Source organism: Triticum dicoccoides, chromosome 5A, assembly GCF_002162155.2.
Source record: "Triticum dicoccoides isolate Atlit2015 ecotype Zavitan chromosome 5A, WEW_v2.0, whole genome shotgun sequence".
Taxonomy (NCBI): domain Eukaryota; kingdom Viridiplantae; phylum Streptophyta; class Magnoliopsida; order Poales; family Poaceae; genus Triticum; species Triticum dicoccoides.
Genome location: NC_041388.1, coordinates 318,991,775 through 319,063,863, shown reverse-complemented (window position 1 = coordinate 319,063,863; position 72,089 = coordinate 318,991,775). Strand labels below are relative to the sequence as shown.

The 72,089-nt window shown below is 48.9% G+C and overlaps 1 pseudogene; it reads right to left on the bottom strand.

Moving 5' to 3' along the window:
- Positions 1-32,222: 32,222 nt before the first annotated feature.
- On the bottom strand, positions 32,223-35,442 carry LOC119297266 (annotated as a pseudogene).
- Positions 35,443-72,089: the final 36,647 nt, after the last annotated feature.

Genomic DNA, 72,089 nt, shown 5'->3' with positions numbered 1-72,089 from the left:
ATAGAGATTTGCAAAATACATACGGATCTAAATGTTGCAGACCCATTGACTAAGCCTTTTCCATGAGCAAAACATGATCAGCACCAAGACTCCATGGGTGTTACAATCATTACAATGTAATCTAGATTATTGACTCTAGTGCAAGTGGGAGACTGAAGGAAATATGCCCATAGAGGCAATAATAAAGTTGTTATTTATTTTTCCTTATATCTAGATGAATGTTTATTATTCATGCTAGAATTGTATTAACCGGAAACTTGATACATGTGTGAATACATAGACAAAACACAGTGTCCCTAGTATGCATCTACTTGACTAGCTCGTCAATCAAAGATGGTTAAGTTTACTGACCATAGACATGTGTTGTCATTTGATGAACGGGGTCACATAATTAGGAGAATGATGTAATGGAAAAGACCCATCTGTTAGGTTAGCATAATGATTGTTAAGTTTTATTGCTATTGCTTTCTTCATGACTTATACATATTCCTTTGACTATGAGATTATGCAACCCCCGAATACCAGAGGAACACCTTGTGTGCTATCAAATGTCACAACATAACTGGGTGATTATAAAGATGCTCTACAGGTGTCTCTAAAGGTGTTTGTTGGGTTGGCATAGACCGAGATTAGGATTTGTCACTCTGAGTATCGGACAGGTATCTCTAGGCCCTCTCGGTAATGCACATCATGATAAGCCTTGCAAGCAATGTGACTAATGAGTTAGTTGCGGGATGATGCATTATGGAACGAGTAAAGAGACATGCTGGTAATGAGATTAAACTAGGTATGATGATACCGACGATCGAATCTCGGGCAAGTAACATACCGATGACAAAGGGAATTACGTATGTTGTCATTGCGGTTTGACCAGTAAAGATGTTCGTAGAATATGTAGGAACCAATATGAGCATCCAGGTTCTGCTATTGGTTATTTACCGAAGATGTGTCTCAGTCATGTCTACATAGTTCTCGAACCCGTAGGGTCCACACGCTTAACGTTCGATGACGATTTGTATTATGAGTTATGTATTTTGGTGACCGGAGATGGCTCGGAGTCCCGGATGAGATCACGGACATGACAAGGAGTCTCGAAATGGTCGAGAGGTAAAGATTGATATATTGGAAGATGGTATTCGGACACCAGAATTGTTTCAGAATGGTTCGTGTATTTTTAGGAGCACCGAGGGGTTACCCGAACCCCCCAGGGAAAGTAATGGGCCTACATGGGCCATAGGGGAGAGGGGAGGCAACCCAACAAGGGGTGGCCGCACCCCCTTCCATAGAGAGTCCGAATTGGACTAGGGGAGGGGGCACACCCCCTTTCCTTCTCCTCTTCCCTCCCCCTTCCCCTTTTCCCCCTACGTAAGAAAGGAAGGGGAGCTGTAGGACTTGAAGTCCTATTCAGTTTCCCCCCATGGCGCGCCCCTCTAGGCTGGCGGCCTCCTCCCCACCTCCTTTATATACGAGGGCAGGGGGCACCCCATAGCACAACAATTGTTCTCTTAGTCGTTTGCGGTGCCCCCCTCCACAGTTTACTCCTTCGGTCATAGCGTCGTAGTGCTTAGGTGAAGCCCTGCGTGAATCACATCACCATCACCGTCACCATGCTGTCGTGTTGATGAAACTCTCCCTCGACCCTTTGCTGGATCAAGAGTTCGAGGGACGTCATCAAGCTGAACATGTGCTGAACTCGGAGGTGTTGTACATTCGGTACTAGATCGGTTGGATCGTGAAGACATTTGACTACATCAACCGCGTTAACCTAACGCTTCTGCTTTCGGTCTACGAGGTACGTGGACACAGTCTCCTCCTATTGTTGCTATGCATCTCCTAGATAGATCTTGCATGATTGTAGGAAAAAATTTGAAATTGCATGCTACGTTCCCCAACAATCAGTTCTTTAAAGGATCAAATTGCATATCAAGAAGACTAAGACTAGCTAGAGAGAAGATACCTCTACGAGAAGAACCTCCCTTGCCAGGTAGGCGAGCCTGGCAAGGTTAGGGTTACCCCGGAAGCGAGCCTCCAAGATTGCCCCGGCAGACCTGCCGGGGCGCGGAGGCAAACCACTCCACCACACCACCTCACAGCGACGCACGTCGTCAATCAGTGCGGTGTCAAGCTCCTAAGTGACTAAGTCGCTACTCTCTGCCACATGACAGCGACTTCCTATAGAAAATACCTCCAAGCGACACCCCTCTTGAGACATGTCAAGCAAGCAGGCGCGAAGCTGGCAAAATAGCCCGACAGGGCCTACCGGGCAAGCCGTGCTGTGACATTGAGCGACACATATAATGCTCTCTATCAGCCTGCAGAGTTAGGTATGATAGAACTGTTTGCTATCTAATCAGTATGTAAAGACTGATTTGCCGCTGTGGTGGCCCCTTGATCTATAAAAGGAGGCCCATGGCAATCATAGAAGGGATTCAGACCCCCGCACATTCATACGCGCGTTGCCACTTTCGCCCCGAGGCAACCTTGTCGGGCAAGAGCGCTACATTTTTCCGCCATCTTCCACCATCAATCCACCAAAGCAGGAGTAGGGTTTTACGCCTCCCAGCGGCCCGAACATGGGTAAAACTGCCCATGTGATCTCTTCCGCACTGTGTTATGCTTCTCCGCTCTTTGTGCAACGTGCCCATCCCCCTGCCAAACCAAAAGGGGCTCATGGCCCCATGGGTGGTTGTGGTTTCCCGTGACATCTTTGACGCGCCAAGTAGGGGGATCACTTGCGCGAACCCGAGAGCGTAAGCAGCGTGTCATCTTCATCGCCATTCTCATCATCACGGCTCCATGGACTATGGCGCCCAAGAAGAAGTCTGGTGCCATAGCTCACCCATCCACCTCAAAGGCCCTGCCGCCCGTGACCGCTGACACCGCGGGAAATGCAGAGGCACATGAGGATATGGGCGCTGCGGGAGACGTGGTCGGCGCAGGCGGCTTTTTCACCACCTCCCCCGCAGTTGAAGCAGGAGCGGGAGGCACTGGAGAAGGATGGCACCAACAACATCCCGGCGACCACGCTCCGCGAAGTATGGGTAGAGAGATTATTCCTTTTGTCCCTCCCGGCCTGGCCTAGGGCATAGCCACGATGGTGACACTCGTCCCGAGGCAAATCGCAAACCTATGGCCGCCCCTGCCGTGGGCGCAGTTGTAGGACATGCGCCGACCTAGGAGCAAACTGGCCCAGCCAACGCTTCGAACGGAGTCATTGGCCCGCGCGCGCCATCAACTCATCACCACGCCATCCCAGCGACTGGCTCCCGACGACGGGAGCCCGACGCAGCCACCGCTGGCGCCGTCAGGAGCCGGGTGACGGTGCGGTCTACATCATCATCACCAATGCCAAGCACCGCTTCAGAGGCCATGGTGCGGGCCCAGCTGCTACTGAGGTTTCCGTCAGCGGCTGATCATATGGACGAGTGGAGAGCCACCATTCAGAGTCCGATTGGCTTTGTTGAGGCTGGAGGCTCACATCAAGCTGGCCCACAACGGCCTCCCAAGACGACGACAGCGACCCGCGTTGATGGCCATGTGGAAGGGGCCACCCCCATGGTGCAATCCCCACCGCGGCAACCAACATGAGGGTCACGAGACCAAGAGCTTGATGATGTCTCGATGGCTTCGTTCGATCCTCGAGCACGTCAAGGCCGATGATGAGCCCCGGAGAACAGGCAGATGGAGGGCGCGCGCGTCACCATCGAGCGACGCCGCGACGGCCACCACCAGTCCAATGGGCACGATGGCCCCAACGTCAACGAGCCTACGCCCGTGAGCTGCGGCTAGTCCGTTGGCCGTCCGCTTGCACGTTCAAGCCAGAGATTCTAGAGAAGTATGACGGAAGACTGAACCCAGTAGAGTTCTTGAGCATCTACACCATCGCCGTTCAAGCTGCCGGGGGAAGAGATGAGAAGGTTTTTGCCAACTACTTCCCTTTGGCGCTCAAGCCAAATGTGAGGTCTTGGCTGATGCATCTGCCGGAGAACTCCATCTAGACCTGGGTTGATCTGTGCCATGAGTTCGTTGGCGCCTTCACGGGCGGCCACCAAGAAACAGGACGGCCCAGCGATTTGCAGCTTCTCCCGTAGAAGGAAGGAGAGACTCTGTGAAAGTACATGCAGAGGTTCAGCCGAGTCCACAGGAATATTCCAGATATCCACCCAACAGTTGTGATAGCTGCGTTCCAGTCCAACATGCGCAACCGTCGGATATGTTCGAAGATGAATGTTTGATTGCCCAAGACTGTGAACGAACTTTACACCTAGGTAGACAAGTGTGCTCGGGTGGAGGAGGGGAGAAACTCCCTAGAGAAGAGGATGGCGTCGATGTCGACTCAGAAGATGACGACGAGGCCACCAGTCAGAAGAAGAAGAACAAGAAGCGCAACAAGAAGTGCAGGATAAAGCAGTACTAACCGTTGAGGGATCGGGCATGCCTTAGTACTGGCAAGAAGGCTAAGGCCGTAGCCCCCGACAAGGAAGTTGTCGAGTGTAGTGACTGTCAGGAGGCTGCGGCTACCGAGAAGGCTGGAAAAGGTGATGGGCCGTATTGCAAGATTCATCGGACCAAGGGCCACGAACTGCAGGAATGCCATCAGGTTGAGTAGCTCGTCAAAAAGCTGAGGGCTGAATATGAGAAGCATGATAACGAAAAAGGTCAGGATGGCGTTGGCGGGAAGGGCCGAGGCGGTGAAGCAAATCACCCTGGCAAGGCTCTTCGGAACCAAGGAAAACCAACCAGGGGCCAAGAGAAGGAAGATTGCAATGATGAAAGTGGTGGAGGGGATGAAGAAGAAACCATCGAGCATGAATTCCAGAAAGCCAGTGACGCCCTGTGCATTGATGGAGGTGCATCTCTGCACTCCTCTCACCGACAACTTAAACGGTGGGTGCGTGAGGTCAATGCCGTGGAGCTAGCGGTAGAGTCTCGGAAGCCGCTCAAGTGGTCACGCACGCCCATCATCTTTTACGAAGAGGACCATCCTGACCGCACCACCACGATAGGATGCTTGTTGTTGTTGGTTTCACCAACGATCTTCAACCTCAGAGTCACAAAGATGTTGGTTGACGGCGGGGCCGGGTTGAATATGACCTCCCCAAAGGTTATTAGCAAACTTCACATAGCAGAGGAAGAACTCAAAGTCACGGGCACGTTTCAAGGAATCAACCCCGGTAGGAGTCATCCTAAGGGAAAGATCATGTTGCCAGTGACATTCGGAGGAGAGTTGAACTACCAAACTGAGAAGGTTGTGTTTGATGTGGTCGACCTCCCCCTGTCGTACAATGGAATCCTTAGACGCCCAGCTCTGGCAAAATTTATGGTGGCATCCCACTATGCCTACAACACCTTGAAGATGCTAGGGCCGGTGGGAGTCATTTCCATTCCATCAGACGAGAAGGATACAATTATTTGCGTGGATAAGATGTACCGGGACGCAGCAGTGGCATAGGCCGCAGAAGCCACAGTTCTCACCAAGGAAATCAAAGGAAAGAAGAAGGCTAGCAGGGACACCAACAAGGAATCCGAGAAGCATACCTCTTAGGAGTATGCTGCGCCTATTGATGACTTGTCGGAGAGTTCCAACAGCAAGAGATCCAAGGCTACTACACCTCATGTGAAAAAGGTCCCGGCAGGGCTAGCTGGCGCTGATGGTACCTTTACTATCAGTGCCACCCTTGATGACAAATAGGAAAGCGCACACATTGCCTTCCTGCGTGCGAATATCGATATATTTGCTTGGCAACCGTCTGATATCCCCGGTGTTCCCAGGGAGGTAATCGAGCACCACCTTGCTGTCTGCCCACGTGCCCGACCCGTCAAGCAAAAGGTCTGAAAGAAGCTTTGGAGCGGCAGCAATTCATTGCAGAAGAGATCAAGAAACTTGAGGTAGCTGGTTTGGTCAGAGGAGTACTACATCCGACGTGGTTAGCAAACCCAATGGTCATACGCAAGGCTAACGGAAAATGGAGGCTTTGCATAGGTTTAACAAATCTTAGCAAGGCCTGCCCGAAGGACCCATTTCCCTTGCCGCGCATCGACCAGATTGTGAATTCCTCTTCAGGATGTGATTTCTCTCTTTTCTGGATGCATACTCTGGATATCATCAGATTTTTATGTCCAAGGAAGATGAAGAGAAGACGTCATTCATCACCCCATGTGGCACATACTGCTTCATGCGCATGCCTTTCGGGTTGAAGAGTGTTGGGTCCACTTTTGCAAGAGCAGTACAGATTGGTTTTGAATCACAGTTGCATAGGAACATGAGGCTTATATGGATGATATTGTGGTCAAGACCAAGGACGGATCAACCCTCATCCAGGATTTAGAAGAGACATTTGCTAATCTGCGCAAGATCAACTTGAAGCTGAACCCGGAGAAGTGCGTGTTTGGCGTTCCATCCGGCAAGCCACTTGGTTTCTTTGTGTCCCATCGCGGGATAGAGGCCAACCCCGATAAGATCAAGGCTATCGAGCAGATTCAGGCACCTAAGACAGTTAAGGATGTAAGGCGTTTGACAAGGTGCGTTGATGCGCTTAGCAGATTCAAATCCAAGTCTGCCGAGCACACCTTGCCTTTCTTCAAGATCTTGAAGAAGGCAGGACCCATGAAATGGACCCCGAAAGCAGATGCAGCACTGCAGACTAGCGCCACTGCAAAGGGATCCGACAAGGAGATTCTATATCTCCCTTCCTCTTTAACCTAGCAGCCGAGTGCCTTACTAAAATGATTCTCAATGCCCAGAAAAATGATCTGCTTAAAGGGTTGGCAGCTGACCTTATTCCTAATGGGGTTGCTATTTTGCAATACGCAAACGACACGGTTCTCCACATTGAAGATGATGTTGATAAAGCGGTCAATCTTAAGCTTTTGTTATATCTGTTTGAGCTAATGTCTGGCCTAAAAATCAACTTCCTTAAAAGTGATGTGTTGTGTGTGTGCGAGGATGATTCTGTCCTTCAAAAACATGTCGATTTGTTTGGATGTCAAATAGGGCGCTTCCCTATGAAATACCTAGGAGTGCCGGTTAGTTATTCTTCCCTGAGGAATTCTGATCGGGAATATGTTGTTGCTCGGTATCTCAAATGTTGTGACTCCTGGATCGGCAATTCTGCCTCGTCTGGTGGGAGATTGACCTTGTGAAATTCGTCCTTATCGAGCATCGCATACTACTATATGTCGATGTTCCTGCTCTCTAAAACCTTTATTGAGAGACTAGACAAGTATCGTCGTAAATTCTTTTGGTGTGGAGGGATGGGAAAAAGGCGGTATTATCTGCTTAAGTGGACACGGGTGTGTCGCTCTAAGAATAAAGGAGGTCTATGCATTAAAGATCTTCACAAATAGAACATCTCTCTTTTATCTAAATGGTGGTGGAAATTAGATACAGGGGAGGGGCTCTAGCAAAAAGTAGTGAGAGTGAAATACTTGGGAAATAATTCTGTGGCCAATGCTAAGACCAAGTTTAATGATTCCCCTGTTTGGAAAGCCCTGCTCAAACTTAAAGAAGTTTATATGGCTGGGAGGAAAGTGATTGTCAACAATGGCAACATTGCCAGAATATGGTATGACCCTATTAGCACTCATCCACCTTTATGTGTTGCTTATCCAGACCTGTTTAGTATTCCCAATTATCAGGGTGACCCGATTGCTAATTTAGGAACCGTGTCAATGGAGAGATTTTTAGGCGCAGATTGAATGCATATCTGACCCGTCAGTATGAGGGGGTCAAGAATATCATTGATAGCCTTGAAACCTCGGCTGGCCAAGATGGGATTGTATGTGCTTTTGATTCCAAAGGCAAATACACAACTAAATCTGTATTTGGAAGGCTAAATTGCCTGTCAAAATATAGATCTTTCTTTGGCAACTTTTTCAAGATGCTATTCTGACCTGAGATGTTATGAAGCGTAGAAACTGGGTTGGCAACCCTCGATGTTCCTTTTGTGATTGTAGAGAAACATATCTACATTTGTTCTTTCGTTGCCCTGTGGCAAGGATAACTTGGCGCACAGTTGGGGCACTGCTTGGTACAGATTTATGTCCCAATAATTTGTGTCAATTTTACTCTTGGTGTTATGCTTTCCTCCCTCAGAGGGAGCGATGTTTCACAATGGGCCTAGCGGCTGTTTGCTGGGCTATTTGGAATCAAAGAAACCAAGCTACTTTTGAATTTAAAAACATTTCATCTCCTTTTGAGATTGTTTTCACAGCCTGTGTGCATTTATCTTATTGGGCAGGTCTCCTAAAAGGCGAAGGGGGAATGGAGCTAGAGCGTGGCGCGATGTTGCTCAGGGAGAATGTCAAGGAGATGATGAGACTCTGTGAGACCGCGTATGTTGGTGACACTATGGAGTGATTCATCAGAGGCACCATAGCTCTCTGCAGTTCGTTCGCTGGAGCTGGGGGATGAAGCTCCACCCGAAGATCTCAGTAGTTTCCTTTTTAGTCTGCTTCTCTTGTTATGTCGCCTCTACGTAGGCTGTGATGGAACCTGAACTTGTTGCTGTTTGCTGCGTGTTGATAGTGCTTTGGGGTTTTTGCCTCGTAGTGGGCGTTTAGATTGCGAGTGCTCACAAAGGGTTTCCCTCAACTGTTTGAACTCGCCTTTTCCCTTTCCTTTTTGTGTGGATTTGGATTTGGCTGTATTTCCGTTATATCTTTAATGAAAAGAGGATTAGCCCGGTTCAAAAAAATTATCCTTCAAAAAATAACACACTGCACGATTGCAGCATGGCTTCCAAAAATAAATGGATGTGGCATTTTCTTTAGGGCTGGAATTGACAATGCATATAGGGAGTGAAAAATGTATATGCACCTACAAATTGGAATTTCTCTCAAAAACCAATATACCTATTATGAAGGAACCGAAGGAGAATATAGTTCAGTGCAAACAAATGCAACCATTCTCGTCGCATTCAGCAAACTACTTTGGTAATCATTCACCAACCGGGTACAACAATGCAGACTTCAAACATATACTCAGCTGTTTCGAAAGAAGAAGAAAAAAACATATACTCAGGATAGCGCACACACTTGAATATAAAGTGTGTTTTTGCGTAAACTTGTTCAAGCCTTGTAATTTACTTTTGTTGTCTTTGTTATTTTATTTTTAGAAAAGGAGGGTGACCCCCGGCCTTTGCATCTGAGAGATGCATTCATCCATTTTATTAATTATTCCCGAGGACCTTACAAAGTAGTACAACAATATACCTAAATCCGCCATCTTGACAACATCTTCCGTTACTCCAATCCATATGATGAAGGGGCGCAAGGTGGGCCAAATATCCAGACCTCTCACCTAAGCCTAACATCTAAAGCCGGGGGTCCCGACCGAGCCACATACCAGGTCCGGGGCACAAACCGGTCCGACGCACTCACATGTGTCGTCGCCGCCATCTTCCACTGGTCCATCTTCAGAGAAGATTGAGGTGCCAACCTTGACAGGTGCATCTGCCATCGACGCCACCATGACGCCAAACAACGACCTCCACCTACGCGAGTCCATCTCCAAGCAACGGATGCAGATCCATGCTAGGATAGGGCCGCACCACAGCCGTCGTCCACCACCCACAAGCGCCACCCAGCCCCAAGGTTCCCAAAGCGGCGCCTTCAAGAAGTGAACGGCGCCGTGAGCATCGTCGCCGCCCAACAAAGTTAGGGCTTGCACCGGGGAGACCTAGGGGAATGGGAAGAGATGGGATCAGTCCATACCGACGCCTCCAAGAAGGGGAAAGGTGCCCTCAGGTGCCGCGTCGACGCGGCCAGCCATGGCCGACTAGTGATTTCGCTCGAACTAGATCCTCGCCACCAGCAGCGCTTCCTGTACAGAACCGGCGACCCAAGGAAGCACGGCCCGACGAGGCTGACCCACACGCCAAACAGGAGAGGAGGGGAGGCGCCAGATCGCCCGCACCGGCCACTGAAGAAATAGCCACCGGCCGCCAATGACCACCGGATCCCGCCTCCCGCGCGGCCGGGACGCCAGATCCACCGCCCGCACGGCTGCTAGCCGGCCGTGCCTTGCCAATGGAGGCGTCGCTCCAGATCCGTGGTTCCCCACGTAGTGGCAGGGCAACTGAGGCCCCACCGCCACCATCCTTGGCGCCCCGGACTTGCCCGGCGGCTGCCTCAGGCGGCGGCGAGGAAGGGAAGAGGAGGAGGGGCGACTAGGGAGGAGGAGGGGCTCCTTGTATCTATGTTTATTGTTGAATATATGGTTTGTGCAAGTATATTGTATCCGGCCCACCTCCTAGTCTTTGTATAGTTGAGGTTGTGGCCCATCTTGTACTCCATATATACGTGCGCTATGCACCGATCAATACATCGTGAAGCATTGCCAAAACATTCGTTTCCAACATGGTATCATACCTGCGATCCTAACCCTAACCCTTGTCGCCGCCGCCGCCACCAGCCGCCGCCCCCGTGTGCCGCCGCCGCTTGCGCTTCCGCCCTCACACTGCAGCGCCGCCCCAAGCCGCGCCACCACCCCCTTGCCGCGCCGTCTCACCACGCGCCGCCGCACCCCCCCTCTCGAACATGGCCTCCCCCGATTCCACCAGTACCACCCACAGCCGCCGCACCAACCCGTTCGAAGGCCCCGATCCTGTCGTCATCCGCGATCTCAACATCCTCGCTCAAGTTCCCGTCGTCCTCGATCACCTCATCTCCACCTACTATGCCTGGAAGACGTACTTCTCCCTTGTGTTATGTGAGTACAATCTCCGGGATCACATCGATGGCTACGTGGACTCCCTCTTCATGGAGGACGATGAGGAGTGGACGTCCATCGACGCCACTCTCATCTGTTGGTTCTACACACCATCTCGAAGGACCTCTTCCACACGGTGGTCTCCGTCGATGATGACGCTCACGCCGTTTGGACTAAGCTCAATGGCCTCTTCACCAACAACGCACTCCAACGCAAGGTTTTCTTGCACGGCGAGTTTTTTGGGTGCCAGCAGCTCGACTCGTCCGTTGACGACTATTGCATGCGCCTCAAGAAGCTTGTTGACAAGCTCCGTGACCTCGGCGAGAAGGTCTCTGTCGGTGTCAAAAGCGGCGGATCTTGGGTAGGGGGTCCCGAACTGTGCGTCTAGGCCGGATGGTAACAGGAGGCAAGGGACATGAAGTTTTAACCAGGTTCGGGCCCTCTCGATGGAGGTAAAACCCTACGTCATGCTTGATTAATATTGATGATATGGGTAGTACAAGAGTAGATCTACCACGAGATCAGAGAGGCTAAACCCTAGAAGCTAGCCTATGGTATGATTGTTGATGTGTATGTCCTTCTACGGACTAAAACCCTCCGGTTTATATAGACACCGGATAGGGTTAGGGTTACATAGAGTCGGTTACAATGGTAGGATATCTTCATATTCGTATCGCCAATCTTGCCTTCCACGCCAAGGAAAGTCCCTTCCGGACACGGGACGGAGTCTTCAATCTTGTATCTTCATAGTCCAGGAGTCCGGCTTGAAGGTATAGTTCGGCTATCCGAACACCCCCTAATCTAGGACTCCCTCAGTAGCCCCCGAACCAGGCTTCAATGACGATAAGTCCGGCGCGTAGATCGTCTTCGGCATTGCAAGGAAGGTTCTCCTCCAAATTCCGTGTACCTGTTTGAATAAAGTCCAGTTTCTTGTAGATGTTGCGCTCCTTAGCTTCTACTCCCAATAATGGCCGTTTCCCACGTGTCAAACGAATATGAAAAGTCTGAGTGTTTTTTCGTTCACACCCCTAGCCGCGTAAATGAGCTGCCCTATTTAAGGGGACGAGGATTTAGATCCAATCCACACCTTCTCCCCTTCACGAGTGTTCATCAGAGCGCATCCGACAAAGGTCCATTCCACCATGGCCAGCCGCTGCAACTCCTCTGCTCGCCCTTCCAGCCCTAAGCCTGGATATTGGGAGAGATGTTCCACTCCGCATAGCGAACTAGTGACGCTCTAGACCAAGGGATTTCTACCCCCGGCCTATATGGTCCCGGTTCAAGCCGGTCTTGCCGTCTACAACGGCGGAGAGCAAGCAGAGAATGCCCCTAATCCATCCAAAGGAGAGCGGGTGTGGCTTGTCCCTTACTTAATAAGGGGGCTCGGATTTCCCATCCACCCATTTCTCCGGGGGCTGCTGGAGTTCTACGGCCTCCAGCTACATCATCTCACGCCTGCCTCAGTATTGCATATCGCGGGCTTTGTAGCCCTTTGCGAGCTGTTCTTGGGTATTGAAGCTCATTTCAGACTATGGAAGGAGTTGTTTCGCCTCGTGCCCCGTTCCAAGAAAGGGTCAATATATCAAGTGGGCGGAGCCGAAGTATGGCGCATCGCCGGGACCGGATATCTGTCCGGAACTCCAAAAAAGGCATCCGAAGATTGGCCCTCGGAATGGTTCTATATAGAAGACGTCCCGCTGTCGGATCCTGTCCGGATCGGCCTCCCAGAATTCGATAGTGCTCCCTTAAAGAAGCGCCTAAGCTGGCGTTCACGGAGCCCTCAAAGGGAAAGTGACAGGAACATCGTTTACCTGATGGGCTGAATAAGATTGTTGGCCCATTCTGGACTAACCATGATCGGAGTTATGGCCGAATGCATCATGCGGGGGGTGCAGCCGCTTCAGTATAGAAGCCACCCCATGTGGGATTTCAACGGGGAGGACGATGCCACCCGCTACGGCCGTAAAGGGCCAGATTCAGTTACCGCTCTATTAAAGATCTTGTCCACTTTGTACAAGGGAGAAGAGGAGGAATTTCTCCGTGTCAACCCACAGGGTGGATTATCTATGCACAATCCCCCAAGCTGGGTAAGTGGTCACATCTACTTGCTCATCTGTTTAGTGTTCCCATTGTTGAATACTTAGTCTGATGACCTCAACGCAGGAACTGCGCCGGGCTGTTAAGGAAATAAGCAGCCCGCCTCCACAAGCCGAGGACCCAGGACGGTCTCTCGACCTGGCCTCTCAAGAGGATTCGGACATATCTATGGAGCTGATTGATGGAGTGTTCCATCAATTGAGCGAGGACAACACCTTGGTGGCCATTACGGCCGATTACCCAGGGCTAATCCTGACGCCCTAGGTACTTGAGATCGAAGTCCCAGTACCCTGGATAGGGGTCCGTCCATGCGTGTTCAATTTCCTGATTGCAACCGAACTTTGCAGGGGAGGTTCTTGAGGCGGAAGGCCGAACCTGCGGCGACAAGCCAACGAGGGGCCGCAGGGCCCCGTGGGCAGAAAAGAGGTGCAGACCGGACCGAGGCATAAGCGCAAAGGTATGGCGCGCCCCTCTATCCCAGTTGTTATACCTTTGAGGCACATTTGACACCCGCGCCCCCTTCAGGACAAAGAGACCTCGCCGGACTATATCTGAAGAGACTGCCAATCGCGCCTCCACCAGCCAGGCTCCAAAGCCTGGTCTGGGGGCGAAGGCGAATGCAAGGCGCGTGCCGGACGTTCCTCCAACGGAGGATGCGGATGGGTTGTCTGCCACCAACTCTGAAGTGGAAAGTGCCATGAACCACAGGCGTCGCCAGACAATTCTTCGCGACGCTTGCTTCTCCCAAGAGGCGTTAGATGCCTTCAATTCGGGAGATGCGCACCTCCGTGCCGCTCAAAATGGTCTAGCCAGAGCCACGGAGCAATATGTAAAAGACATACGGGTAAGAAAATTTTGGTAAATATATATGTAGCAGTAGCCCCTGAGACTTGAAACAGTTAGAATAACTGGTTTAAGGATCATTTGATATGCAGGTTCTTACAGAAAAGAATTCCCTACAATCCCAGGAGCTGGAAGAGTGCAAAGCCCAACTGGAGGCCACACTAGCCGCGGCAGGGGAGCCTAAGGAGGCCCCTTCTGGTAATATACATTTCGAAAGATAAGTATTTTGTGAAGCACGGCTTTGGTGCGAATCTGACAAATAAAATTGCAGATGGCGCCGGATTGAATCCGGAAAAGCAACATCTCCTACGCCAGCTAAAGGCTGGTGAGAGGGTGTTATTAAAGGTGATGGGGGAGAAGAACGTTCTCCAAGATGCCCACACCCGGCTGGGCGTCGAGCTGAAAGATGTTCGTGCCCAGCTATCAGACTCCGTGAAGGAGAATCAGCGGCTTCGGCGCGGCATATTTAGTAAGTGCTTGAACGAACCATTTGAAAGAAAGTTCGGCGGGGAAGTCGACTGACAGAGCAATGTTTGTAGGTGTGTTAATAGGTCGTCCGGCGGAGGAGATGCCCGGTTCTACGGGTGACCTTCTTCCCGAGCTCTCGCAACTGCTCGATCGAGTTCGGCAGGCGATGCGAGGCGTCGCCCAGGCCCTGTGGCCATCCGTCTCCATGACCGAAGGTATTGGAGAGCTTGCGGAGAAGCTAAAGGGAGCACGGTGGCGCTTCTAATTGTGGAAGATATCAGCCTGCCGTCAAGGCACTAGGGAGGCCTGGGCCATGGTGAAGACGCGGTACTCAAAGGCTGACCCCAACCACATGGCCGAGGTCGGTCCTATAGGGCCCGATGGGAAGGAGATCCCTGTAAGCTTAGTGTACGACCAAGTAGAGTTGTCCGCAAAGTACTCCCAGCAGGACTATAAATTAGACAGCCTGTTAGATGGTATTGAAGAGGAATACAATCAGTCAAAATGACTATGTAATCGAATTTACATTTATAATGCCTTCTAGCCGGATTGTAGATCATTTGTCATGGCCGACCTTTTCGCTTCAACCTCGGGGCCTGACGGTCCGGAGTGTGTCCGAATTCCCATGCGGTTATATACGAACCAGGGAATGCGTGGAGACCAGGCGTAGGGGTCATTAGTGCATGAACAGACAAGTGCCCGACTAGTTATGTTATATTACATGGTTAGTAAGAAACATCTTCCAGGGAGAATAGTTCCGTTAGGGGTTCCTTTCCCTGGGGGCATGCCCTAAAGTGCATGTCCATGCTGCGAAAAGAAACGCAAGAAAAACGCCTGGGGGCACATAGATAAAGAAAAAGATCATCTTTAGTTCACCGACCGAATATTCTCTTAAGAACGCTAGCTTTCGGCTTCACCCAGTCTGAGGTACATGTCCGGCTGATCCGTCAGTAACAATCGCAGAGGTGCTCCCTTTACCACCTAGCCGAATAATCGGGAATGTAGGGGTAAGCACAGGAGCGAGGCAACCCAGCTTGGCCAAAACTTAAGTCATATCGATGCATATAATGGTGAATAAAAGGTACATGCGGAAGTTTGACACATGTGTTAGGCATGAAGCCCGTATACATAAGCTTCTATTTAAAGAAGCCCCCAAGTTTACTGAGCGCGGATAGCGCGTCAATTTGTGAGCCTTTAAAGGTTATAAGAGAGAGAAAAAGGGAGAAGGAGAGAAATGTAAGACGGACAGTATATAAAAAATGGACAGAGTAAGGAGACGAACACAAGATCTGGTGCTAGGCATAGAATCTTCGGAGACGGGCTGCGTTCCATGGGTTCGGCTCGAGTCGGTTATCTGATGCGTTTCGCAGGCGGTATGCTCCACCAGTCAGGACTTGGTCAATTATGAAGGGACCTTCCCACTTGGGCTTGAGTTTGTCCTTTTTCTTATCCGGCAGGCATAGAACTAATTTGCCAACATTGTAATTTTTGGCCCGTACTTCTCTGCTTTGGTATCTTCGAGCTTGCTGTTGATAGAATGCGGAACGGGCTTTCTCCACGTCACGCTCCTCCTCTAATGCGTCCAAACTGTCCTACCGATCGAGCTCGGCTTCTCTTTTCTCGTACATGCGCACTTGAGGTGAGTCATGAATTATGTCGCAAGGCAGAACTGCCTCTGCGTTGTACACCATGAAGAATGGTGTGTATCCGGTGGTGCAATTCGGCGTGGTCCGCAGCCCCCAGAGTACGGAGTCGAGCTCCTCTACCCAGTGCATGTTAGATTCCTTGAGGGACCGCACTAGTCTGGGTTTGATGCCTCTCATGATAAGACCATTTGCACGTTCGACCTGGCCGTTAGTTTGTGGGTGATAGACGGAAGCATAATCGCGTTTTATGCCCATGTTCTTGCACCATAGTTTTACCTCGTCGGCCGTAAAGTTCGTGCCATTATCAGTGATGATGTTGTGGGGTACTCCGTAATGGTGTACAACCCCGGATATGAAGTCTATCACAGGTCCGGATTCGGCCGTCTTAACAGGCTTGGCTTCTATCCATTTGGTGAACTTATCTACCATGACCAGTAAGTATTTGTGCTTGTGGGTTCCGCCTTTAAGGGGTCCAACCATATCAAGCCCCCAGACCGCAAAGGGCCAAGTGATGGGGATAGTTTGGAGGGCGGTGGGTGGCATATGGCTTTGGTTTGCAAAGAGCTGGCAGCCGGTGCATCGTTGGACTAAGTCTTGAGCATCTGCCGGGCCGTCGGCCAATAAAAGCCTGTACGGAAGGCTTTGCTTACCAGGGACCGGGCTGCAGCGTGATGACCGCCGAGTCCGGCATGGATTTCAGCCAGGAGATTCCGCCCCTCCTCTTCGGAGATGCACCTTTGAAGGACTCCGGTAGTGCTTTTCTTATAAAGCTCTCCCTCGTGGACTCTGTAGGCTTTGGATCGCCGCACTATGCAGCATGCCTCATTTTGGTCCTCGAGGAGTTCCTGCCTAGTAAGGTAGGCGAGGAATGGTTCTGTCCACGGGGCGATGACGGCCATTATTACATGGGCTGAAGGTGTTATTTCAATGGCAGAGCCTCCGATTGTGTCAGAATGTTCGGTGTCGGGCAGTGCGGTTGGGTCCGGGCTGTTATTGTTCGGCTCCCCTTCCCATACCACGGATGGCTTGAAAAGCCTTTCCAAGAAGATGTTGGGGGGGGGGGACAACATCGCGTTTTGCGCCGATGCATGCCAGGACATCTGCCGCCTGATTATTTTCCCGGGCTATATGGTGGAATTCAAGTCCCTCAAACCGAGCTGACATTTTTAGGACGGCGTTACGGTAAGCTGCCATTTTTGGATCCTTCGCATCGAAGTCTCCATTTATTTGGGAGATTGCGAGGTTCGATTCCCCGCGCACCTCTAAGTGTTGGATGCCCATGGATACTGCCATCCGGAGACCATGTAGAAGGGCCTCATATTTGGCTGCATTGTTGGAGTCCGTGTACAGAATGTGTAGTTCGTATTGAACTGTGTCTCCTATGGGGGACGTCAAAACGACACCAGCCCCCAGTCCAGCCAACATTTTGGAGCCGTCGAAATGCATGATCCAATTTGAATATGTGCCGTACTCTCTAGGGAGTTCGGCCTCCGTCCATTCTGCGATGAAGTCAGCCAAAACTTGTGACTTGATGGCTCGTCGTCGCTTATAAGTTATGTCGAACGGGAGGAGCTCGATGGCCCATTTCGTGATCCGGCCCGTTGTGTCACGGTTGTTTATAATGTCGTTAAGTGGTACTTCTGAGGCTACTGTTATTGAACACTCTTGAAAGTAGTGTCGTAGCTTCCGGGATGCCATGAATACCGTGTACACAATCTTTTGATAATGCGGGTACCGTGATTTGCAGGGAGTGAGGACAGTGGACACATAATAGACCGGCCTTTGAAGGGGGAATTTGTGTCCGTTCGCTTCTCGTTCTACGACGAGCACTGCGCTTACAACCTGATGTGTTGCTGCGATGTACAATAGCATTGGTTCGCCGGTGTTTGGCGCGGCCAGGACTGGGTTTGTTGCCAGTATGGCTTTTATTTCGTCGAGTCCGGCCGTGGTTGCGTCGTCCATTTGAAGTGTTCGGTGCGCCGAGGGAGGCGGTAAAGGGGAAGGGCCTTTTCTCCCAAGCGGGAGATAAAGTGGCTTAGAGCCGCCACACATCCGGTTAACTTTTGTATTTGTTTGAGGTCCTTTGGGATATCCAGTTGCGACAGAGCTCGGGTCTTGGCTGGATTTGCTTCAATTCCTCTGCTGGATACAATGAAGCCCAAGAGCTTTCCGGCTAGAACGCCGAAAATGCATTTTTCCGGGTTGAGCTTGATGTCGTATGTTCGGAGATTATCAAATGTGAGCCTCAAGTCGTCTACTAGAGATTCAACATGTCTTGTTTTGACGACCACATCATCTACATATGCCTCCATTGTTTTACCGATCTAGCTTGCCAAACATGTCTGAATCATGCGCTAATATGTTGCGTCGGCGTTTTTCAGCCCGAAGGGCATCATGTTGAAGCAGAATGGCCCGTATGGTGTGATAAATGCCGTTGCGGCTTGGTCTGTCTTGGTGTCAAAACCGGCGGATCTCGGGTAGGGGGTCCCGAACTGTGCGTCTAGGATCGATGGTAACAGGAGGCAGGGGACACGAAGTTTTACCCAGGTTCGGGCCCTCTTGATGGAGGTAAACCCTACGTCCTGCTTGATTAATATTGATGATATGGGTAGTATAAGAGTTGATCTACCACGAGATCAGAGAGGCTAAACCCTCGAAGCTAGCCTATGGTATGATTGTTGATGTGCATATATGATCTATCGACTAGCCTGGCCCTGGTTTATATAATGCACCAGAGGCCTAGGTTAACAAGAGTCCTAGCCGAATACGCCGGTGGGGAGAAGTCCTTGTCTTGACCGCCAAGTCTTATGGAATCTTCCTTGTATGCGGCAGTTGTCCGAACTAGCCCATGAGTATACGGCCACGAGGGTCCTTGGCCCAATCTATCAGATCGGGAGATGACGTGTTGAGTACCCCCTAGTCCAGGACACTGTCAGTAGCCCCCTGAACCGGTCTTCAAGTTAGGGACGCTCCTCGATTCTTCCGAACTGTTCTTCATCTTCGGTTGACGGTCTTGAAAACTGGTTCAACAAATCTTCTCATCTTCGATCTTGAGGATCGCCGAAATGAATTCGACAAGTTTATACATCGGGTATCCGAGGAGCCCCTTTAAGTTTCTGGCCTTTACCAATGCCTTATTATTTTTATGCCACACCTCGGGTTTGAAGTTGTTCCCGGGAGGCAGTGTCCTCTTGCGTCCGAGCTCTAACGCCGGACTGCATTCGACGTATCTTTTGCGGCCGAGCACCAATGTCGGACCGCTTCCAAGCTCCAACGCCGGAATGTATCCGAGCTCCAACGCCGGAATGTATCCGAGCTCCAACGTCGGACTATGTCCAAGCTCCGGCGCCGGACGGTGTCCCAGCTCCAACGCCGGACTATATCCAAGGTGTCATATCACCTTGGTTCAAAAAAAGTTGAAGGAGTTCAGCCGAGCTTAATGCCGGAAATGCCCTCTATAGAGCCAGCCACTAGCGCCTGAGCTTTATGCCGGACTGCTTCCGAGGTGGTGCACCACCCCGAATGTGGGCCGATTTTTGTGAATATTTTTTGTTGGTGCAATTTATTCTCTGCCGAGATATATAGCCAGTAGCCCTCAAGGTGTGTATCGGTGTAAAACCCGAGATGCACATGAAGGATGACATAAGACCGCTGATCCCAGTAGCCGCTGAGACTCAGGTTGATTTGCAAAATCGGCCTGAGGATCAAGTCCTAGCTCGGCAGAATACTTCGGGACACTAAAAGCGGCATGCTCAGTCCTCGAGACTCAGGTTGGGTGCGGCCGACCAACCTGAGGATCAAAATCTCCTCGGAAACTATATTGCACATAAAATTCTCTGCATTGGACAAGCAATGCAATAGCCCCCGAGACACTGGTCGGGTGGCAACACCAGATCAGTGGATCGATGTGCCCCTTTAATATTTGTAAATAATAAGCCCGAAGCCCAGTAGCCCCCGAGCCTTAATGCGGGCACGGGTGGCCGAATTAAGGATCCATATCCATAGTAAAATCACAAATTATGTGTAATGACTCTATGTATCCAAGTACTTTACGTCACTAATGCTCGGATTCACATTGTACAAAACTTTGTTGACCGACCATTGGCTTCCACCTCCTCGGCCAGTAGCCGAGGAGTGTTTGTCCTACTTTATAAAGCCTTTATGAGGGCAAAGATTTACAACAAACAAGGCAATCTGGCCATACGGTTTTATAAACAAAGGTACGCAGAGAGATATGTTATATTACTGTTTAACAGAAGAAATGTCTTCCAAAGAAAATAGTCCCGCTATCGGTTCCTTTCTTTGGGTTGTCATGCTAAGCATGATCATTAAACTTCAACTCTAATGTAAGAGCAAAATATCGAGGATTTAGTTTGGGAGGCCAGTTAATAGCCCCCGGTAGTGTTCGGCGACAGTCGGGGTCAAGCCGTAAACACTTCGGCCAATGTTATGAACGGCCCGTCATAGTCATCGGATCGCTGACCAGTTTACGCTTATTGTGACAGTCAGTTTTCGGCTTTCTTCACTAAGGTGCTTAACCATGTGAGCTGGAAGCACAATCGCAGTGGTTCTCCCTTTGCAAGCCTAGCCGAACAAAACGGAATGTAGGAAGCAAGTGCAGGAGCCGGGCAACCCAACTATTGACCGAAGACACAATTTGAAACCGATGCATATATAGCAATATCTGAGAATGTTTTTGCCGAATTCCTAAAGGTGTCCGGCGTTGCACTGCGAGACTAATGCTGGAAAATCACAAATAGTTTAAAAGTGCCATAGGCTCGAAAAGCCAAAAAAACGTCAGTAAACACTTGACGTCCGAACAAGATCAAGTGTTCGGTGCCAATCCAAAAATTGGTTTTAGAAAAAAAAAGTGCTTATGTCGTGCTTTAACATGATACATCCTATCTCAAGACTTCGAGCGGGTCAGCCTACGGCTTCAACCTCCTATCCCGAGGGCGGAGTACTTCTCATCAGGCCAGTTTAGCAAACTAAACTCTAGCGGCTTTGAGAGAGAAATTAGGCTCCCCGCCTAGTAACGCACACTCGTGTCGAAAAAGGGAGTGATAAATAATAATAAAACTTTGCAACGACTAAGAAGAAGAATACTTATTATAAAACGGCTCAAATAAACTTAAGAGCCCCCAAGTGACTTGGGTAGAAGAATGATTGCATGTACCGAAGTACTTATATCATATCCATGTTCAACCAAACTTTAAACGCGTCTTAACCGACCGTCAGCTTCTCCCTCTTTGGTCAAGGACCGAAAAGTGTTATGTACTCCATCGGTCGAGAATATCGACGGTGTTACCAATAACCAGGCAATCAGGCCATAAGGCTTTAACAGACAAAGCGCTCTCAGGGAGCTTATGCTATATTACCGTGAAGTGTAAGAAGCATCTTCGAAGAAAATAGTACCCCCACCGATACCTTTCTTCGGTGCTCATTGTTATTATGAGACTTGTGCAATAGATTTTTTGTACTCGTGAGTTCCGTTGTGTGCCGACCATCATTGAAAACTATAAGAGCGCTAGCTTTCGGCTTCACCCAGTCTGAGGTCCGGCTCGGGTGACCCGATCGTGACAATCGCAGAGGTGCTCCCTTTAATACCTAGCCGAACAATCGGGAACATAGGGGTAAACACAGGAGCGGGGCAACCCAGCTTGCAAATCGCTTAAGTCAATATGGTGCATATTGTGGCATAATACACGAACAAGGAACGAAGCCGTACAAGTATAATCATATGCAATAGGAAAAGCTTCATAAAGGAAGCCTCCAAGTGAATTGGGTCCTTGAATTTGTGTGTCACAAACAAAGTTTGGACAAGGAAAATTTTTTACAAGCAACTTTTTTCCAAAAAAGTATAATGCTTGGTCGAACCGAACACAAGTTAGAAATTAAAGCTTTGAGCATGAAAGCGACTTAGCTGGCTAATGTGTTCGGTATTGATGACGCGGTCCGAGCTTGATGCGGGGCAAGGTTCCATCCCCCAAGCCGGTCCCGAGGTGGCGGAGCGAAGAGCTCGACACGACGAAGTGGTGACATAGCACGGTCAATGCAGACCAGCAGAGTGACGCCGAAGTCCCCGAATCATTTTCCTGTGCACAAAAAATAGTGCAAACCGGAGATAATAGTAATAATGATAATTAAAAAATCTTTCATAATAAATAATTTATGCAAAGTGAGTAATAAAATAAATATGGCCTGGCGCCGAAGTCAATGTCGATGCAGGGCGTCGACGTGATGCGGTAAAGGCGTGGCAAAGCCTGAATTCGCAGGTCGGTCCGAGCTCCGGATGAGGCGTTCGCCGGACTATGTACGGAAACTGACCGAACCACCATGCGACTGTCGTCAATGCGGCCACCATTTGATAGACCTGTGTACATATGATGGACAAACCAGAGTAATAATTCTTTGGGAAAAATGAACCCAAACAAGCAAAAAATACTGGGATTAATAGCACCTGGTTTATTTGTTGTGGCAATCTGTAGGAAGGTGATTCCCAAAATTGGCACTCGATCCGCACACCCATTGCCTGATGGGCGATAAAACGACGGTATGGCAATGCTGGCAAAGGTTGGCTCGCCGAGGCAAAGCCCTCGGCCCAGCTAACGTGATGGAGCTGGTCGGCTAGTGATGCCGAAGTGTCCGGAGTAGGTTGATGAAGAGATGGCGAAGCCCCCGGTCCAGCCGAGATGTCGAAGCCTCGATGTCAGCCGATGAGTCGAAGTAGGTCGGCGTGATGGACCCCAGCTTGAAGAAGCAATAGTGCGGCCCTGCCAATGCAGGTCGTGACGTGGTCGGTGCCGGCTTGATGAAGCGACCGTGCGGTGATGCCGGTATTCCCGCTCCGTGTAATCCGTGGGGCGGCAATGTTGGTGATGATTTATCCTTCGCGATGCCGGACTCTTGTTCGGCTTGCCAAGATGATGATCCGAAGAAGTTGAGCTCGGCTCAACAAAGTGACGACGTGTCTAGCGCAGGTCGGCAGCCGTGGAGCAATATTGCCGGACTGGTTTGACACCAGCATGATGTTGAAGATCATGTTCAAAAGATCTTAAAGTTAGTGGGATGTGTTCGGAAACAAAACACAATACCCCATACAAAACTTCCTTCAAAAGGGATGTCCGAAATCCTGTTCATAAAAAAGACGAACTCGGGTCGGATTCGTTTTCGCGCAGAAAACAGATCCGAAAAGTGATGCACTAATCGGAAGGTTCCCGGAGTTTGGACGGTCGGATCGAGCTGAAATTTTGAGAGGTGGTAGATATAGGAATTCCGCAGCCGATCAACGGTTGGATATTTCAAAGGACGTCTGAGCTAGAAGCTGGACACCATGCCCTAAACTCGTCCAGATTCCCATCCAGATTTGATAGGGCTCCGGTATATCATAGATTGCCAGAGATTCCTCCATCGGAACTCGACGAAATTTTCCAGGGTTGTTGTAGACTCGATTCCGCACAATTCCACCGAAGCGATCGTTAAAGTGACGCTCGAGGAGGCAGCGGCGGCGGATACGCGTTCGCTATCCGGAAAAACAGCACGGTCGCCCGAGGGCAATGTTGACGTTGAGCCCCCGAGCTCCATGGACGATTCCTCCATGATCTTGATAGAGATCGGAGTTGGTGTTGATGAAGGCCCTCGTCAGAACATGCTGATCCAAACACGGGGCGCAGTTCTTGGTCGAACCAAGGTGACCAGTCGAGCTGGTGACGAAGATGCCGAGGTCGTAGTTGATCTGCAGGCGAGCCATCGATCGTTTTGTCGATCACACAGCGGAATTCTCAATGAAAGCACCAATGTCGGTGTAAAAACCGACGGATCTCGGGTAGGGGGTCCCGAACTGTGCGTCTAGGATCGATGGTAACAGGAGGCAGGGGACACGAAGTTTTACCCAGGTTCGGGCCCTCTTGATGGAGGTAAAACCCTACGTCCTGCTTGATTAATATTGATGATATGGGTAGTATAAGAGTTGATCTACCACGAGATTAGAGAGGCTAAACCCTCGAAGCTAGCCTATGGTATGATTGTTGATGTGTATATATGATCTATCGACTAGCCTGGCCCTGGTTTATATAATGCACCAGAGGCCTAGGTTAACAAGAGTCCTAGCCGAATACGCCAGTGGGGAGAAGTCCTTGTCTTGATCGCCAAGTCTTGTGGAATCTTCCTTGTATGCGGCAGTTGTCCGAACTGGCCCATGAGTATACGGCCACGGGGGTCCTCGGCCCAATCTATCAGATCGGGAGATGATGTGTTGAGTACCCCCTAGTCTAGGACACCGTTAGTCTGGTTCTGCCATCTTGATTTGATGGTAGCCAGAATATGCATCGAGGAAACACAACGAATCGTGTCCTGCGGTCGCATCGATAATTTGATCGATGCGGGGGAGGGGGAAGGGATCCTTTGGGCAAGCATTGTTACGGTCTTTAAAATCAACACACAGGCGCCAGGATTTATCCTTCTTTGGTACCATCACCAGGTTTGCTAGCCAGTCCAGATGTTTTATATCTCTAATGAATCCGGCCTCTACTAGCTTTGCTAGCTCTTCTCCCATAGCCTGTCTCTTAGGTTCGGAAAAACGCCGGAGAGCCTGTTTGACAGGTTTGAATCCTGTTTGGATATTTAAACTGTGTTCGGCCAGCCTGCGTGGGATTCCTTGCATGTCTGAAGGGTGCCAGGCGAAAATGTCCCAGTTCTCTCGTAGGAACTCTCGCAATGCGGCGTCGACATCAGGGTTTAGCTGTGCCCCGATGGAAGCTGTTTTATTGGGGTCCGTTGGATGGACTTGGAATTTGACTATTTCGTTCGCTGGTTTAAAGGAGGTGGATTTGGATCTTTTGTCAAGTACCACATCGTCCCTATTCACCGTAGAGCGCAGCGCAGTCAGCTCCTCAGCCGCTAGGGCTTCAGATAGTGCCTCGAGGGCCAGTGCGGCTGTCTTGTTTTCGGCGCGGAGTGCTATGTCCAGATCACTAGCGAGAGTGATGATCCCGTTAGGCCCGGGCATCTTGAGCTTCATGTACCCGTAATGGGGTATTGCTTGGAAGATTGTGAATGCTTCCTGCCCTAGCAAAGCGTGATAACCGCTGCTGAACGGGGCCACATGGAATGTGACCTCTTCGGACCTGTAATTGTCTGGCATGCCGAACACCACATCTAGTGTGATTTTTCTTGTACATCGCGCTTCCCGACTGGGGATTATTCCTCTAAAGGTTGTGCTGCTTCGCATGATGCGGTTCCAGTCTATATCCATTTTTTGAAGAGTTTCCTCATAAATGAGGTTCAATCCGCTGCCGCCGTCCATGAGTACCTTGGTAAGACGAAAGCCGTCCACTATTGGACTGAGGACCAATGCAGCTGGTGCTCGGGCTGTTCGGAATTTCGGTTCATAACTGGCATTAAAGGTGATGGCCGTGTCACTCCATGGGTTTATTGTTGCCACTTGGTAGACTTCGGCAAGGCTGCGGAGTGTCCTTTTTAGCATATTATTTGATGCGAAGGTCTCGAAGACTGTTAATACCGTATTGGTGTCTCTGGGGTGGCTTTCTGTGGCCTCCGGAATTAGGAGGTTTTTGCCAATTTTGGCCACCTGCCGGAGTATCCAACATGCTCTAAGGATGTGAGTTGGTGTGGCGTCCTCTGTACTATGAATTTTACAGGGTCCATTAAGCCATCCTTCCAGTACGGTTCCATGCCCTGTAGAGGGTTTTTGCCTTTTGGTGTTTGACCCGGGTGTCTGGCGATGATGCACCCTTTTATTTCGGACTGGGCTTGCCTTAAGGGCCGGATTGTCCCAAAATTTTGTTTCGGTTTTCCGGCGCTTTCCATCGCACAGTACTTTCGTACTATGGACGCTAAGTCAGCGAAGCGTGTAATATCACGGCGACTTATGGCGTTGAGTATTCCCTTGTCCGTGCAATTATTGCAGAAGAATGAAATTGCGTCTTCCTCGCGGCAGCCCTTTATCCTGTTCATAACCAGGAGGAATGTGGCCCAGTAATGATGTACTATTTCTTTGGGCTCTTGCCTGATTTGGGATAGATCGCTAATGTTCGGGTGGGTGGGTGGAATTAAATCCGAAGCCTTATCCCTTCTGAGGCTCAGAGGCCGAGGAATTTCCGAACTCGAAAATTTGGATTCCTGGATGTCGTCCAATGAATCCAGTCCGTCGCCTGATTCTAAGTTCAGGTCTTGAGTGATATCCTCCCCTCCGCAGACATCCGGCTTGGAGGGATCGGGAATCCGGACGTAGCGAGTCCTTAAGATAGATGAAGGGTCGCCGCACTGTCCCTCTACCACGGCAACGTGATGGGTGGCTTGGGGAGAGTTAATCTCTCTCAGATCGGTTTTAGGCCTAATCTGGTCGTAATCCGTAGCGACTCCCAGGGCGGCGAAGCGATCCAAGAGCTCGTTTATGGAGGAAAGCTCTATTGGATCTAACTGCTCGGCAAGTTCCGAGTTGACATGAAGATTGTTTTGGATGGCTCGAGAGGTCATCGTCGGCGCAGAAGCCGAACAGGTGGTCATAAGAAAATCACCTAGCCGGAGGGTTTGGCCGACAGCCAAAGCTCCCTTAGCAACGGCGCCGTCTTTAAAGACGGGGCGAGGCATCCTTCCTGATGGCGACGACATAGAGGAACTCTCAATGAAAGCACCAATGTTGGTGTCAAAACCAGCGGATCTCGGGTAGGGGGTCCCGAACTGTGCGTCTAGGACGGATGGTAACAGGAGGCAAGGGACACGAAGTTTTACCCAGGTTCGGGCCCTCTCGATGGAGGTAAAACCCTACGTCCTACTTGATTAATATTGATGATATGGGTAGTACAAGAGTAGATCTACCACGAGATCAGAGAGGCTAAACCCTAGAAGCTAGCCTATGGTATGATTGTTGATGTGTATGTCCTTCTAAGGACTAAAACCCTCCGGTTTATATAGACAACGGATAGGGTTAGGGTTACATAGAGTCGGTTACAATGGTAGGAGATCTTCATATCCGTATCGCCAAGCTTGCCTTCCGCGCCAAGGAAAGTCCCTTCCGGACACGGGACGGAGTCTTCAATCTTGTATCTTCATAGTCCAGGAGTCCGGCTTGAAGGTATAGTTCGGCTATCCGAACACCCCCTAATCCAGGACTCCCTCAGTCTCCGACGAGCTTCTTCTTGGCACCCTCATCGCCGGCCTGAACGAAGACTTCGGGAACGCCGCCTCCAACATCCCTCTCATCACCAACCCGACCTTCCCCAAGATCATCGCGTACCTGAAGCTAGAGGAGCGGAGGATGCAGATGTCGTGCACCCGGACCACCCACACGGCCCTCACCGCCGGTACCCGCGGTGGTGCGCCACCCACCGCCCCGGTTCCCCCGCCGCGGCCCGCCCCGGGCCCCTTCCAGGAGCCGTCGCCGCCCGGGTTCCCCTACCCGGCGCCGCCGCAGGCCCCCCCGTCGCCCCCGGCCGAGTAGCCGCAGCCTCGGGGCGGGCGTCGCGGCCAAGGTGGCCGCAAGCAGCAGCCGACTGCCCACAGTGGAGCGCTGCGCCAGCCGCCGCAGCAGCTCCCGCCGGTGCCCTGGCAGGCCGTCCAGAACCCTTGGACGGGGGTCACTCACGCGTACTCCATGCCTATACCGCGTGTCCCCGTCCCCGGCTTCTTTGGCGCCCGCCCAACATCTCATCAGGCTCTGTACGGGGCTCCTCGGTCGTATCCGCCGGCGCCGCTCTACGGCCCCTCTGCGGCCTATGGGCTGCCTTCGGCCGGTGGGTTCGCGGCGCCGCCGCCACAGCCGCTGTCGTCGGCCCCGGCCCTCTTGCCGGTGCCTTGGGACCCGTGCTGCTAGCGGCCCTCCACACCGCCCCCACGCCACAGCAGTACACTAGTGGTGGCGACTGGTATATAGACACCGGAGCGACGGCTCACATGGCCGCCAACCCCGGTAACCTTCTTACCGCTCATCCTGTTCACACCGCTGCTTGCATTACCGTTGGCAACGGTTCCTCCATGCCTATTACTCATGTCGGTCATGCTGCTTTTCCTTCTAACTCCATGCCATTATATCTTTCTAACATACTTGTCTCACCTGACATCATTAAAAATCTTGTTTCCCTTCGTTCTCTTACACGTGAAAATCATGTCACCGTTGAATTTGACATGTTTGGCTTTTCTGTTAAGGATGCCCGTACCCGGATGGTGCTCCACCGATGTGACAGCCCCAATGAGCTCTACCCGGTCCACTCATCCACCGCCTCCGTCACTGCACCCATGGCGCTTTCCGCCGGAGTGGACCTTTAGCATGCTCGTCTCGGTCATCCCAACACCGCCACTCTTTCTCATATTCTTCGGAGTTTTTCATTCACGTGTAATAAGATCGACGATCACACTTGTCATGCTTGTCGTCTCGGCAAATATGTTCGTCTTCCCTTTAGCACTTCCTCGCATGTTGCATCATACTTGTTTGAGTTAATTCATAGTGATGTTTGGACCTCTCCTGTTGCAAGTAACACGGGCTATCTTTATTATCTTGTCATAATTGATGATTTTTTGCACTATGTGTGGACCTTTCCATTGCGGCGAAAGTCGGATTCTGTTGCCACTCTCACTACATTTTACTCCTATGTCTCCACACAATTTGGTCGACCCATTCATGTGTTGCAAACAGACAACGAGAAGGAGTTTGATAATCTTGCGATCCGCAACCTTCTCGCCACACACGGCATGATTTTTCGTCTCACTTACCCATACACTTCGCAACAAAATGGCCGCGTTGAGCGCGTGCTTCGCACTCTTAATGACTATGTCCGCACCCTCCTCTTTCACGCCAACGTGCCACCATGTTTTTAGCCTGATGCGCTTGCCACCGCATCACAACTCCTCAACACCTGTCCTTGTCACACTCGCGGGAACTTTGCACCTCATCACCTTTTGTTTGGCACATCACCTTCCTACGCCGAGCTCCGCATCTTCGGTTGCCTGTACTACCCTAGCATCGCTTCCACTACTCCTCATAAGCTCGCACCACGGTCCGTGGCATGTATTTTTCTTGGCTATCCCCCCAACACCAAAGGCTACCGCTGCTATGATCCTATCTCACATCGGGTGATCACTTCCCGACACGTTTACTTTGATGAGATGGTTTTTCCGTTTCAGCAGGTACCTTCGGACGTTGCGGCCTTGCCCGCTCGCGTGCTTCTCTTGGGCCGCCTCTCGGCTTTGAGGGTGCCCCCCGCGCCACGGGTCGAGTTCCTCCCCGGTTGGCTGCCTTAGGGGTTGCACCCCTCCCGGCGCCCGCGATGCCCACTGCGCCCTCGGACTCCCCAACGGCCGCGCCGCCATCGACCTCCCCGGCTGCCACGCGGGCCTCCTCGGTGCCCCCGCACCCTCGCCTGCCGCCTTGTCCGAGGCGGCCTCACCCGCGTCCACACCCGCGGCGGCTTCGCCTGCGGCCTCGCTCGCAGCATCTGAGGTGGGGGGTTCTTCTTTGTCTTTGCCCCTCGCCAACCCGGACTCGCTGCCCCACCCGATGACTCGCTCTTGGGCTGGCACCTTCCGCCCGGGCACGCGGTACACCAGCGCTGAGTATCTTCTCGCTGCTTCCGTCTCCGAGCCATCTCCTCTCCCATCGTCAGCTCGACCGCCCTTCGGGACCCTCATTGACTCGCTGCGATGCAGGAAGAGTTCGACGCGCTCCAACGGAACCGCACCTGGCAGCTTGTCCCTAGGCCGCCTCGTGCCAACATCATCACGGGCAAGTGGGTTTTTCGGCACAAGACTCGTCCGGATGGCACTCTCGAGCGCTACAAAGCTCGCTGGGTGGTTCGAGGCTTTCGGCAACGTGCGGGCATGGACTTCACCGACACTTTTGCCCCGGTTGTTAAACTGGGCACGATCCACACCGTGCATCAGCTAGCCGTCTCCCGAGCTTGGCCTGTGCATCAGTTGGATGTCTCCAACGCCTTCTTGCGTGGCCACCTCGCTGAGAAGGTGTTCTGTGAGCAGACCACCGGCTTCGTTCGACGCCACGCATCCAGACCATGTGTGCTTGCTCTCCCGTTCCCTTTACGGGTTGAAGCAGGCACCTCGGGCCTGGTACCAGCGCATCGCTGCATTCCCGCAGACGCTCAGATTTACATCGACTCGCTCCGACGCGTCCCTCTTCATGTACCATCACGGGGTTGACACGGCCTACTTGTTGCTCTACATCGACGACATCATCCTGACGGCATCCACTGTCGCGCTCCTCCAGCGGCTCACTGCTCGTCTTCGCGATGAGTTTGCCCTGAAGGACTTGGGTCCCTCCACTACTTCCTTGGCATTGAGGTGGTTCGACGGCCAGATGGGTTCTTTCTGCACCAGCAGCGTTACGCCCATGAGCTTCTCGATCGAGCCGACATGCTTAACTGCAAGCCTGCTCCCACGCCTGTCGACACCAAGGCCAAGGTTTCTGCTCTGGAGGGTTCTCCCGCATCCGATGCGGCCTTCTATCGCTCCATTGTGGGTGCTTTGCAGTACCTCACCCTGACGCGCCCCGACTTGCAGTATGCCATTCAGCGGGTCTGTCTTCACATGCATGCTCCGCGTGACTCTCACTGGACCTTGGTGAAGCGTATCCTCCGTTACATACGCGGCACCCTGTCCATGGGACTTACACTGACGGCCTCCGCCTCCACCGACCTCGTCGCCTACTCTGATGCGGATTGGGCTGGCTGCCCGGACACACGACGCTCCACTTCGGAGTACTGTGTCTACCTTGGGCCGTCTCTGATCTCTTGGTCCTCCAAGCGACAGCCCACCGTCTCCCGCTCGAGTGCCGAGTCAGAGTATCGGGCAGTGGCTAACGTCGTTGCCGAATGCTCTTGGCTTCGTTAGCTGCTCCAGGAGTTGCTTTGTGATGTTCATAAGGCCATGCTGGTCTACTGCAACAACGTCTCCGCCGTGTACCTCTCCGCCAACCCGGTCCACCATCGACGAACGAAGCATATTGAGCTCGACATACACTTTGTTCGTGAGCAGGTGGCCCTTGGGTGCATCCGGGTCCTCCACGTCCCGACGGCGCAACAGTTTGCCGATGTCATAACAAAAGGACTGCCTACTTCTGTTTTGGAGGAGTTCAAGTCCAGCCTTTGCGTCTCCGGCGACGCTTCGACTGCGGGGGGTGTTGAATATGTCGTTTGTGCATGTATATTGTATAGCTCGGCCCACCTCCTAGTCTTTGTATAGTTGAGGTTGTGGCCCACCTTGTACTCCATATATACGTGCGCTATGCACCGATCAATACATCGTGAAGCATTGCCAAAACATTCGTTTCCAACATTTATCCTTCCTGATGCAATGCACCGATGCACCATGATGATTTCCAAACCTGACTACTGATCATGCATAAGCTCTCTGCTGCTCTAGCATTATATGCACTAAGCAGAGATGCAATTAGCTTTTCATAATAAGAATTATCTTATCTGTTAATATAAAAACCAAGAGGAAATGACTGCTGCTAGGACTCAAGTCAGTGGAAAATCTGCATAAACAAGGCATCAATCTCTTCGGCTCTATTGCTCTTAACAAGTGTACAAACAAATGCTTTATACAAAAAAAATCGACATAGTAAAGAGATCTCTCATAGAAGGGAATGTACGAGTAGCAAAGCATTCTGTTTCACATCTAGCACAATCAAGGAATCAACAAAGAGCAAAAACATATGTCCAAGAGTCGCAGACAATGGCGATCTGGTCACACACATGATTAATCTTCCTCTGAACCGGATGAGGGACTGTAGTACGAACAATGGAGACTGAGATCGATCGACGATGTAGAGACAATGCGATAGCCAGGAGTCGCAGACAATGAAGGACATGATGACGATGGCCGCTCTCCATGCGTACACTGCTGCGAGTTCCACTGCCGCGTCCTGCAGCTCGCAATCATGCCTCCCTGCGCTCTCTCCTCGTCATTGCATAATTACACCGTCCTAGCTTGTTCCTTGAACGGCCATACGGCGCCCCGGGGACGCCAACTAAGCCAGAGCTGCAAGATGTGCGGGATTTCACCGGGGGCGTGGCGAGCGCGATAGACACAAGAGCCAAGAAACTCGATCGTGGGTTTGATGGTGGTAGAATGAAGATTGACAAGGCGACTGTCATGGTAAATTATCTTGGGTTCTCAAGTAGGTAGGCACACATGGAAGGTAGGAAAGGCCACATGATTGATGGAATCAATCTCAGTCATTTTGTACGGAATGTGTGATTAATGCGAGATCATGGAAGGAGCAAAAACTTTGATACTACGGACGATTTTCACGGCGCGGACAAAAACAACAACGTAAGTGGGAAATGAAACCTTACGGTTCTTTTATTATTATTTTTGCGAAAAAACTTTCAATCTATTCATCTTCAATCATGATAGTACAACTATAACATCAGAAATAATAAAAATTACATCCAGATTTGTAGAACACCTAGTGACGACTACAAACACCGAAGGGTAATAGAGAAAATCCGATTGTGCAAGCTATCATGTTGGTCCCTTTTTAGAACACCTATGCAGCCACAGCAAAAAATTGTAGATTGAATTCAGCACATCCTCCTTTTAACTAAACGTTGGATCCTTCCTCGTTTTTATACGACTAAACTCTTACTCTAGTGAAACTGCATGCTCTTATTTCAAATAACTGAAAATGCCATCAATTTTTTGAGGTGATCTTTCGGCGCAGCAAAGCACCCTACTGCTTAGTACTCGTAGGATAAGCTAGCATGCGCTACCTGAAATTCTAAATCGAGGCTCAAAATAATCACCTCGGGATTCTAGTAGATCTTTGTGCCTTGCAGCTAGGCTTCCTTCGAGTCCAATCCTGATGAACATTTTCTTGAATAATCTCTCAAATCCATGTTTTCTTTTCGTCGTCTTCTTTTAGATGGTGTTTCTTTTCTATTGATTTCTCTCATGTGCATTACATTTTGTCATGTGGTTTATAATTACACCCGACCTGTACACACCTGCATAGTTCTTGGCCATTTTGATCTTGGTCAATGTGACAAACTAGAGAGCAGTGAAGGTTCCATAGACAGCAAAAACAAGGCCAAAGAGAAGGAAACCGTAGTCCAGCAGGCGTCGCCACAAGCTCATCGAAGACCCCACAATGCTGAGATGGAAGGTGGTAGGCAGCACAAAAGCGAGCAGAGCACACACCGTGCTCCCGACGAAGGCGATGAAGGCCCCAAATGCAGGCACGTACGAGGCCACCACAGCAAGGATGGTCACCACCATGATGCGGCTTGCGTGCAAGGCTAACCAATTGGGGCCACCAACATTCTGTGAAAACTTCTGAAAGCACTGACTCGATCTGATTCTCGCCTCAACGATCTCATGGATCGGGTGCATCATGACCGGAAATGTGAATGCTAGTGCAATGCATAGGCCAATCTGTAAAATTTAAATCTTCCAACTGTTAGCTTGGTACAACCGTCATTACTTCAGCAAATTCAAATCTGGTCACACCAAATAAGTTGCAAAAAGTGGACTAACCTTAACTGCAGAGGAAGACCAGCTGTTGGGAAGATTAAGTGTTACGATGTCCTTGGTGGCTTCACCATAAGCCAAGTATCCGCACACTCCAAAACACGCATAGACAAACATGATACATACAAGTGCTTGAGAAAGCACCCATTTGAATTTTTTCCGTTCCGCCATCGATGCTTCCAGTGCCAGAGTCATGCTGAACCCTTCAAAGCAGAAAAGTGCAACCCCAAAAGAGAAGGGTATCGCCCAAAGCCCATTAAAAGCACTTCTATCTGCAAATGGATGGTCGAAAAGCCGTATGTCCTCTTTGATAACTATGGCCATCGCTAGGACATTGCATGCATCTGCAAATATGCTGAAAGGTGAAAGGAGGACAGCGAGTGAACGAAGGAGAGTGCAATTTGCATAGGCAGGAGGACGGCAAAGATGAAGCCGTCTGGTGACATGAACTGGGTAAGCATGGAGTGGAGATTCTGAGCAATGAATATCAGGTAAGCAACAGAACCGCCGGCTTGAGAAAGGAAGATGAGGATTTCTGTCGAGCACCGACCGATTGTCCCAAAACACTTCTGACCCAAATCCCCGTATGTGTAGAGAACATCACATGGCTCTTCTGTTTCTTCCTCTTCCAGTTTATCTCTACACTCCACCTTCAGATAGAAAATACACCAATTAAATTACACAGCTGAAAAATGGTAATGTATTCGTCAAAACTAAAGTTGAACAGTTTATAAGAGTAAAAGATTCTTCATAATGCACACACAAAAATTCACCATAAAAGTAGTGCCAATTATTGTGAACTAAGCCAAATAAAGTTCTTAGGCTTAGTCCAACTGAAAGCATTGAGCATGCTCAACAAGCAACAGAAAACGTAGAATACACATGTCTAACCATTTAGGACCTGTTCAGAAAAATAAATAAATAACATTTGGCTCTCGGGGTCACATGACCGCTTAAAAAAACAAAAAAAATGCACTCATCCCAAAAAGTTCAAAAGGAATCTCAAATGTAAATGACTCAATTTGAAGTTCTGAGAAAAACACAACAGATGGGTGAACTGTGGATAAATAACAAAGCAAAGTTTTCTTTCACAATGTGAAAACGCTATTTTAGCCTCTTTAGTTTTTTCTTAAACCCGGTTTGAATTCATCTTTACAAAAACTTGTTACATGACTCACTCTAATATAAAACTTTTTAACTCAGTTTTTGAAATTTTGGAATAAAGAGATCATGCGATCCCAAGAGCCAAAAATCCACTTGTAGGAAAATACCTCATTTATTTTTATTTTTGCACGCATGGCAAATAATCATGCTCATTAACAAAAATTTACACGTTGATATTTCATCTCGTAGATACATGTATGAGTTTTTTTTTGTATATATGCACATTATTGTTCTTTCAGAAACCAACTAAGGGTAAAATCGTCCAAGACATGATACTTTCGGGGGAACAAAATAGCATGCTATGACAAAATAGCGCAATCCTTAAAATCCACTATAGTGACCGTATATCACGTTGTAGCGAACGATTGTCCGCCGATTTCATTTAACGAGACATTGCTTAGAACCCTATAGCACGCTATTTTTTTCATTGGATACTTAAGGGGTTAAGCGAGCTCAATAAAAAAAGGTGAGAGAGGAACAGAGCCACACAAATAATTTGTGGGTAAACTGTATTTTCTGCACCACTAATGGCGATTGAGATCTTATAATCATCATAATACTTGGAAGTTTAAGCACGAACGTCATCCAGTTTATCATGAACAGTTCACCCAATCTGCATATAGACAGAACGCATTGCAGCTCCAAATATATTATTTGGCTTAAACTCAGATAATCAGCGGGAGAGAAACAAAAGAGGAAGATGCAAAGCAAATTTGGGTAGATACTGACGAGGAGGAGCATGCAGTAGAGCGTTGCGCAGCCCGCGGCGGCGACTCCGAGGGTTCCCGCGAGCCAGCCGGCGGCGCGGAAGGCGTAGGGCAGGCCCAGCACCCCCGTGCCGACGATGGACACCACCACGTTTCCCAGCGTCTGCGCCCACGTCGCTCCGCCGCCGCGCCCGGATCCCTCGGCGGCGGCGCCCCCGTCCTCCCGCGCCAGCAGCGCCGCCGCCTTTGCCTCCGCCATCCCCCCCAGCAGCAATCGCGTACGTGTCGAGAGGGCAGAGATAAATTTGGCTTTCGGAGTTGTGTTTGGTGCGCGAGGCCGCGACACGTACGACTCACGAGGTTATATGTGCCGTTGTTTTGTCCTGGGCGCGTGAGTGAGTGAGTGAGTGGGACGTGTAAAGCGCACGAGGGAAGCACACATTTCCCTAGAAAAAAAGAAGCACACATGATTTTCTGTTGTGATTATATGAAGTTTTTTTATGAGATGTGATTATATTCCTTCCGTTTCAAATTACTCGTCGCAGAAATGATTGTATCTAAATATATTTTAATTCTAGATACATCCATTTCTGCGACGCGTAATTTAGAACGGAGGGTACTCAAGTTGAGATGGATGAAGTAGTATCAAAAGCGCACGAGGGAGGCACACGTGGATTTTCTGATTTGGCCTTTAATTTGATTGAGAGGGATATATACACTACTCCCTCTGTCCCAAAATATAAGAACGTTTTTTACACTAGTATAGTGTAAAAAACGTTCTTATATTTTGAGACAGAAAGAGTAATTTTTAAAGCACACAAGGGATGCACACATGGATTTTCGCATCTGTTTTTTTATAGTATAAAAAGAGCTTCTTCTTATTTCCATTAACAGAAGGAGGCTGCTACGTGTCGGCCGGCAGATCTTTTTAAAAGGTCCACAACCTTGAGAGCCGTCGGATATGAGACAATCTAGTGGCCAGACGTTTTCTTCTACTTTGCAACAAAAATCTTGTTGCAGAAACATTCGCAACAGAGGTCATGTTGCGGAATATATTTTTGCAACATAGGTTGTGTTGTGGGATTTTTTTTTTTTGCAACATAGGTCGTGTCGCAGAATTTTTTTCTAGCTTCAATTTTTTTTGGCAACAACAGTGATGTTGTGGAAGAACTTTTTGCAACATAGGTAATGTTGCGGAAAAGTTTGCAACTGAAATGATGTGCAGACACATCGCCGCCGTTGCATGCGTCGTGCGCGTCGCTGCCGACCGCAACAAAGCAGCAGCGCCATCGCTCCCGCTGTTGCAGAAGCATGTCGGCGAGTCGTGCCTCGCCTAAAAGTGATTTGAGGTGAACATGCGCTAACGGTTCAGCGTAGGAGCCCCGCCCTGCTACAATACCTTTTGGAATCCCTTGCAATGGCGATCCTTGCAGCGGCGATTTGCAACATGGATGTGTCGTCGCCTGCTCTCTTACAACCACAGCAACTAGTTCGGCAGCGCAGATGAGGCTGGGTGATGTGAGGAAGGAGTGATGCAGATGGTGCTAGAAAGGAAAGGGGTAAGACTTGTGGATGTGCAGCGAGGAGATAGGGTTGAAAGGATAAGCGGTTTCGTGGGACTTGTGAGGATACGCGTCGTTTGCTCGAGGAGGTCAACGTCTCTGATGTTTATCCGCTGGCTGATCGCTATCATTTCCCTTAACAGAAACCACAATGTCTTCTTGCAAAAACTAGAACAAGTAAGCATAAAGGGTGACCATGCATGACTAAGAGCATCTCCAGCCGTTCGCCCCCTCCCCTCAGGACGCATAAAAATCGCCCCCTGGGGGCGAGCCGGCGATACAATCGGCACTGGGGGCGGTTTTGCGCCCACTCGTCGCCCCCAGCTCGCCCCCAGGCGCCGATATTGGCCCACTTTTCAGCCCAATTTCGGCAAATAAAGGGCCCATATGGGCGACAATAGGCCCATATTCGGCGTGGTTCGCCGTTGTTCGGCGTTTAATTATCCACATAATTTTTTTATCACATATTTCATCACAGAAATATCAAATACTTCAACAAAATAGTACAACAACAAATAGTTCAATACAAATTATATAGTTCAACAAATAAAAACTCATATTTCATCACACTTCACGCCCGGCGTCGCCCTTGAGCCTTCATAGGTGCTCTATCAGATCTTGCTGCAGTTGATGATGCACCTGTGGGTCTCGGATCCCCTGACGCATACTGAGATAGGCAGTCCAGGTTGCTGGTAGCTGGTGATCAACTTCGGCTAGAGGAACCTGCATGTAGTATGGTTCAGTGTCAAACACTGGGTCTTCTTGCTCGATCTCGATGATCATGTTGTGCAAGATGACACAGCAAGTCATAATCTCCCACATTTGATCTTTCGACCAGGTCTGAGTGGGGTACCGGACAATAGCAAATCGAGATTGGAGCACACCAAATGCCCGCTCGACATCCTTCCTGCAAGCCTCCTGAACCTTCGCAAATCAGGAGTTCTTGCCTCCTGGCACAGGGTTTGAGATCGTCTTCATAAATGTCGACCATCTCGGATAGATGCCATCAGCTAGATAGTACCCCTTGTTGTAGTGCCGCCCATTGATCTCGAAGTTTACCGGAGGAGAATGACCTTCAACAAGCTTGGCAAAGACAGGAGAGCATTGCAGCACGTTGATGTCATTGTGAGTTCCTGGCATACCAAAGAAGGAATGCCAAATCCAGAGGTCCTGTGTGGCCACCGCCTCAAGTACCACACTGCAACCGCCTTTGACGCCTGTGTACATCCCCTGCCAAGCAAATGGGAAATTCTTCCATTTCCAATGCATGCAGTCGATGCTTCCAAGCATCCCAGGAAATCCTCTTGCTACATTCTGTGCTAGGATCCGAGCAGTGTCTTCCGCATTGGGTGTTCTCAAGTATTGCGGTCCAAACACTGCCACCACTGCCCGACAGAACTTGTAGAAACACTCCATGCTGGTGGACTCGGCCATGCGCCCATAGTCGTCCAGTGAATCATCGGGAGCTCCGTATGCAAGCATCCTCATCGCTGTCATGCACTTCTGGATCAAGGTGAATCCAAGTTTGCCGGTGCAATCCATCTTGCACTTGAAGTAGTTGTCAAACTCTCGGATGGAATTCACAATCCTGAGGAAGAGCTTTCGGCTCATCCGATAACGGCGCCGAAATGTTTTGTCGCTGTGAAGTGGAGCATCAGCGAAGTAGTCGGACTAGAGCATGCAGTAGCCTTCGAGACGATGCCGGTTTTTTACTTTCACCCGCCCCGGCGCCGAGCCACCTCGCCGCAGCTTTTCATTGCTCGCCAGCAGCTGGGCGAGGGCGGCGAGCACCATAAAATGCTCTTCTTCCTGGACGTCGGCCTCGGCTTCCTCCTCCAGCAGCGCGGCGAGCGCTTCCTTGTCATCCGAGTCCATCGCCGAGGCAGGAAAATTGCCGAACACCTTGCGCCCGGTGGGCGTGCACCCGCCGAACTGCCCCTCCGCGGCCGGAAACGCCGACCGAAAACGCCCAGCTGTTGTTGGAGGGGCTGCCGTGGCGAACCTCTGCTATTTGTCTGGCGGGGAATGGCTATCTAGCGGTGAAGGGCGGCGAGCGGCGCCGGGATATAGCTAGTGGCGGCCGAGGGCGCGGGGGCTGGAAGGCGGGTCGAGGAAGAAAAACTTGACTTTTCGCCTGATGGTGTGGGCCAGCCGTGCTTTTCCCTTGTGCCGGAGCCCCCGATCGCCCCCCAGTGCGCCAGGTTCGTCCTGCGGCCGCCGGGCGGAAAAAGGGGCCGAACCGGCACTTTTCGTCGTCCTGGGGGTGCGACTGGGGCGTTTTTTTGGCGCCGGCGCCAAAAAAGTGGCCTGGGGGCCTGTTGGGGGCGCGGCTGGAGATGCTCTAAGTGGTCGTCCGATGGTCTCAAAATCTCAATTAAAATTTTATTATGTTTGAGATGCTTTATACTTCCGGTGTGAAGGAAATATGCCCTAGAGGCAACAATAAAGTTGTTATTTTATATTTTCTTATTCGTGATAAAGGTTTATTCATGCTAGAATTGTATTAATCAGAAACCTAAATACATGTGTGAATATATAAACAAACACCGTGTCCCTAGTGAGCCTCTACTTGACTAGCTCATTGATCAAAGATGGTTAAGGTTTCCTAACCATGGACATGAGTTGTCATTTCATAACGGGATCACATCATTAGAAGAATGATGTGATGGACAAGACCCATCCGTTAGCCTAGCATTATGATCGTTCTGTTTTATTGCTATTGATTTCTTCGTGTCAAATACATATTCCTTTGACTATGAGATTATGCAACTCTCGGATACCGGAGGAATGCCTTGTGTCCTATCAAACGTCACAACGTAACCGGTTGATTATAAAGATGCTCTATAGGTATCTCCGAAGGTGTTTGTTGAGTTGGCATAGATCGAGATTAGGATTTTTCACTCCAAGTATCGGAGAGGTATCTTTGGGCCCTCTCGTTAATACACATCATAAGAAACCTTGCAACCAAAGTGACTAATGAGTTAGTTGCAGGATGATGTATAATAGAACGGGTAAAGAGACTTGCCGGGGTAATGAGATTGAACTAGGTATGAAGATACAGATGATCGAATCTCGGGCAAGTAACATACCATAGACAAAGGGAATAACGTATGTTGTCATAATGGTTCGACCGATAAAGATCTTCGTAGAATATGTAGGAGCCAATATGGGCATCTAGGTTTCGCTATTGGTTATTGACCGGGGAGGTGTCTCGGTCATGTCTACATAGTTCTCGAACCCGTGGGGTCTGCATGCTTAACGTTTGATGACGATTTTGTATTATATGAGTATGTGATTTGGTGACCGAATGTTGTTCGGAGTCCCGGATGAGATCACGGATATGAGGAGGAGTCTCGAAATGGTTGAGAAGTAAAGATTCATATATAGGATGATAGTATTCAGACAGCGGGAGTGTTTCGGGGGTACCGGGTCCTTATCGGGTCACCGGAAGGGTTCTAGGCACCTCCGGCAAAAGATATGGGCCTAGTGGGCCAAGAGGGGAAACGCACCAGCCACCGGGGTTGGTGTGCCCCCCATATGGGCCAAACTAGAGGAGAAGGACATCGGGGAAGGGAGAAGGAAAGGGGGGATTCGGCCTCCCCCTTCCTTCCCTCCTCCCTCCTCTTTCCTTCCCCCTTCGGCAAATAAGGAGGGGGCGCCAGCCTAGGAGGAAGTAGGATTCGGTCCTACTTGGGGCACCTCCTGGCCTATCCCCTCTACCTCCTACCTATATATATGGGGGGTGCCCCTAGCACACACCAGACAATTGCCTAGCCATGTGCGGCGCCCCCCTCCACCGTTTACGCCTCCGGTCATATTTTCGTAGTGCTTAGGCGAAGCCCTACGGAGATCACTTCACCATCACCATCACCATGCCGTCGTGCTGACGGAACTCATCTACTACCTCGATGTCTTGCTGGATCAAGAAGGCAAGGGACATCACCGAGCTGACCGTGTGCAGAACTCGAAGGTGTTGTACAATCGGTACTTGATCGGTCGGAGGTAGAAGAAGTTCGACTACATCAACCGCGTTGTCAAACGCTTCCACTTATGTTCTACAAGGGTACGTAGACACACTCTCCCCCTCGTTGTTATGCATCTCCATGGATAGATCATTGCTTGTGCATAGATTTTTTTTTGTTTTTCATGCAACGATTCCCAACAGTGGCATCATGAGCCAGGTCTATGCGTAGATGATATGCACGAGTAGAACACAAAGAGTTGTGGGCGGTGATAGTCATACTGCTTACCACCAACGTCTTATTTTGATTCTGCGGTATTGTGGGATGAAGCGGCCCGGACCAACCTTACATGTCAATGCACATGAGACCGGTTCCACTGGCAGACATGCAACTAGTTTTGCATAAAGGTGGATGGCGGGTGTTTGTTTCTCCTAGTTTAGTTGAATCGAATTTGACTGTGGCCGGTCCTTGAAGAAGGTTAAAACAACAAACTTGACGAAACACCGTTGTGGTTTGATGTGTAGGTAAGAACGGTTCTTGCTAGAAGCCCATAGTAGCCACGTAAAACTTGCAACAACAAAGTAGAGGACGTCTAACTTGTTTTTGCAGGGCATGTTGTGATGTGATATGGTCAAGACATGATGTGATATACATTATTGTATGAGATGATCATGTTTTGTAAAAGTTATCGGCAACCGGCAAGAGCCTTATGGTTGTCTCTTTATTGTATGAAATGCAAACGCCATGTAATTGCTTTACTTTATCACTATGCGTTAGCGATAGTTGTAGAAGCAATAGTTGGCGAGACGACCACGACGCAACGATGGAGATCAAGGTGTCGAGCCAGTGATGATGGAGATCATGACGATGCTTTGGATATGGAGATCAAAAGCACGAGATGATGATGGCCATATCATGTCACATATTTTGATTGCATGTGATGTTTATCTTTTATGCATCTTATTTTGCTTAGTACGGCGATAGCATTATAAGATGATCCCTTCACTAAATTTCAAGGTAAAAGTGTTCTCCCTGAGTATGCATTGTTGCTATAGTTCATCATGTTGAGACACCACGAGATGATCGGGTGTGATAGACTTTATGTTCACATACAACGGGTGCAGGACAGTTTTGCACATGCGGAATACTTGGGTTGAAGTTGACGAGCCTAGCATGTATAGACATGGCCTCGGAACACTGGAGACCTAAAGGTCGAATGTGAATCTTGTAGTAGATATGATCAACATAGAGATGTTCACCACTGATGACTACCCCATCTCACGTGATGATCGAACATGTGGTAGTTGATTTGGATCATGTATCACTTAGATAACTTGAGGGATGTTTGTTTAAGTGGGAGTTCATTAGTAATTTGATTAATTGAACTTAAATTTATCATGAACTTAGTCTTAATAGTTTTTGCATATCTATGTTGTAGATCAATAGCTCGCGATATAGCTCCCTTATTTTTTGATATGTTCCTAGAGAAAACTAAGTTGAAAGTGCATAATAGCAATGATGCGGATTGGGTCCATGATCTGAGGATTATCCTCATTGCTGCACAAAAGAATTATATCCTTGATGCACCGCTAGGTGACAGACCTATTGCAGGAGCAGATGCAGACGTTATGAATGTTTGACAAGCTCGGTATGATGACTACTTGATAGTTTAGTGCGCCATACGGCTTACAACCAGGACTTCAAAAATGTTTTGAACGCCATGGAGCATATGAGATGTTCCAAGAGATGAAATTGGTATTTCAGACTCATGTCCGTGTTAAGAGGTATGAGACCTCTGACAAGTACTTTGCCTACAAGATGGTGGAGAATAGCTCAGCCAGTGAGGATGTGCTCAGAATGTCTGGGTACTACAATAACTTGAATCAAGTGGGAGTTAATCTTCCAGATAAGATAGTGATTGACAGAGTTCTCTAGTCACTATCACCAAGCTACTAGAACTTCGTGATGAACTATAATATGCAAGGGATGACAAAAACGATTCCCGAGCTCTTCACGATGCTGAAACTGGCGAAGGTAGAAATCAAGAAAAAACATCAAGTGTTGATGGTTAACAAGACCACTAGTTTCAAGAAAAAGGGCAAAGGGAAAGAAAGGGAACTTCAACAAGAATGGCAAGCAAGTTGCTACTCACGTGAAGAAAGCCCAAAGCTGGACCCAAGCCTGAAACTGAGCGCTTCTACTGCAAAGGGAATGATCACTGGAAGCGGAACTGCCCCAAATACTTGGCGGATAAGAAGGATGGCAAAGTGAACAAAGGTATATTTGATATACGTGTTATTGATGTGTACTTTACTAGTGTTCGTAGCAACCCATGAGTATTTGATACCGGTTTAGTTGCTCATATTAGTAACTCGAAACGAGAGTTGCATAATGAACAGAGACTAGTTAAGGACGAGGTGACAATGTGTGTTGGAGGTAATTCCAAGGTTGATACGATCACCATCGCACACTCCCTCAACCTTTGGGATTAGTGTTGAACCTAAATAAATGTTATTTGGTGTCTGCGTTGAGCATGAATATGATTAGATCATGTTTATTGCAATAATGTTATTCATCTAAATCAGAGAATAATTGTTGTTCTATTTACATGAATAAAACCTTCTATGGTCATACACCTGATGTAAATGGTTTAAATCTCGATCGTAGTGATACACATATTCATAATATTGATGCCAAAAGATGCAAAGTTGATAATAATAGTGCAACATACTACAACACTACCGTTTTGGTCATATTTGTTGGGAAACATACCATGCAATTTCAAAAAAAATCCTACGCTCACGCAAGATCTATCTAGGAGATGCATAGCAACGAGAGGGGGAGAGTGTGTCTACGTACCCTCGTAGACCAAAATCAGAAGTGTTTGACAACGCGCTTGATGTAGTCGAACTTCTTCTAGCTCCGACCGATCAAGCACCGAACGCACGACACCTCCGAGTTATACACACATTCAGCGCGATGACGTCCCTCGCCTTCTTGATCCAGCAAGGTGTCGAGGAAGTAGATGAGTTCCGTCAACACAACGGCATGGTGATGGTGAAGTGATCCGCACAGGGCTTCGCCTAAGCACCGCGAGAATATGACCGGGGGTGTAAACTGTGGAGGGGGGCGCCACACACGGCTAACAATTGATGTTGTTGTGTCCTAGGTGCCCCCTCCTCATATATATAGGTGGGAGGGAGAGGGGAGATGCCAAGGGGCACCCCAAGTGCTGGCCACCGGACCCCTTGAGGCTTCCCTGCCCTACGTCCCTCCCCCCGCCATATTTGACGGATAGGGAAGGAAAGAAGGGGGAGAGAGAAGGAAGTGTGAATCCTAATCCACACTTGCCTTTCTCCCTTCCCCTTTCCTTCTCCATCCTTGGACAGCCCATATGTGGGGTGCACCAGCCCCTTGTGGCTGGTGTGTTCCCCTGTTGGCCCATAATGCCCATATCTTTTGCCGGGGGTGCCCGAAACCCCTTCCGGTGACCCGATAAGTACCTGGTACCCCCCGGAACACTTTCGGTGTCCGAATACTATCATCCTATATATCAATCTTTATCTCTCGACCATTTCGAGACTCCTCGTCATGTCCGTGTTCTCATCTGGGACTCCGAACAACATTCGGTCACCAAATCACATAACTCATATAATACTAAATCGTCATCGAACGTTAACCGTGCGGACCCTACGGGTTCGAGAACTATGTAGACATGACCGAGACACCTCTTCGGTCAATAACCAATAGCGGAACCTGGATGCTCATATTGGCTCCTACATATTCTACGAAGATCTTTATCGGTCGAACCATTATGATAACATACATTATTCCCTTTGTCATCGGTATGTTACTCACCCGAGCTTCGATCGCCGGTATCTTCATACCTAGTTCAATCTCCTTACCGGAAAGTCTCTTTACTTGTTCCGTAATACATCATCCTGCAACTAACTGATTAGTAACTTTGCTTGCAAGGCTTCTTATGATGTGCATTACCGAGAGGGCCCAGAGATACCTCTCCGATACTCGGAGTGACAAATCCTAATCTCGATCTGTGACGCCCAGATAATTAAGCTACAGTAACTCCACGCTAAAGATGCCAAGTCAGCATGCTTACTAAGCTAATTGCCCTTTGATTGAAAACGAATTCAAATTCAAAATTAAATTGCAAGTCAACGTTACTTTTCAAAAAAATGCAAACAAAATAGTTAAGGCCTTTCGAAAATAATCTAAAACCCTGTGGATAGTTCCACAATATTACAAAGTATTTATGAGACAAGTTTCTTATGTAACAAATTTATTTGGATCTAAAACAAATCAAAACAGAAAGTTTAAAAGAAAAGAAAATGAAGAAAATGCTAGACACTTAGGCCTACTACTACAGGAGGAGGCCCAACCCACGTCCACGTCTCCTGCTACCTCTCGCTACAGTGGGAGCAGGGGGATCGGGCGGCCATCCACGCCTCCCTGGCCGCCGTGTCGAGCATCCAGTACCTCCTCGAGGAGGATAAGGTCACCCCGACCCAGTAGACGAAAACCCTAGCCCCAAATCCCTCTGCCTCTCTCTCTCTTTCGATTCGGAAGTTCGCCCGAGAGCTACTCGTTATGGACATCGTCGTCGTCGCGGCCACCGACTCCCCCGGCGCCTGAAAAGTTGTCCAGGAGTTGCACCATGGACGTCTCCTTCGGCTACTTCTACCGGTTCGAGCGGGGAAGCACTGCATCGCCGGGATCGACGCGTCTTCCTCGCCTACAGGCACCGCTGCCCCGCCCGATCTACCTCACCGAAGCTCCTCCGCCCTGCCGGATGCGTCCTCGGCCTTCCCCTGTGAGCTCCACCCCCATTCCCCTCGATCCCCCCTCTGTTTGTTGCTCTATTGCGCCGCCCAAGTTCCGGCCGATGGCCACAGTCACCGCGACCACGTTACGCTCACTGCGCCCGCGCCCTGCATCCTGGCCGCCTAGTATGCGCCCTGGCCGTGCCGACACGCCCTATGTCCGCAGCACAGGCCACTCGGCCCGCGCCCTGACCGGCGCCCGACCGTGCTCGCGCATGGCCGCGCCCGTCCGCTGCCGCGCTGCTGCTTCCGGCCGCCGCTGCCGCTGCTCTATTTTAGCTGCTGTCGCTGCCTTGTTCTGTTACTTGCAGCGGGGCAGCTCTGCTTGCCACTGCGTGCACTCCTGCTTGCTGCGGCCTACTGGGTTGCTGCTTGCCTCGCGCCCATGGCTGCTACTGCCGCCGGCTGCTGTTGTTGGAGCTGGCCATGGCGCTGTGTGTGTGGGCGTGAGATGTGCGTGTGTGTGCTATGTGTGTGTGCGTGAGTGTGTGTTATGTGTGTGTGTCCGTGAGATGTGCGTGTGTGTGTGCTATGTGTGTGTGCGTGAGTGTGCGTTCTGTGTGTGTGTGGCCGGCTCAAATAGTAGACTAGTTTAGGGACTAATTTAGTTAGTTAGTCTAATTAGTAGTACTAGTTGATTAGTCCATTAGTAGATGACATATGGACCCCCTGATAGTTTACAGAAAAACAAATTTTAAGAAAAGCCTAAGTCAATGACATGTTGACCCTACACTGTTCATATGTTGACTTGTCAATATTTGACTGGGTCAACCCAACCCCACTGACCCCACTGGCATACACTATGGCTAGAATAGCACTAGGTGACAAAAGTATTTTGCTGTTTTATTTTCAAATTAAAAGAATTCTGTAAACTCGGAAAATCAATGAAAACTTTGCAAATTAATATAAAATAAACCGTACCTCGGATGAAAATACTTTATACATGAAAGTTGCTCAAAATGACGAGACGATCTCGAATATGCAGTCCGTTCGTCCATCACACGTCCCTAGCATAGCGTACACGCGACTTTCCCCCTCCGGATCATCTGTCCGAAAACGCGAACACCGGGGATATTTTCTCGGATGTTTCCCCCCTTCACCGGTATCACCTCATACCGCGTTAGGTCACCTCTAGCACCGTGTATTGCCATGTTATGCTCTGTGATGCTTTGATTGCTTTGTTATTTATTGTGTTCCCCTCCGTTACTTCTTTCTGGTAGACCCCGAGACCACTGTTAGTACCCCTGTGATCGACTACATCGACGACGAACCCTTCTTGCTAGAGCAACCAGGCAAGCCCCCCCCCTTTGATCACCAGATATCGCCTATTCTTCTCTCTACTGCTTGCATTAGAGTAGTGTAGCATGGTACTGCTTTCCGTTATCCTATCCTGATGCATAGGCTGTCCTTGCTACTACTGTTGTTACCTTTACCTGCAATCCTAAATGCTTAGTATAGGATGCTAGTGTTCCATCAGTGGCCCTACACTCTTGTCCGTCTGCCATGCTATACTACTGGGCCGTGATCACTTCGGGAGGTGATCACGGGCATATGATATATACTTATACTGTTACATTACTTATGATACTGTTCGGAGATGGGGGCTAAAGGGGCAAGTGGCTCCATCCCGGTAGAGGTGGGCCTGGGTTCCCGACGGCCCCCGGCTGTTACTTTGAGGCGGAGCGACAGGGTAGGTTGAGACCACCTAGGAGAGAGGTGGGCCAGGCCCTGGTCGGTGTTCGCGGATACTTAACACGTTTAACGAGATCTTGGTATTTGATCTGAGTCTGGCCACTGGCCTATACGCACTAACCATCTACGCGGGGACAGTTATGGGAACTCAACGTCGTGGTATCAGCCGAAGCCTTCGTGACGTCAGCGACTGAGCGGCGCGCGCCGGGTTGGACCGAGTAACGCAACTTCCTTTGTAATGGAGGTTGCTAGGTCTGCTCATCGGCCGCGTACGCAACGTGCAGGTGTGCAATGGGTGATGGGTCCAGACCCCTGCGCCATAGGATTTAGACCGGCGTGCTGACCTCTCTGTTGTGCCTAGGTAGGGCTGCGACGTGTTGATCTTCCGAGGCCGGGCATGACCCAGGAAAGTATGTCCGGCCAAATGGGATCGAGCGTGTTGGGTTATGTGGTGCACCCCTGCAGGGAAGTTAATCTATTCGAATAGCCGTGATCTTCGGTAACAGGATGACTTGGAGTTGTACCTTGACCTTATGACAACTAGAACCGGATACTTAATAAAACACACCCTTACAAGTGCCAGATACAACCGGTGATCGCTCTCTAACAGGGCGACGAGGAGAGGATTGCCGGGTAGGATTATGCTATGCGATGCTACTTGGAGGACTTCAGTCTACTCTCTTCTACATGCTGCAAGATGGAGGTTACCAGAAGCTTAGTCTTCGACAGGACTAGCTACCCCCCTCTTATTCCGGCATTCTGCAGTTCAGTCCACATATGATAACCTTACTCCATTTGATACCAATGCATACATATGTAGTGTAGCTCCTTGCTTGCGGGTACTTTGGATGAGTACTCACAGTTGCTTTTCTTCCCCTTTTTTCCTTTTCTATATCCGATTGCTGCGGCCAGACGATGGAGACCAGGAGCCAGACGCCACCGTCGATGATGACTGCTACTACTCTGGAGGTGCCTACTACTACGTGCAGGCCGCTGACAATGACCAGGAGTAGTTTAGGAGGATCCCAGGCAGGAGGCCTGCGCCTCTTTCGATTTGTATCCCAGTTTGTGCTAGCCTTCTTAAGGCAATCTTGTTTAACTTATGTCTGCACTCAGATATTGTTGCTTCCGCTGACTCGTCTATGATCGAGCTCTTGTATTCGAGCCCTCGAGGCCCCTGGCTTGTAATATGATGCTTGTATGACTTATTTTATTTGTAGAGTTGTGTTGTGATATCTTCCCGTGAGTCCCTGATCTTGATCGTACACGTTTGCGTGTATGATTAGTGTATGATTGAATCGGGGGCGCCACAAGTTGGTATCAGAGCCGACTGCCTATAGGAATCCCCCTTCCACGCTCCTTGGCCGAAGTCGAGTCTAGTCATTGAAAAAAAACTTTTACTAACATGGCTATGTGGCTTACGGGCCCACGTCGCCATTGGGTGGTATTAGGATCTTTTACTCCTTGTCTATACTCTGGGACTCTGATCTCTCTTCTATTCAGGCTAATTAAATTTTGCTAAATCTAACATTAGGATCTTGTTATCACTTTCACCCGGAGAGCCCCTTATTACTGATGATCATCTGCTGCACGTGAAGACCCTGAAGATACTCTCCGCTGTTGACCCGAGAACTTGTGTTCATCGCGTTTGCAATTCCCCTTCCACCGTCAACCCTTATGGGTAACTACTTGCAGTTGTTATTCTTACATTCATCCCCAGTTGGTCTTGTTATTACAAGATATCCCGAAATACTCATCGTTGTTTCGATAATCCTTTAAGCTTACTGCCTTGCTGTTCTTTGTCACCTGAATACCCCTATGGATAATTCTCGCACTTATCGAGTATCTGCTCATCCCCCAGTTGATTCATGTATGTCACCAATCTTCGAAATACCATTCAATCTTTCGAAAATCCTCAGGAGCGTATTGCTCTTGAAATTCTTGCTTGCTTGCATTATGGTTAATCCCATAAGTCTCGTAATCATATTGGCATCCCTTGTCATTATCATTTTGAGTTTGTTGATTCAAAATGTTGCGCATGCTCACAATCCTCAATCGGATCCTAGAATTCATCCTTTCGGCTCAGATGTCATTTTAAACATGAGCTGAATCTCGACCAATCAAATTGTTTTCGATTTTACCCCTAAGCTTACTCAACCTATCCATCCTTAATCAGAGCGTTTGCTTCTGATCCTTTGATTTGGAAATCATAATTCCTTTACATGTGAGCTTTGAATTAGCTAGTTGCTTCTATAATCCAATGCCTTCGCATTGTTTCTTCCTCTGGTTGTGTGCCGATACTCACATCAGCTTCGCTATGGACCGTCGGATCCTTTGTTGAAATATCATCTGACAATGTCCTTCATATTCAATCACCTTGTGAGTTTTTTCCCCGATACATAATGCCTTTGGTAAATTATATCCTCTGCTTTCTCAAGCATGCTCTGTTGGAAATATGCCCTAGAGGCAATAATATATTGGTTATTATTATATTTCCTTGTTCATGATAATCGTTTATTATCCATGCTAGAATTGTATTGATAGGAAACTCAGATACATGTGTGGATACATAGACAACACCATGTCCCTAGTAAGCCTCTAGTTGAATAGCTCGTTGATCAATAGATGGTTGCGGTTTCCTGACCATGGACATTGGATGTCGTTGATAACGGGATCACATCATTATGAGAATGATGTGATGGACAAGACCCAATCCTAAGCCTAGCACAAAGATCGTGTAGTTCGTTTGCTAAAGCTTTTCTAATGTCAAGTATCATTTCCTTAGACCATGAGATTGTGTAACTCCCGGATACCGTAGGAGTGCTTTGGGTGTGCCAAACGTCACAACGTAACTGGGTGGCTATAAAGGTACACTACAGGTATCTCCGAAAGTGTCTGTTGGGTTGGCACGAATCGAGACTGGGATTTGTCACTCCGTGTAAACGGAGAGGTATCTCTGGGCCCACTCAGTAGGACATCATCATAATGTGCACAGTGTGATCAAGGAGTTGATCACGGGATGATGTGTTACGGAACGAGTAAAGAGACTTGCCGGTAACGAGATTGAACAAGGTATCGGGATACCGACGATCGAATCTCGGGCAAGTATCGTACCGATAGACAAAGGGAATTGTATACAGGATTGATTGAATCCTCGACATCGTGGTTCATCCAATGATATCATCGTGGAACATGTGGGAGCCAACATGGTTATCCAGATCCCGCTGTTGGTTATCGGCCGGAGAGTTGTCTCGGCCATGTCTGCATGACTCCCGAACCCGTAGGGTCTACACACTTAAGGTTCGATGACGCTAGGGTTATAGGGAAAGTATGTACGCGTTTACCGAATGTTGTTCGGAGTCCCGGATGAGATCCCGGACATCACGAGGAGTTCCGGAATGGTCTGGAGGTAAAGATTAATATATAGGAAGTATGGTTTTGGCCACCGGAAGTGTTCCGGGCATCACCGGTAGTGTACCGGGACCACCGGAGGGGTCCGGGGGTCCACCAGGTGGGGCCACCAGCCCCAGAGGCCTACATGGGCCAATAGTGGGAAGGGACCAGCCCCTAGGTGGGCTGGGGCGCCTCCCACCAAGGCCCAAGGTGCCTCCAAGAGGGGAGGGGGGCAAACCCTAGGGCAGATGGGCCCTAAGGCCCATCCTAGGTGCGCCTCCCCCTCTCCCCCTTGTGGCCGCCACCCAGATGGGATCTGGGGGCTGCCGCCACCCCTAGGGAGGGAACCCTAGGTGGGGGCGCAGCCCCTCCCCTTCCCCTATATATACTTGAGGCATTGGAGGCTGCAAGATACACGAGATCCTCTCCCTCTTGGCACAGCCCTACCTCTCTTCCTCCTCGTCTCTCGTAGTGCTTGGCGAAGCCCTACTGGAGTCCCGCGCTCCTCCACCACCACCACGCCGTCGTGCTGCTTCTGGATGGAGTCTTCCCCAACCTCTCCTTCTCCCCTTGCTGGATCAAGGTGTAGGAGACGTCACCGGGCTATACGTGTGTTGAACACGGAGGTGCCGTCCGTTCGGCACTAGGATCATCGGTGATTTGGATCACGACGAGTACGACTCCATCAACCCCGTTCACTTGAACGCTTCCGCTTAGCCATCTACAAGGGTATGTAGATGCACTCTCCTTCCCTCGTTGCTAGATTACTCCATAGATTGATCTTGGTGATGCGTAGAAAATTTTGAATTTCTGCTACGTTCCCCAAAAGTGGCATCATGAGCTAGGTCTATGCGTAGTTACTATGCACGAGTAGAACACAAAGTAGTTGTGAGTGTCGATATTGTCAATTATCTTGCCGTTACTAGTCTTATCTTGATTCGGCGGCATTGTGGGATGAAGCGGCCCGGACCAACCTTACACATAAGCTTACGTGAGACCGGTTCCACCGACTGACATGCACTAGTTGCATAAGGTGGCTAGCGGGTGTCTGTCTCTCCCACTTTAGTCGGATCGGATTCGATGAAAAGGGTCCTTATGAAGGGTAAATAGAAATTGGCATTGTGGTTTTGGCGTAGGTAAGAAACGTTCTTGCTAGAAACCTATAGCAGCCACATAAAAACTTGCAACAACAATTAGAGGACGTCTAACTTGTTTTTGCAGCATATGCCTTGTGATGTGATATGGCCAAAAGGATGTGATGAATGATATATGTGATGTATGAGATTGATCATGTTCTTGTAATAGGAATCACGACTTGCATGTTGATGAGTATGACAACCGGCAGGAGCCATAGGAGTTGTCTTAATTTATTTATGACCTGCGTGTCAACTTAAACGTCTTGTAATTACTTTACTTTATTGCTAAAGCGTTAGCCATAGTAGTAGAATTAATAGATGACGAGACAACTTCAAGAAGACACGATGATGGAGATCATGATGATGGAGATCATGGTGTCATGCTGGTGACAACGATGATCATGGAGCCCCGAAGATGGAGATCAAAAGGAGCAAAATGATATTGGCCATATCATGTCACTATTTGATTGCATGTGATGTTTATCATGTTTTACATCTTATTTGCTTAGAACGACGGTAGCTTAAATAAGATGATCCCTCGCAATAATTTCAAGGAAAGTGTTCCCCCTAACCGTGCACCGTTGCGAAGGTTCGTTGTTTCGAAGCACCACGTGATGATCGGGTGTGATAGATTCTAACGTTCGAATACAACGGGTGTTGACGAGCCTAGCATGTATAGACATGGCCTCGGAACACATGCGAAACACTTAGGTTGACTTGACGAGCCTAGCATGTACAGACATGGCCTCGGAACACGGAAGACCGAAAGGTCGAACATGAGTCGTATAGAAGATACGATCAACATGAAGATGTTCACCGATGTTGACTAGTCCGTCTCACGTGATGATCGGACACGGCCTAGTTGACTCGGATCATGTTTCACTTAGATGACTAGAGGGATGTCTATCTGAGTGGGAGTTCATTAAATAATTTGATTAGATGAACTCAATTATCATGAACATAGTCTAAATTGTCTTTGCAAATATGTTGTAGATAAATAGCTCACGTTGTAGCTCCCTATTTCAATACGTTCCTAGAGAAAGATTAAGTTGAAAGATATTGTAAGCAATGATGCAGACTAGGTCCGTAGTCCGAGGAGTGTCCTCACTGCTACACAGAAGGCTTACGTCTTTGATGCACCACTCGATGTGCAAACCCCTACAACATCGTCTGTGGACGTTATGAACACCTAACAGACACGTCCTGATGACTACTTGATAGTTTAGTGCACCATACTTTACGGCTTAGAATCGGGATTCCAATGATGTTTTGAACGGCATGAAACATATGAGATGTTCCAAGAGCTGAAATTGGGATTTCAGGCTCATGCCCGTGTTGAGAGGTGTGAGACCTTTGACAAGTTATTTTGCCAACAAGATGGAGGAGAATAGCTCAGCTAGTGAGCATGTGCTCAGAATGTCTGAGTGCTACAATCACTTAAATCAAGTGGGAGTTAAACTTCCAGATGAGATAGTGATTGATAGAGTTCTCTAGCCACTATCACTAAGCTACTAGATCTTCGTGATGAACTATGACATGCAAGGGATGGAGTTGATCCCGGAGCTATTCGCGGTGCTTAAGACCGCAAAAGGTAGAAATCAAGAAGGAGCATCAAGTGTTGATGGTTTAACAAGACCACTGGTTTCAAGAAGGGCAAGGGATAGAAGGGAAACTTCATGGATGGCAAACCAGTTGCCGCTCCAGTGAAGGAACCCAAGGTTGAACCCAAACCCGAAACTAAGTGCTTCTATTGTAAAGGGAACGGTCACTGGTAGCGGAATTACCCCAAATGCATGGTAGATAAGAAGGCTGGCAACTTCAACAAAAATTATACGTGTTATTAATGTGTACCTCACTAGTACTCCTGGTAGCACTTGGGTATTGGATACCGGTTCAGTTACTATTATTGGTGACTTGAAGCAAAAGCTACGGACTAAACGGAGACTGGCTGAGGGCGAGGTGACGATGTGTGTTGGAAGTGTTTCCAAAGTTGATGAGATCACCATCGCACGCTCCATCTGCCTTCGGGATTCGTATAGAACCTAGATAAATGTTATCAGGTGTCTACGTTGAGCATGAATATGATTATATCACGTTCATTGCAATACGGTCATTCATTTAAGTTAGAGAATAATGGTTATTCTGTTTACATGAATGATACCTTTCATGGTCATGCACCATATGTGAATGGTTCATTGAATCTCGGTCGTGGTAATACACATGTTCACGCCAAAAGATGTAGAGTTAATAATGATAGTACCACTTTCTCGTGGAACTGCCGCTTAGGTCATATTGGCGTAAGATGCATGAAGAAACTCCATGTCGATGGATGTTTGGAGTCACTTGATTTTGAATCGCTTGACACATGCGAGCCATGCCTCATGGGCAGGATGACTAAGACCCCGTTTTCAGTTACAATGAAACGGGCAAGTGACTTGTTGGAAATCATACATGCAGATGTGTGTGATCCAATGAGAATTGGAGCATGCGGTGGATATCGCTATTTTCTCATCTTCACTGACGATTTGAGTAGATATAGGTATATTTACTTAATGAAGCACAAGTCTGAAACATTTGAAAAGTTCAAGCAATTTCAGAGTGAAGTTAAGAATCATCATAACAAGAAGATAAAATTCCTACGATCTGATCAATGAGAATATCTGAGTTATGAGTTTGGCAAACACTTAAGACATTGTGGAATTGTTTCACAGTTGAAGCCACCTGGAACACCACTGGGTTATGATGTGTCCGGACGTCGTAATCGAACCTTATGAGATATGGTGCGATCTATGATGTCTCTTATCAATCTACCGTTTTCATTTTGAGGTTATGCGTTAGAGACAGCTGCATTCACTTTAGATAGGACACCATCTAAGTCTGTTGAGACGGCGTCGTATGAACATTGGTTTGGCAAGAAACCAAAGTTGTCGTTTCTTAATGTTTGGGGATGAGATGCTTAAGGCTTTAGCCGGAGAAGCTCGAACCCAAAGCGAACAAACACATCTTCATAGGATACCCAAAGGTGACAGTAGGGTATACCTTCTATCTCAGATCCGAGGGCAAATTGTTTGTCGCTAAGAACGGGTCCTTTCTCGAGAAGGAGTTTCTCTCGAAAGAATTGAGTGGGAGGAAGATAGAACTTGATGAGGTTGTCGAACCTTCACTTCAACCAGAGAATGACGCAACACAGAAATATGTTTTCTGTGGCGCCTACGTCTGTTGAATAGGAAGTTAATGATAGTGATCATGAAGCTTCGGATCAAGTTGCTATCGAACCTCGTAGGTCGACAAGGATATGTGCTACTCCTGAGTGGTGCGCTAATCCTGTCTTAGATATCATGTTGTTAGACAACAACAAACCTACGAGCTATGGAGAAGAGATGGTGGGCCCATATTCCGACAAATGGTTAGAAGCCAAGAAATCCGAGATAGGATCCATATATCAGAACAAAGTATGGAATTTGGTGGACTTGCCCGGTGATCGGCAAGCCATTGAGATAAATGGATCTTTAAGAAGAAGACGGACGTGGGCGGTAATGTTACCGTCTATGAAGCTCGACTTGTGGGAAAGAGTCTTTTCACAAGTTCAAGGAGTTGACTACGATGAGAATTTCTCACCCGTAGCGATGCTTAAGTCCGTCGGAATCATGTTAGCATTAGCTGTATTTTTCGATTATGAAATCTTACAGATGGATGTCAAAACAAGTTTTCTTACCAAGTTTCCGTAAGAAAAGTTGTATGTGATACAATAAAAGGTTTTGTCGATCCTAAGGATGCTAAAAGGTATGCTGGCTCCAGCGATCCTTCTATGGACTAGAGCAAGCATCTCGGAGTCGGAATATATGCTTTGATGGAGTGATCAAAGCTTTTAGGTTTATACAATGTTTGCTAGAAACTTGTATTTGCAAGAAAGTGAGTGGGAGCACTACAACATTTCTGATAAGTATATGTGGATGACATATTGTTGATCCGAAATAATGTAGAATTTCTGGAAAGCATAAACGGTTTGTTTGAAGAGTGATTTTCAAAGGAAGACCTGGATAAAGCTGCTTACATATTGGGCATCAAGATCTATAGAGATAGATCAAGACGCCTGATGATACTTTCAAAGAACACACACCTTGACGTGTTTTTGAAAGAGTTCAAAATAGATCAGTCAAAGAAGGGGTTCTTACCTGAGTTGTAAGGTGTGAAGTTGAGTAAGACTCAAAGATTGACCACGGCACAAGAAATAGGAAGGATGAAGGTCGCCCCCTATGATCTTGTCATAGGCTCTATACGGTATGCCATGCTGAGTACCACACCTGATGTGTGCCTTGCCACATGTCTGGCAAGAGGGTACAAAGGTGATCTAGGAGTAGATCACCAGATAGCGGTCAAAATTGTCCTTAGAGGAATAAGGAAATGTTTCTCGGTTATGGAGGTGATAAAGAGTTCGACATAAAGAGTTACGTCGATGCAAGCTTGACACCTATCCGGATAGCTTTGAGTAGAGATACCGGATACGTATAATGGAGCAATAATTTGGAATAGCTCCAAGTGGAACGTGGTAGCAGCATCTACGATATAAAGTTTTGCGAAATACATAGGGATCTGAATATGGCAAGACCCGTTGACTACAACCTCTCTCGCAAGCATAACATGATCAAACCCAGAACTCTTTGAGTGTTTATCACATAGTGATGTGAACTAGATCATTGAGTCTAGTAGACTCTTGGATGTTGGTCACATGGCGATGTGACCTGTGAGCGTTAATCACATGGCAATGTGAACTAGATTATTGACTCTAGTGCAAGTGGGAGACTGTTGGAAATATGCCCTAGAGGCAATAATATATTGGTTATTATTATATTTCCTTGTTCATGATAATCGTTTATTATCCATGCTAGAATTGTATTGATAGGAAACTCAGATACATGTGTGGATACATAGACAACACCATGTCCCTAGTAAGCCTCTAGTTGACTAGCTCGTTGATCAATAGATGGTTACGGTTTCCTGACCATGGACATTGGATGTCGTTGATAACAGGATCACATCATTAGGAGAATGATGTGATGGACAAGACCCAATCCTAAGCCTAGCACAAAGATCGTGTAGTTCATTTGCTAAAGCTTTTCTAATGTCAAGTATCATTTCCTTAGACCATGAGATTGTGCAACTCCCGGATACCGTAGGAGTGCTTTGGGTGTGCCAAACGTCACAACGTAACTGGGTGGCTATAAAGGTACACTACAGGTATCTTCGAAAGTGTCTGTTGGGTTGGCACGAATCGAGACTGGGATTTGTCACTCCGTGTAAACGGAGAGGTATCTCTGGGCCCACTCGGTAGGACATCATCATAATGTGCACAGTGTGATCAAGGAGTTGATCACGGGATGATGTGTTACGGAACGAGTAAAGAGACTTGCCGGTAACGAGATTGAACAAGGAATCGGGATACCGATGATCGAATCTCGGGCAAGTATCGTACCGATAGACAAAGAGAATTGTATACGGGATTGATTGAATCCTCGACATCGTGGTTCATCCGATGAGATCATCATGGAACATGTGGGAACCAACATGGGTAATCATATCCTGCTGTTGGTTATTGGCCGGAGAGTTGTCTCGGCCATGTCTGCATGACTCCCGAACCCGTAGGGTCTACACACTTAAGGTTCGATGATGCTAGGGTTATAGGGAAAGTATGTACATGTTTACCAAATGTTGTTCGGAGTCCCGGACGTCACGAGGAGTTCCGGAATGGTCCGGAGGTAAAGATTAATATATAGGAAGTATGGTTTTGGCCACCGGAAGTGTTCCGGGCATCACCGGTAGTGTACCGGGACCACCGGAGGGGTCCGGGGGTCCACCAGGTGGGGCCACGAGCCCCGGAGGCCTACATGGGCCAATAGTGGGAAGGGACCAGCCCCTAGGTGGGCTGGGGCGCCTCCCACCAAGGCCGAAGGCGCCTCCAAGAGGGGAGGGGGGCAAACCCTAGGGCAGATGGGCCCTAAGGCCCACCCCAGGTGAGCCTCCCCCTTTCCCCCTTGTGGCCGCCACCCAGATGGGATCTGGGGGCTTTCGCCACCCCTAGGGAGGGAACCCTAGGTGGGGGCGCAGCCCCTCCCCTTCCCCTATATATACTTGAGGTATTGGAGGCTGCAAGATACACGAGATCCTCTCCCTCTTGGCGCAGCCCTACCTCTCTTCCTCCTCGTCTCTCGTAGTGCTTGGCGAAGCCCTGCTGGAGTCCCGCGCTCCTCCACCACCACCATGCTGTCGTGCTGCTGCTGGATGGAGTCTTCCCCGACCTCTCCTTCTCCCCTTGCTGGATCAAGGCGTAGGAGACGTCACTGGTCTGTACGTGTGGTGAACACGGAGGTGCCGTCCGTTCGGCACTAGGATCATCGGTGATTTGGATCACGACGAGTACGACTCCATCAACCCCGTTCACTTGAACGCTTCCGCTTAGCCATCTACAATGGTATGTAGATGCACTCTCCTTCCCTCGTTGCTAGATTACTCCATAGATTGATCTTGGTGATGCGTAGAAAATTTTGAATTTCTGCTACGTTCCCCAACATGCTCTACTTTCGAGCTTGTATAAATTACTCCTGAAGTTTGTGGTATATGTTCCTAAGAGGCCCTGATGGGTTGGACCTATGCCTTTTCTAATCTGTGTGAACCCGGAAACTACTACGGGTCATACTCTACTATTGTCATGCCAGATAAAATTTCTACACTACAGCCTCATCAAAAGCGAGAAGTAAAATGAAAGGTTATGCATTGAAGAAGTGGGAGTCGACCTTGAGCCTTTGCGTTCATGCCCATGGGCCCGATGTCGAACTTTTCATCGAAGCTTCTTGTAAATGATAATAATCCCCTTGTTATAAGTTCGTCCTGTATCTATGTTTGGTCCTTTGCAATCATGGTTCCGACCATATTTTCTCCTTAATACCATTTCTCGGACAAGTTGAAGTACTTGTCTTGTGCAGATCATTGTACCTGTCCAATCTTTACTTTGATCTACTGTCGAGTATTACACTATGATATCTTGATAATGTCATGGAACTACATAACTTCTTATGGGTTCTTCATTAACTATTATTTCTCACCGATTCCAATTTTTCTGGTTTCTGGGTTGTCGTCAACCAAGAACACTGATATGTGAATTGATTCCGCATTCTAGTTCGATAACCCTAATTAATTTTTGTTGCTTATGAGTTTAATAATCCTTCAAGTAATTCCTAGCCTGATCGGTTATACCATTATTGGGCTAATTTTTAACTGTGCTACCTGGTTCTTTTTCCCAGAGCACAATTTTCGATGATGAGCAAATCATGCGTCGATCTTCCTCGTCTAATCAATTCTCCTCGAACAGCAAACTTGATTTCAAGTTTGTGTCATACCCATGGTTTTGATAACCTTTCGCTTCATCATTCCTTTGACTTGATGTCATCGCCGACCGATTACATCTTCATGAAACCTCTCGACAAATTTGTCGTGATCATTGTCAACAATTTGACTTCTTCCAAGTTGTGTGTCGAAATTCAGGATGAGAAGTACCATCCTTGCCCCTCGATGAATTGTGTTATCATCGACAGCAATTCTTGCCTTCCCCCAACACAAACTTTTTCATATTTTGTGTTGTACCTTGAGTTCCTTGCTATCCAGCATTTGTTCTTCTTTACCTTGGAGTATTACCATCTTTTATGTCAAGAATGTCATGAGGATTACTCCACCTCTTAAGAATTCTTGGTATGGTGGTACTTCTCACCATCACCATTTTTTCTTGGTCCCCATGTTGATTCCAACAAGTGAACGGTGTTGTTTGGATTCTTTCCTTCTAGCAACCCTATTGCTTTGAAGTTAATGTCGGTCATTCATTCTTAGACTATTGATTATTGAATCACCATTCTGACATTGGTCGTGCAACCCAACCCATATTTCGGGCGCACCTTTCAACCAATGTTTAATTCTGTATGTTTTCCTTGAGCATACTTCCTTATATCATTTGATCTGACAAATGATATCTCCTTATCCACATAATTGTGGAGATCCATCTTTTTGGATACCTAGTTGAATTATCGCTGAGTCCATCAGCCACCTCCTCATCCTCTCCTTGGTTTAATGATGAACTCTTGTTTTGGAGCCTTGCTTCCGTATGTTATTTCCCGAGAACTTTACAATGCCATCTCATGAATTTTGTTGCACCTTTCCTTCTCAGGCCTCCTGAGTCTGAGGTATTTTGACACCATCAGATTTGAATCTCGGTTAGATATCATGGTTGGGACATGTTTTCAGGAGTTATAATGTTGGTCTTTATATGACCCGGTAAGGTGGTGTCATGTCTAGCACACTTGGCCGGAGGACCTATTGTTATAGTTTTCTTTTTAGCAAGGTTAGCCATTCTTCCAAGGGGAAATTGTAAGACTTACACTATAAGTTGTTCCCGATGGATCCTTTGTGTTTCCAAAGTCTGATCTTCACCTGATGACCATGTCAATGCTATCTCGAAGCATGTTTGTGGTACTCCGGTCTTCCATAATAACATTTGAAGCGCAATGCTTACTTTTTCTTTATCAATTATCCTAACACCATTGTATGGGTAATGTCATGAAATTTCTCTCCTCTACCTAAAGGATTTTCTACATTATATCCTGTCATGGATATCATGCTCCGCTTGTCCTTGGAAAGAATATACCCTTGAAATATGTGTTTAAACACATTTTCCTTTCCACTGTTCTGCTTAATCTGATAATCACATTTTCCTTTCCATTGTTTTGTTTAACCTTCTTGACGTTTATATGATCTAAGAAGTAATAAGTCACTACTTTTGTAAGCACCTCGGTGTGCAACTCTGTCAGTAAGAACCTGTTACTATTGTTGATGACATCCCAGTATCCACCGATGGACGAGAACTTTGCCTATTGGTCCGCCTCGTTCAATGAGCAGGAAAATGGTTATCTTTATCCCTCACCCTTGGTACCGATGTTGTTGTTGACATAACTGACAGGCTACCCTCTGACATGCCTTGCCATCATGACCATGCAAGATGTCACCGCACTTCCTACTTTTAACCCACATGGTGGGCCCATAACCCATAGTTCCACAGGTTCGAAACCTGACTCCTGTACACCCCTATTCCCAAGGTTGTTCCTCGCACATGGCCTCGTATGTAATTCATGAGCCACCTTTCGAGGGATCATCAATTATGGTATCCAACACAATACTTATCGCCGTTGCTTTGAACCCCTTTCACGCCCTGTTTCAGGCATCGAACGATTGCCTACTCGCTTGAAACTTTTTAGGGTACCTTTCTTACTTAGCTCTCGGTGTTTTCTTAAGTTTCAGTTCAAGAGTTACTTTCCGCCACCTTCCTGATGTAATCGACCAGATAGTCAACCTTGCAGAGGTCCGTTCTTTCGAAGTTACCCCTGGTCCTTTCATAAGTACGATGAAATTTCCGAAGAAAGGATGATGACATGAAGCAGAGAAATGAAGACATCAATGCTATGGATCGACCTCTTCGAGAAGGGCAACCTAGGCCGAGAAGACTCGTTAGAATTTCGTAACCAAATCTTTTCCCCATTAGTCCCCCTCTTAAATCTCGGGACGAGATTTCTTGTAGTGGAGGAGAATTGTGACGCCCAGATAATTAAGCTACAGTAACTCCACGCTAAAGATGCCAAGTCAGCATGCTTACTAAGCTAATTTCCCTTTGATTGAAAACGAATTCAAATTCAAAATTAAATTGCAAGTCAAAGTTATACTTTTCAAAAAAATGCAAACAAAATAGTTAAGGCCTTTCGAAAATAATCTAAAACCCTGTGGATAGTTCCACAATATTACAAAGTATTTATGAGACAAGTTTCTTATGTAACAAATTTATTTGGATCTAAAACAAATCAAAACAGAAAGTTTAAAAGAAAACAAAATGAAGTAAATGCTAGACACTTAGGCCTACTACTACAGGAGGAGGCCCAACCCACGTCCACGTCTCCTGCTACCTCTCGCTACAGTGGGAGCAGGGGGATCGGGCGGCCATCCACGCCTCCCTGGCCGCCGTGTCGAGAATCCAGCACCTCCACGAGGAGGATAAGGTCACCCCGACCCAGTAGACAAAAACCCTAGCCCCAAATCCCTCTGCCTCTCTCTCTCTTTCGATTCGGAAGTTCGCCCGAGAGCTACTCGTCATGGACATCGTCGTCGTCGCGGACACCGACTCCCCCGACGCCTGAAAAGTTGTCCAGGAGTTGCACCATGGACGTCTCCTTCGGCTACTTCTACCGGTTCGAGCGGGGAAGCACTGCATCGCCGGGATCGACGTGTCTTCCTCGCCTACAGGCACCGCTGCCCCGCGCCCGATCTACCTCACCGAAGCTCCTCCGCCCTGCCGGATGCGTCCTCGGCCTTCCCCTGTGAGCTCCACCCCCATTCCCCTCGATCCCCCTCTGTTCGTTGCTCTATTGCGCTGCCCAAGTTCCGGCCGATGGCCACGGTCACCGCGACCACGTTACGCTCACCGCGCCCACGCCCTGCATCCTGGCCGCCTAGTGCGTGCCCTGGCCGTGCCGACATGCCCTATGTCCGCAGCACAGGCCACTCGGCCCGCGCCCTGACCGGCACCCGACCGTGGTCGCGCGTGGCCGCACCCGTCCGTTGCTGCGCTGCTGCTTCCGGCCGCTGCTGCCGCTGCTCTGTTTTAGCTGCTGTCGCTGCCTTGTTCTTTTACTTGCAGCGGGGCTGCTCTGCTTGCCACTGCGTGCACTCCTGCTTGCTGCGGCCTACTGCGTTGCTGCTTGCCTCGCGCCCATGGCTTCTACTGCCACCGGCTGCTGTTGTTGGAGCTGGCCATGGCGCTGTGTGTGTGGCCGTGAGATGTGCGTGTGTGTGCTATGTGTGTGTGGCCGTGAGATGTGCGTGTGTGTGTGCTATGTGTGTGTGCGCGAGTCTGTGTTCTGTGTGTGTGGCCGGCTCAAATAGTAGACTAGTTTAGGGACTAATTTAGTTAGTTAGTCTAATTAGTAGTACTAGTTGATTAGTCCGTTAGTAGATGACATGTGGACCCCCTGATAGTTTACAGAAAAACAAATTTTAAGAAAAGCCTAAGTCAATGACATGTGGCCCCTACACTATTCATATGTTGACTTGTCAATATTTGACTGGGTCAACCCAACCCCACTGACCCCAGTGGCATACACTATGGCTATAATAGCACTAGGTGACAAAAGTATTTTGCTGTTTTATTTTCAAATTAAAAAAATTCTGTAAACTCAGAAAATCAATGAAAACTTTACAAATTAATATAAAATAAACCGTACCTGGGATGAAAATACTTTATACATGAAAGTTGCTCAGAAGGATGAGACGATCTCGAATACGCAGTTCGTTCATCCATCACACGTCCCTAGCATAGCGTACACGCGACTTTCCCCCTCCGAATCATCTGTCCGAAAACGCGAACACCGGGGATATTTTCCTGGATGTTTCCCCCCTTCACCGGTATCACCTCATACCGCGTTAGGTCACCTCTAGCACCGCGTATTGCCATGTTATGCTCTGTGATGCTTTGATTGCTCTGTTATTTATTGTGTTCCCCTCCGTTACTTCTTTCTGGTAGACCCCGAGACCGCTGTCAGTACCCTGTGATCGACTACATCGACGACGAACCCTTCTTGCCAGAGCAACCAGGCAAGCCCCCCCTTTGATCACCAGATATCGCCTATTCTTCTCTCTACTGCTTGCATTAGAGTAGTGTAGCATGTTACTGCTTTCCATTATCCTATCCTGATGCATAGGCTGTCCTTGCTACTACTGTTGTTACCTTTACCTGCAATCCTAAATGCTTAGTATAGGATGCTAGTGTTCCATCAGTGGCCCTACACTCTTGTCCGTCTGCCATGCTATACTACTGGGCCGTGATCACTTCGGGAGGTGATCACGGGCATATGATATATACTTATACTGTTACATTACTTATGATACTGTTCGGAGATGGGGGCTGAAGGGGCAGGTGGCTCCATCCCGGTAGAGGTGGGCATGGGTTCCCGACGGCCCCCGACTGTTACTTTGAGGCGGAGCGACAGGGTAGGTTGAGACCACCTAGGAGAGAGGTGGGCCAGGCCCTGGTCGGTGTTCGCGGATACTTAAACACGTTTAACGAGATCTTGGTATTTGATCTGAGTCTGGCCACTGGCCTATACACACTAACCATCTACGCGGGGACAGTTATGGGAACTCAACGTCGTGGTATCAGCCGAAGCCTTCGTGACGTCAGCGACTGAGCGGCGCGCGCCGGGTTGGACTGAGTAACGCAACTTCCTTTGTAATGGAGGTTGCTAGGTCTGCTCACCGGCCGCGTACGCAATGTGCAGGTGTGCAATGGGTGATGGGCCCAGACCCCTGCGCCATAGGATTTAGACCGGCGTGCTGACCTCTCTGTTGTGCCTAGGTAGGGCTGCGACGTGTTGATCTTCCGAGGCCGGGCATGACCCAGGAAAGTATGTCCGGCCAAATGGGATCGAGCGTGTTGGGTTATGTGGTGCACCCCTGCAGGGAAGTTAATCTATTCGAATAGCCGTGATCTTCGGTAACAGGACGACTTGGAGTTGTACCTTGACCTTATGACAACTAGAACTGGATACTTAATAAAACACACCCTTACAAGTGCCAGATACAACCGGTGATCGCTCTCTAACAGGGCGACAAGGAGAGGATTGTCGGGTAGGATTATGCTATGCGATGCTACTTGGAGGACTTCAGTCTACTCTCTTCTACATGCTGCAAGATGGAGGTTACCAGAAGCTTAGTGAGGGAGTCCTGGATTAGGGGGTGTCCGGACAGCCGGACTATATACTTTGGCCAGACTATTGGACTATGAAGATACAAGATTGAAGACTCCGTCCCATGTCCGGAAGGGACTTTCCTTGGCGTGGAAGGCAAGCTTGGCGATACGGATATGCAGATCTCCTACCATTGTAACCGACTTTGTGTAACCCTAACCCTCTCCGGTGTCTATATAAACCGGAGGGTTTTAGTCCGTAGGACAACATACACATCAACAATCATACCATAGGCTAGCTTCTAGGGTTTAGCCTCTCCGATCTCGTGGTAGATCTACTCTTGTACTACCCATATCATCAATATTAATCAAGCAGGACGTAGGGTTTTACCTCCATCGAGAGGGCCCGAACCTGGGTAAAACTTTGTGTCCCTTGCCTCCTGTTACCATCCGGCCTAGACGCATAGTTCGGGACCCCCTACCCGAGATCCGCCGGTTTTGACACCGACATTGGTGCTTTCATTGAGAGTTCCTCTGTGTCGTCGCCATCAGGAAGGATGCCTCGCCCCGTCTTTAAAGATGGCACCATTGCTAAGGGAGCTTTGGCTGTCGGCCAAACCCTCCGGCTAGGTGGTTTTCTTATGACCGCCTGTTCGGCTTCTGCGCCGATGATGACCTCTTGAGCCATCGAAAACAATCTTCATGTTAGCTCGGAACTCGCCGAGCAGTTAGATCCAATGGAGCTCTCCTCCATAAACGAGCTCTTGGATCGCTTCGCCGCCCTGGGAGTCGCCATGGATTACGACCATATTAGGCCTAAACCCGATGTGAGAGAGATTAACTCTCCCCAAGTCACCCATCACGTTGCCGTGGTAGAGGGACAGTGCGGCGACCCTTCATCTATCTTAAGGACTCGCTACGTCCGGATTCCCGATCCCTCCAAGCCGGATACCCACGGAGGGGAGGATATCACTCAAGACCTGAATTTAGAGTCAGGCGACGGGCTGGACTCATTGGACAACATCCAAGAATACAAATTTTGAAGTTAGGAAATTCCTCGGCCTCTGAGCCTTAGATGGGGTGAGGCTTCGGATTTAATTCCACCCACCCACCCCAACATAAGTGATCTATCCAAAATCAGGCAAGAACCCGATGAAAAAGTACATCATTACTGGGCCAGATTCCTCCTGATTAAGAACAGGCTAAGGGACTACCGCGAGGAAGACGCAATCTCAATCTTCTGCAATAATTGCACGGACAAGGGAATACTCAACGCCAAAAGCCGCCATGATATTACACGCTTCGCTGACTTGGCGTCCATTGTACGAAAGTACTGTGCGATGGAAAGCGCCTGGAAAACCAAAATAAAATTTTGGGACAATCCGGCCCTGAACACAAACCCAGTCTAAAATAAAAGGGTGCATCATCACCAGTCACCCGGGTCAAGCATTAAAAAGCAAAAACCCTCTACAGGGCATGGAACCGTACTGGAAGGATGGCTTAATGGACCCTGTAAAATTCATAGTACAGAGGACACCATACCAACTCACAGCCTCAGAGCATGTTGGATACTCCGGCAAGTGGCCAAAATTGGCGAAAAACTCCTAATTCCGGAGGCCACAGAAAGCCACCCCAGAGACACCAATACGGTATTAACAGTCTTCGAGACTTTCGCATCAAATAATATGCAAAAAATGACACTCTGCAGCCTCGCCGAAGTCTACCAAGTAGCAACAATAAACCCATGGAGTGACACGGCTATTACCTTTAACGCTAGTGATGAACCTAAATCCCGAACAGCCCGAGCACCAGCCGCATTGGTCCTCAGTCCAATAGTGGACAACTTTCGTCTTACCAAGGTACTCATGGACGGCGGCAGCGGATTGAACCTCATTTATGAGGAGACCCTTCAAAAAATGGAAATAGACTGGAACCGCATTGAGCGAAGCAGCACAACCTTTAGAGGAATAATCCCCAGTCAGGAAGCGCGCTGTATAGGAAAAATCACACTAGATGTGGTGTTCGGCACGCCGGATAATTACAGGTCCGAAGAGGTCATGTTCCAGGTGGCTCCGTTCAGCAGCGGTTATCATGCTCTGCTAGGGTGGGAAGTGTTTACAATCTTCTAAGCAATACCCCATTACGGGTACACGAAGCTCAAGATGCCCGGGCCTAATGGGATCATCACTCTCGCTAGTGATCCGGACATAGCACTCCGCGCCGAAAACAAGACAGCCGCACTGGCCCTCGAGGCACTATCCGAAGCCCTAGCGGCTGAGGAGCTAACTGCGCTGCGCTCTATGGTGAATAGGGACGATGTGGTACTCGACAAAAGATCCAAGTCCAGCTCCTTTAAACCGGCGGACGAAATAGTCAAATTCCAAGTCCATCCAACGGACCCCAATAAAACAGCTTCCATCGGGGCACAGTTAAACCCTAATGTCAACGCCGCACTGCGAGAGTTCCTATGAGAGAACTTGGACATTTTCGCCTGGCACCCTTCAGACATGCCAGGAATCCCACGCAGGCTGGCTGAGCACAGCTTAAATATCCAAGCAGGATTCAAACCTGTCAAACAGGCTCTTTGGCGTTTTTCCGAACCTAAGAGACAGGCCATGGGAGAGGAGCTAGCAAAGCTATTGCAGGCCAGATTCATCAGAGATATAAAACATCCGGACTGGCTAGCAAACCTGGTGATGGTACCAAAGAAGGACAAATCCTGGCGCCTGTGTTTGATTTTAAATACCTTAACAAGGCTTGCCCAAAGGATCCCTTCCCCCTCCCCCGCATCTTTCGAATTATCGACGCTACCGCAGGACACGATTCGTTGTGTTTCCTCAACGCATATTCTGGCTACCATCAAATCAAGATGGCAGAACCAGACCAAGCCGCAACGGCATTTATCACACCATACGGGCCATTCTGCTTCAACATAATGCCCTTCGGGCTCAAAAACGCTGGCGCAACATATCAGCGCATGATTCAGACATGTCTGGCAAGCCAGATCAGCAAAACAGTGGAGGCATATGTAGATGATGTGGTCGTCAAAACAAGACATGTTGAATCTCTAGTAGACGACTTGAGTCTCACATTTGATAACCTCCGAACATACGACATCAAGCTCAACCCAGAAAAATGCGTTTTCGGCGTTCCAGCCGGAAAGCTCTTGGGCTTCATAGTATCAGGTAGAGGAATTGAAGCTAATCCGGCCAAGATCCGAGCTCTGTCGCAACTGGATATCCCAAAGGACCTCAAACAAATACAAAAGTTAACCGGATGCGTGGCGGCTCTAAGCCGCTTTATCTCCCGCTTGGGAGAAAAGGCCCTACCCCTTTACCGCCTCCTTCGGTGCACCGAACACTTCAAATGGACGGATGCAGCCACGGCCGGACTCAACAAAACAAAAGCCATACTGGCAACAAACCCAGTCCTGGCCACACCAAACATTGGCGAACCAATGCTATTATACATTGCAGCAACACATCAGGTTGTAAGCGCAGTGCTCGTCATCGAACGATAAGCGGACGGACACAAATCCCCCCTTCAAAAGCCGGTCTATTACGTGTCCACTGTCCTCACTCCCTGCAAATCACGATACCCGCATTATCAAAAGATTGCGTACGCGGTATTCATGGCATCCCGGAAGCTACGACACTACTTTCAAGAGTGTTCAATAACATTAGCCTCGAAAGTACCACTTAACGATATTATAAACAACCATGACACAATGGGCCGGATTGCAAAATGGGCCATTGAGCTCCTCCCGTTCGACATAACTTATAAGCCACGACGAGCCATCAAGTCACAAGTCTAGGTCGACTTCGTCGCAGAATGGACGGAGGCCGAACTCCCTAAAGAATACAGCACATTTTCAAATTGGACCATGCATTTCGACAACTCCAAGATGTTGGCCGTACTGGGGGCTGGCATCATTTTGACGTCCCCCACAGGAGACACAGTTCAATACGTACTACAGATTATGTACACGGACTCCAACAATGCAGCCGAATATGAGGCCCTTTTACATGGTCTCCGGATGGCAGTATCCATGGGCATCCAACGCCTAGAGGTGCGCGGGGACTCGAACCTCGCAATATCCCAAATCAATGGAGACTTCGATGCCAAGGATCCAAAAATGGCAGCTTACCGCAACGCCGTCCTAAATATGTCAGCTCGGTTCGAGGGGCTTGAATTTCACCATATAGCCCAGGAAAATAATCAGGCAGCAGATGTCCTGGCACGCATCGGCGCAAAACGCGATGTAGTCCCCCCAACATCTTCTTGGAAAGGCTGTTCAAGCCATCCATAGTATGGGAAGGGGAGCCGAACAATAACAGCCCGAACCCAACCGCACTGCCCGACACCGAACATTCTGACACAATCGGAGGCTCTGCCAATGAAATAACACCTTCAGCCCACATAATAATGGCCATGATTGCCCCGTGGACAGAACCATTCCTCGCCTACCTTACTAGGCAGAAACTCCTCGAGGACCAAAATGAGGCACGCTGCATAGTGCGGCGATCCAAAGCCTACAGAGTCCACAAGGGAGAGCTTTACAAGAAAAGCACTACCAGAGTCCTTCAAAGGTGCATCTCCGAAGAGGAGGGGCGGAACCTCCTGGCTGAAATTCATGCCGGACTCGGCGGTCATCACGCTGCAGCCCGGTCCCTTGTAAGCAAGGCCTTCCGTACAGGCTTTTATTGGCCGACGGCCCGGGCAGACGCACAGGACTTAGTCCAATGATGCACCGGTTGCCAGCTCTTTGCAAACCAAAGCCATATGCCACCCACTGCCCTCCAAACTATCCCCATTACTTGGCCCTTCGCGGTATGGGGGCTTGACATGGTTGGACCCCTTAAAGGCGGAACCCACAAGCAAAAATACTTACTGGTCATGGTGGATAAGTTCACCAAATGGATAGAATCCAAGCCTGTTAAGACGGCAGAATTCGGACCGGTGATAGACTTTATATCCGGGGTTGTAGACCGTTACGGCGTCCCCCATAGCATCATCACTGATAACGGCACGAACTTCACGGCCGACGAGGTAAAACTCTGGTGCAAAAACATGGGCATCAAGCTCGATTATGCTTCCTTCTATCACCCACAAACTAACGGCCATGTCGAACGTGCAAACGATCTTATCATGAGCGGCATCAAACCCAGATTAGTGCGGTCCCTCAAGGAATCTAACACGCACTGGGTAGAGGAGCTCGACTCCGTACTCTGGGGGCTGCGGACCAAACCGAATCGCACCACCAGATACACACCATTCTTTATGGTGTACGGTGCAGAGGCAGTTTTGCCTTGCGACATAATTCATGACTCACCTCGAGTGCGCATGTACGAAGAAAGAGAAGCCGAGCTCGATCGGCAGGACAGCTTGGACGCACTGGAGGAGGAACGTGACGTGGCAAAAGCCTGTTCCGCATTCTATCAACAACAGGCTCGAAGATACCAAAGCAGAGAAGTACGGGCCAAAAATTACAACGTTGGCGAATTAGTTCTACGACTACCGGACAAGAAAAAGGACAAACTCAAGCCCAAGTGGGAAGGTCCCTTCATAATTTACCAAGTCCTAAATGGTGGAGCGTACCGCCTGCGGGATGCATCGGATAACCGACTCGAGCCAAACCCATGGAACCCAGCCCGTCTCCAAAGATTCTATGCCTAGCGTCGGACTCTGCGTTCGTCTCCTTCCTCTGTCCATTTTTTATATATTTTCTGTCTAACATTTCTCTTCTTCTTCTCTCTCTCTTATAGCCTCTAAAGGCTCATAAAGTGACACGCTATCCGCGCTCATTAAACCTGGGGGCTTCTTTAAACAGAAGCTTATTCATACGGGCTTCAAGCCCAACACATGTGTCACACTTCCGCATGTACCTTTTATTCACCATTATATGCATCGATATGACTTATGTTTTGGCCAAGCTGGGTTGCCTGGCTCCTGTGCTTACCCCTATGTTCCCGATTGTTCGGCTAGGTGGTAAAGGGAGCACCTCTGCGATTGTTACTGCCGGGTCAGCCGGACGTGTACCTCAGACTGGGTGAAGCCGAACGCTAGCGTTCTTAAGGGAATATTCGGTCGGTGAACTAAAGATGATCTTTTTTTATTTTTATCTATACGCCCCTAGATGTTTTTCCTGTGTTTCTTTTCGCAGCATGGACGTGCACCTTAGGGCATGCCTCCCAGGGAAAGGAACCCCTAACGGAACTATTCTCCCTGGAAGATGTTTCTTACTAACCATGTAATATAACATAACTAGTCGGGCACTTGTCTGTTCAAGCCCTAATGACCCCTACGCCTGGTCTCCATGCATTCCCCGGTTCCTATATAACCGCATGGGAATTCGGACACACTCCGAACCGTCAGGTCCCGAGGCTGAAGCGAAAAGGTCGGCCATGACAAATGATCTACAATCCGGCTAGAAGGCATTATAAATGTCAATTAAATTACATAGTCATTTTGACTGTTTGTATTCCTCTTCAATACCATCTAAGGCTGTCTAATTTACAGTCTTGCTGGGAATACATTGCGGCCAACTCTACTTGGCTGTATACTAAGCTTACAGGGATCTCCTTCCCATCGGGCCCTACAGGACCGACCTCGACGATGTGGTTGGGGTCAGCCTTTGCATACCGCGTCTTCACCATGGCCCAGGCCTCCCTAGCGCCTTGACGGCAGGCTGATATCTTCCACAATCGGAAGCGCCACCGTGCTCCCTTTAGCTTCTCCGCGAGCTCTCCAAGACCTTCGGGCATGGAGACAGATGGCCACAGGGCCTGGGCGACGCCTTGCATCGCTCGCCGAACTCGATCGAGCAGTTGCGAAAGCTCGGGAAGAAGGTCACCCGTAGAACCGGGCATCTCCTCAGCAGGACGACCTGTTAGCACACCTACAGACATTGCTCTGTTAGTCGACTTCTCCGCCGAACTTTCTTTCAAAGGTTTTTTCAAGCACTTACTAAATATGCCGCGCCGAAGCCGCTGATTCTCCTTCACGGAGTCTAACAGCTGGGCACGAACATCTTTCAGCTCGACGCCCAGCCTGGTGTTGGCATCTTGGAGATCGTTCTTCTCCCGCCTCACCTTTGTCAGCACCTTCTTACCAGCCCTTAGCTGGCATAGGAGGTGTTGCCTTTCCGGATTCAATCCGGCGCCATCTGCAATTTCATTTGTCAGATTCGCACCAATGCCGTGCTTCGCAAAATACTTATCTTTCGAAGTGTATATTACTAGAGGGGGTCTCCTTGGGCTCCCCTGCCATGGTTAGTGCGGCCTCAAGTTGGGCTTTGCACTCTTCCAGCTCCTTGGACAGTAGGGAATTCTTTTCTGTAAGAACCTGCATAACAAATGATCCTTAAATCAGTTATTCTAACTGTTTCAAGTCTCGGGGGCTGCTGGTATATACATATATTTACCAGAATTTTCTTACCCGTATGTCTTTTACATACTGCTCCGTGGCTCTGGCTAGACCATTTTGAGCGGCACAGAGGTACGCATCTCCCGAGTTGAAGGCATCTGGCGCCCCTTGGGAGAAACAAGCATCACGAAGAATTGTCCGGCGACGCCTGGGGTTCATGGCACTCTCCACCTC